General features: G+C 36.6%; 10 protein-coding genes and 2 pseudogenes across 12 annotated transcripts in view; 5 read left to right on the plus strand and 7 right to left on the minus strand.

Annotated features, from left to right (window-relative positions):
• Positions 1-3,324: 3,324 nt before the first annotated feature.
• Positions 3,325-5,267, plus strand: LOC125213977. The gene is made up of 3 exons (XM_048114805.1): positions 3,325-3,525; positions 3,984-4,172; positions 4,518-5,267. Exons 1-3 carry the CDS (start codon positions 3,463-3,465, stop codon positions 4,704-4,706), a joined length of 441 nt encoding a protein of 146 aa, XP_047970762.1. The 5' UTR covers positions 3,325-3,462; the 3' UTR covers positions 4,707-5,267.
• An 897-nt stretch (positions 5,268-6,164) lies between these two features.
• Positions 6,165-8,958, minus strand: LOC125211914. Its single transcript, XM_048111876.1, has 3 exons — positions 8,364-8,958; positions 7,966-8,133; positions 6,165-7,875 (listed from the first exon to the last, which is right to left on the minus strand). The coding sequence occupies exons 1-3, from the start codon at positions 8,934-8,936 to the stop codon at positions 6,244-6,246; spliced, it is 2,373 nt and encodes a 790-aa protein (XP_047967833.1). The 5' UTR covers positions 8,937-8,958; the 3' UTR covers positions 6,165-6,243.
• A 4,181-nt stretch (positions 8,959-13,139) lies between these two features.
• On the minus strand, positions 13,140-17,578 carry LOC125213829 (extra-large guanine nucleotide-binding protein 3-like). Of its 2 annotated transcripts, none has more exons than XM_048114577.1 (9): positions 17,304-17,578; positions 15,769-16,769; positions 15,549-15,686; positions 15,362-15,466; positions 15,103-15,282; positions 14,758-14,932; positions 14,372-14,619; positions 14,088-14,260; positions 13,140-13,907 (listed from the first exon to the last, which is right to left on the minus strand). In XM_048114577.1, exons 2-9 carry the CDS (start codon positions 16,735-16,737, stop codon positions 13,301-13,303), a joined length of 2,595 nt encoding a protein of 864 aa, XP_047970534.1. In that variant the 5' UTR covers positions 16,738-16,769; positions 17,304-17,578; the 3' UTR covers positions 13,140-13,300. The 2 variants fall into 2 exon arrangements, with proteins under 2 accessions (XP_047970534.1, XP_047970533.1); XM_048114576.1 differs by having other exon boundaries at positions 15,769-16,778.
• A 2,868-nt stretch (positions 17,579-20,446) lies between these two features.
• LOC125211198 (pentatricopeptide repeat-containing protein At1g31920) lies at positions 20,447-22,567 on the plus strand. The gene has a single exon (XM_048110908.1). It carries the CDS (start codon positions 20,598-20,600, stop codon positions 22,437-22,439), a length of 1,842 nt encoding a protein of 613 aa, XP_047966865.1. The 5' UTR covers positions 20,447-20,597; the 3' UTR covers positions 22,440-22,567.
• A 1,024-nt stretch (positions 22,568-23,591) lies between these two features.
• On the plus strand, positions 23,592-26,730 carry LOC125211053 (annotated as a pseudogene).
• On the minus strand, positions 26,692-31,242 carry LOC125215446 (annotated as a pseudogene).
• Positions 31,243-36,253: 5,011 nt separating this feature from the next.
• LOC125215450 (auxin response factor 9-like) lies at positions 36,254-40,104 on the minus strand. The gene is made up of 14 exons (XM_048116869.1): positions 39,709-40,104; positions 39,488-39,606; positions 39,196-39,291; positions 39,014-39,070; positions 38,751-38,903; positions 38,563-38,647; positions 38,276-38,366; positions 38,015-38,179; positions 37,801-37,914; positions 37,637-37,709; positions 37,399-37,552; positions 36,730-37,307; positions 36,422-36,609; positions 36,254-36,335 (listed from the first exon to the last, which is right to left on the minus strand). The coding sequence occupies exons 1-14, from the start codon at positions 39,761-39,763 to the stop codon at positions 36,254-36,256; spliced, it is 2,010 nt and encodes a 669-aa protein (XP_047972826.1). The 5' UTR covers positions 39,764-40,104.
• A 953-nt stretch (positions 40,105-41,057) lies between these two features.
• On the plus strand, positions 41,058-41,725 carry LOC125215455. The gene is made up of 2 exons (XM_048116875.1): positions 41,058-41,306; positions 41,390-41,725. The coding sequence occupies exons 1-2, from the start codon at positions 41,058-41,060 to the stop codon at positions 41,723-41,725; spliced, it is 585 nt and encodes a 194-aa protein (XP_047972832.1).
• Positions 41,726-57,298: 15,573 nt separating this feature from the next.
• LOC125214673 (B2 protein) lies at positions 57,299-59,095 on the plus strand. The gene is made up of 4 exons (XM_048115790.1): positions 57,299-58,085; positions 58,324-58,424; positions 58,541-58,735; positions 58,833-59,095. Exons 1-4 carry the CDS (start codon positions 57,476-57,478, stop codon positions 58,872-58,874), a joined length of 948 nt encoding a protein of 315 aa, XP_047971747.1. The 5' UTR covers positions 57,299-57,475; the 3' UTR covers positions 58,875-59,095.
• Positions 59,096-62,229: 3,134 nt separating this feature from the next.
• Positions 62,230-64,126, minus strand: LOC125211873 (RNA polymerase II transcriptional coactivator KELP-like). 2 transcript variants are annotated; one of them, XM_048111823.1, is made up of 3 exons: positions 63,640-64,126; positions 63,160-63,265; positions 62,230-62,527 (listed from the first exon to the last, which is right to left on the minus strand). In XM_048111823.1, the coding sequence occupies exons 1-3, from the start codon at positions 63,928-63,930 to the stop codon at positions 62,511-62,513; spliced, it is 414 nt and encodes a 137-aa protein (XP_047967780.1). In that variant the 5' UTR covers positions 63,931-64,126; the 3' UTR covers positions 62,230-62,510. The 2 variants fall into 2 exon arrangements, with proteins under 2 accessions (XP_047967780.1, XP_047967779.1); XM_048111822.1 differs by having other exon boundaries at positions 62,230-62,516; positions 63,640-64,119.
• A 249-nt stretch (positions 64,127-64,375) lies between these two features.
• On the minus strand, positions 64,376-67,131 carry LOC125215545 (F-box protein SKIP8-like). The gene is made up of 3 exons (XM_048116988.1): positions 66,534-67,131; positions 65,230-65,356; positions 64,376-64,775 (listed from the first exon to the last, which is right to left on the minus strand). Exons 1-3 carry the CDS (start codon positions 66,741-66,743, stop codon positions 64,516-64,518), a joined length of 597 nt encoding a protein of 198 aa, XP_047972945.1. The 5' UTR covers positions 66,744-67,131; the 3' UTR covers positions 64,376-64,515.
• Positions 67,132-67,373: 242 nt separating this feature from the next.
• LOC125214495 (probable inactive ATP-dependent zinc metalloprotease FTSHI 1, chloroplastic) overlaps positions 67,374-69,215 on the minus strand; it is a 5,885-nt gene continuing 4,043 nt past the window's right edge. The window contains exons 9-15 of the mRNA XM_048115544.1: positions 69,133-69,215; positions 68,921-69,035; positions 68,544-68,818; positions 68,329-68,412; positions 68,120-68,232; positions 67,800-68,049; positions 67,374-67,708 (exon numbers count right to left, since the gene is read on the minus strand). The exon at positions 69,133-69,215 is cut by the window's right edge and continues 113 nt beyond it. Of these exons, the coding sequence (XP_047971501.1) occupies positions 67,532-67,708; positions 67,800-68,049; positions 68,120-68,232; positions 68,329-68,412; positions 68,544-68,818; positions 68,921-69,035; positions 69,133-69,215 (1,097 nt within the window). The 3' untranslated portion in view covers positions 67,374-67,531. The remainder of the gene's footprint in view (positions 67,709-67,799; positions 68,050-68,119; positions 68,233-68,328; positions 68,413-68,543; positions 68,819-68,920; positions 69,036-69,132) is intronic.

Below are 69,215 nucleotides of genomic sequence, written 5' to 3' on the forward strand. Positions count from 1 at the left end.
ACCTGAAGGGTGTGTAGTACCTGGCCAAGAAAGGAAGGTATGCAAACTAGTGAGGTCTCTATATGGATTAAAACAAGCGCCTTTGCAATGGCACTTGAAGTTTGACAATGTGATGTTGTCAAATGGGTTCACTATCAACGAGTGTGATAAGTGTGTTTACATTAAGAACACAAATAATGGCTTCGTTATTGTGTGTCTTTATGTGGATGATATGTTGATTATGGGCAGCAATAGTGCCATTATCAACGAGACCAAAAATATGTTGAATAGAAATTTCGACATGAAAGATATGGGTCTAGCTGATGTGATTCTCGGAATCAAGATTAAAAGGAATCCTGAGGGAATAGCTTTGACACAATCTCATTACATTGAGAAAGTGCTTAAAAAGTTTCACTCCTTTGATTGTGAGCCAGCTAAGACTCCATTGGAACCCAACGTGCATTTGAGTAAGCACATGAGGTGAGCCTGTAGCTCAAGAAGAATATGCAAGGATCATAGGGAGTTTGATGTTTATCACAAACTGCACCCGACCAGATCTTGCGTGTACGGTGAATAAGCTGAGCCGATTACGAGCAACCCAAGCAAGGAACATTGGAAAGCTCTATGTAGTAGGGTTTTGAGATACTTGAAGTATGTGGTACGTGTTCACTCATGGGGTGGAGTCAAGCTTCGTGAAGTCAACGAAGGACGTGTATAGCTCGATCCCCATGGAATCGGGGTTTATCGGGTTTTGACAAAGCGGGGAAGAAAGGGGAGTGGTTTAGGGAAAATTCCTAGAAGATATTCCATGTTGGAAGAAACCCCCGGTTTCAAACGTGGTGTCTTTTGATTGGCGGCTATAGGGGGAGCACATAGTGGCCTATCGATGGTAAATCCGGCTTTTTTGGGCGGCGACATAATTTGGGGAGGGATTGAAACCCCAAAATGGTGTTATCGCGGGTTTTATGTAAGGTTGGTTTGGGTAACTTAGCGGATCCCGTTAGCAGTTTAAACCGTGATCAAATGCATAAATTTCTAAAAAGGGAAAGGGGTTTTAAAACCACTTTTTAAAAATGATTATAGTGGTAACTGACCATCGATTGGAGATCCCTGGGCTTGGTTCAATGGGAAAACAAAGCTATATGACTCTAGTTGTAACCTTTCGGAAGATATTTTATCTTCGCCCTTCTTTTTGGGGGTTTAGTGTTTTTTGCATGTGGTAAGAAAGGTAAATTTTTACTTTTAATGATTTTTAGAAGCCCCCGGGAAGGGGGGTATTTGGGGTACGGAAAAAAATCACCTATGTAAGTGGGGGGGTGGGGCTTCAAAAGTGAATCAAAATGAATCCAAAGTGGTGTTCCATGGCCTTTAAAAGGGCCCGTGAAAGATGAGTTTTTTAAGTGTTTGTGTCAATTTTTGTCTCGGTATACACCAAGGAGGAATGGTTCAAGTCATCACGTCCACCCCGGGGCCCCCGGTATGCCCCATAGTGTTGACTATGGAAAGTTCAAGCCCCACTACTATTCCAAAAGCAAATTTTTTCCGGGATTGAGCGAAGGGGAGTCCTGCGACGTCTTGTGTTGGTTTTTGGTTTTTCGGTCTCTAACCAATGTGGGGTTCTGGAAAAAACATGTGAAACATGTGGGCCCCTTTTAATTTCTAACACCTATAAACTCGTACGTATTTGTAGTACTCCTAATAAATTGATAGGATAAGGTAGCATTGGTCATGGGCTTAACCCTGACCAATTTCGGCAACGGTATTCATGGGCTCCTTGTAAATGGTACTCTGAAGTTATCCATCAAGTGCATGACTCGTAAATAATTGAACAACTATATTTTGTGGATAGGCTTTCTATGTGTGACTTAAATACAGTAGAGGTTTTAAATCGTGGAGTTGTGCTTCATGCTTGACAATATATGGTGCATGTGATGTCGATTTCTAAGAAATCGTGTTTGAAATGATTTTGTGCATAGATTTTGTTATTTTATGGCTAAAATATCTATCTACGTCATAGTTCATATACGGCTGTATTGTATGATACTCATAAGAATCTATAGTACTGCTACTATTTTTGAATTAATAATAAATTGATCTATAGCCCCAATGTTCCCTAACTTCCAACAAAAAGAAAGAAGTACAACTCATACTCATCATGTAAAGATATTTGATGGTTGCACCCTCTAAATCACATTTTACCTATTCATCTTATTCTTATTTAGACTTTTGGTAAACTATATCTTTAAGTTTAAAATTACAATTAACCCAATAAAATATTGCCCTTGCCAAACAACGATGTAGAATTCATTGGTATACGGAACATATTTTGGCAGTTCTCAACAATGTAAGATATCTATATTCAATATATGGAATTTGATGAATTCCTATATTTGATATATTTAATTGCTGTTTAGGTGTTATATGTAGTTCAAGTGGACCGATGGCATGTGAAACTATTAAGAATTTGAAAATGATCTTCAAATTCTGTGAGACAAAATGCCCAAAATTGATTGGGATATTCAAATTAATAAAACACATATACAAAAGGAAAATACCAAATATACAATGTAATCAAAATAAATATATCTAGAGGCGACAAAATGTTTCCCACCTGAATATGCCATTAATGTCAACTGTCTATGCCAACAAACATTACATTTTCAAATGTAATAATCAAACATGATGATAAGAGCGGTGCACATGCCATTTCAATCCTTCAAAGTTCAAAGTCAAAATATGCATTGCAAATGTTTTTTATTTTTCATTTCCATTATATTCTTTGCTTGCATTAATAATTAATACAGTACTAGTAATAACATTTTCCTAGCTAGATGCCCTCTTTTGGTGAAATTCCTTCTTATCTCCCTTTTTACTATAGCACTAGTATCATATAAAAATACATTACAAAGCCTATATAAAAGAAAATAAATGAACAAATATAAGAAAACAAAAACAACAAAAGCAAAACAGAAACGATTTTGTGCAATTCACAAATTTTTTGATGCGGATTTTAGCGGTCGCAATTTAAAGAAACGGACAGCATCATATATATAGTTTAAATACGATGACTTATAAATATACAATTTCACTAGTATCACTATTGTGTGGTGACTATAAGACAATTTGATTCAAGAATAGAAGGATGCCATGTTATGAATTATTTTTGGTCACTTTTGTTTCGTCTGTTGTTACATAGCTGAATTATTGAACTACTAGTACTTTAGTGGATTATATAATAAAACAATAATTGAATAATGGAGCACCACTAGACTTGAACAAATTTGTAGTATATGCTTTTTTATCATTAAATTGTGTAGGGTGTTCGTGTGAACCTATATTTAATAGAGAGTCAGATACAGAGCGCATTCCCACAGTAAGTAAGCCCATACTACATTCTCATTCTGGAACCGTCCTCTCTCTGAGGCAAAGCCAAAAATCATCAGATCTCTTTCGATTTGCTTGCTTCGTGCTTAGAGCTTAAACATGGTTGGAATTTTCTCAAGGTTCTCCTCCAGGAACGGTCATCGTCGCGCTCAAAGTGCAATTGTGAGCTCTCTCTCCCTCTCTACAGCTTTCGTGTTTACATTAATTAGTTTCTGATCAATTGCTGCTTATTTAAGTGATCGCGTTCATCTCCAGTTATTCATTCATAGCTTGATGCCTTTTGTTACTTGATGAATTTAGTTAAACTGAACCGAGGAGACATTTTCTCGAACTTCTTCACCCTAATTCCCAACATTTAGGAATTATAATGTGATCTAACACTGATTTTTGGACTTGATTTAACACAATTCTGTATTTATTCTCTGAAACTACACAACTTGATTGATCGGTTTTGTTCTGTCATATATGCTGATCTGATGATAGCTGATAGTGATTTAACACAGTTCTGAGTTTGCTGTTTCCAGAGATCAATTGCTGTTTGTAATGTTGTAATGATTCATGGACTGCGTTCAACACTTTTTGCGTGCTTGAGATGATGATTCGTTTTGTTTGACATACAGGATGCGAGGGAAGGGTTGCCTTCAGCTTCAGAGGCAACAACGGGTACCATTGCAACAGCTGCATCTATATCTTCTGTCACCCATGGTATTGAAATTGCTACCGAGTTTAAGCCAATTGACCGCCCCTTAGAGCCTTTTGACAATGACCAACCAGTTCAATGTCCATTGCCCGAGCCATCAATTCTCAATGTAAGCTTTCAATAGATGTGATAAAATACCCCTTTTTTCTCTGTGTCTGTGCTGTTGAATTTTATTATACTCTTACTAATCGTAAGGATATGTAGAACACTTTATTACTGCTGAGTGCTGTAAGCTTAGTGTTACAAAAGCATGTCTCATATGGTTAAAGGTTATGGGCCTGCAGGTTCTTCACTTTCTTTTTGTTTTCTTGAGCTCTTAGAATATAGTAACTCTTTGTTGTCAGATGATTTGTAACCATAGCTAGTCCACATTTATGTGTGTTTTTTACCCTTTTCCCAGTTTTAGAACTGGATCAAATGTATTCCTCATGAGATTGTTTCTTCCTGATATCAGGATGGAAGAATATGGAAGGAGAGAGTATCTTCTGTTTCACAAAGGAGAAGTGATACGCCGGCCATGCAGAAGCGAACCTCAACTGGATCTGATACTCTCTCGAGAAAACCTCCACTAGTGCCATCAATCAGTGCCCCGGAGCATAATATGCTAAAATTGCTAGACGAGTGCAATGCATCTGGGATATAATGTTACAATAATTGATCACAATCTCTTTTGCAGAAGAATAGCTGTACTAAGCCGTGATCATCTTTTCTTTGGAGCCTTGCCTCTGTCATATATCACATCCAGTTCCACTCGTTTCATATATCACATGTCTCAGAATTTTTTGCCTCAGCTAATGGTCGCTGCATCTCAATTATCTGGTACTACTTTGAGGTACAGGTTACATACAACTCACGAGGAGCAATGTCATTATGTCAGAAGCACAAGTACACATCACAGTTGCTCCGACTGTTAGTATGTAGTATGTAGTATGTTCGATGGTTCATCAATGGCGATATGATCTCACATTTTGTGGTGGTTGAGAAGTAGATGAAACAGCAAAAACTGGCAAAGGCTCCTTTTATGGCATTTTGAAGGTGGGAGTGGCACATCATGGAGATATGATATCACATTTTGGTGCCTCTTTTGTTGATTTGCCTTCTTGGTTAGGTCCTTTTGGTATCGGTGCCGTGATTTTATTTGGGAACTCAACTAGTTGAGTGTACGTAACGATTTCTTTTCTATGCAATCAGATAAGTTAATTAATGATGGTAATTATAATAATACTAGTAGTAATATTCGATCTCGGAACAGTTCCCCACTAACTTTATGTGAAGTGATAACTTCAAATGAAGCAAAGTCAACTACTTGCAGTATTACGTATTAGTAGTGGTAATTAAACACCACCTCTGACCTTCGTTGCAATTTTTTACTAGTACTACCACAATTTTAGAAGCTCTAGTTTTTTCTAGCAATTTTGTACGGCAATTCTCAAAAAAAAAAAATTAATCATCATCTCCATTAGAACTGTGGTAAATGATGGTATACATGGCGTTATGGTTTTACTCCATGTTAATATACTCATTAATTAAAATATCAGGCAAAATGGATGTGGCTGTAATTACGAAATCATTAGAGGTGTTGTTATATAAAATTCTAATTCTAAGATAATTAGTCCTCATAACATGGTAGTAATTGTTTGGCGGGTGAATTGTGTTTAAATCATAAAATCATTGACTTTGAAAGAAAATATCTTAAATTATTGATAAATCTGTATAATACTAGTATATACGGAGTATCAACTACGGTCATCCGTAATTAGTAACTTTTGTTTTTCGCTTTTTCACTTTCCGTTTTTTAAAATCTATTAGTTAATTTACAACGTACTACACATTTAATTACATTGCTAGGACTTAAATTGTTTATACATAAGGTTTTGTTTTTACTTTTCAACGGTCTCAGTTGGTTATAATAAAGAAGGATACACACCCAAATTTGGTATTTTTCACTCTGACGTGTTTGTGAATAGGGATTCTGATGAGCTTCTTAACCAGAAATTACAACTAAACCCACAGACTTACTAGTTTGCAAGAGAAACAGAGTTCACCTTTTTCATTATTTTGCAAGCTACTATGTTGAATTAGTTCAATGCAATCACATCAATTTAGTACTACTATACAAAGTATGATGCATTATTTGAAAATGTTATGAATTGGCATTCTTTGTTAAGTATGATGTAGTATTAGTTTACACCTTTCTTTAAAGCACGCAATTTACACACAATGTTATGCACATCCACTTGACTTGAGGGATTCTCCCACTGCAAAACCTCCTTCACTCCTTTCTCAATCTCTTTGCTCTCTCTCAACACCCCATCCATGCAATAAACCAATGCCCCCAAACTCAACACAATCCCATTCTTCACACCATCACCTCCCTCCATCTCTCGCATAAACGACGCCGCGCTCTTCCTCATCCCGTCCTCGTCCCTCCCCAACCACTTCCCCCCGCCCGACTTCCCCATCTCCAGATCAACGCATCCCTTCCCTTCCAGCCCCGCAACCGATTTTACCAAAATAACCTCCTCAAAACACTTCACCCCACAGCACACAGCATCCTTAAACACCTTCAAATCAGACTCCACCTTCAATGCACCCTCTCTCCACATCTTACCATCCAATTCTCTACATTCTTGCTCCAAAAACCTAACAGCATGGCTCCCAAAATGCAAGAAATCAACCATTTTCAACAGAGACACCTTCATCTTCACATAGCAAGCACCATGAAAAGGCAAGAACCAGAAATTAGGCTCCACCTCAGCTTCCTCAATGAACTTCCCTAGCTCAATCACATCCATCCTCAGCTTCTTCATCCTCTCCTCGAATACTAACCTGCACGACGAGTAGTCAACACTCACGGCCTCCACGGCCTCATGCAGCGAGCGCAGGCTCGCTGCCAGCTGCACTTTCGCCAGGGCAGAAGCCCTGGTGGGCTGCAGCAGAATATCCACCATTATCGAACACGACAGCCCGATAAAAGTCTCGGTTATCCTAGCAATGGCGAACTCGCTAGGAGTCCCGAAGTTTTTCCTCCCAAGAATCAACAACGCGCCGATGACAGCAGAGACTCCCCCGGCCTGGCCGTACATCCTGCTCTGCCTCAGAAAGCAGCTGAAGATAAACCACGGCAGCAGCGACACGAACCTTATTTTAACATAGCTTTCGAAAACGAAGCATCCGATCACTCCATACACTGTTCCAAGAACCGTCCCCTGAGCTTTGATGTTCGCGACTTTGAACGTGGCCTCCCTCGATGAGGCAAGGCTTATCGCGACAGGCAGCCCCGACCAGTAACCGTTTTCCTTGCTGTATATCAGCCCAAAAAACACAGCGAATCCTAATGACAAAGAGCATCTTAAAGCAGGCATTAGCCTCCCTTTGCTCCATAGTTTGGGCATGATTGTTTCCTTCTGCTGCGCCTGTTGTTTCTGATCGGGATTCGGATTCGGGGATGGTTTGGAGTGGAGGAGTTTGAGGCAGAAGAGGAAGAACAGAGAGGACAAGTCCTTTAGATTTAGTGAAGTTGGCTGAAGTGTTTGGAGGAACTTGTGTTGTTTTTCGCTATCTTCGGATTGTGGGAGAATTGAGTTTTGTAAGGCCATGTTCTTCACTTGGTTCAGGATTTGCTCTTCCGCACAAGATAAATCGTGTTTGAGTTGTGCGTCGTTCATGAATGAGACTGGGAATTCAGAGCAATTTTCGAGAGCGTTTTCCATTCCTCTCAGGATTGTCTCCAGGCCTTGCAATGGTTGTGCTGGATTTTTCTTGTATGATTTTAGAAACTTGATTGGTTCTCTCTCCCACTGCATGCTTTCCTGCTCACATTAATAATTACTCATCAGCATATTATTTTTATCCATAATCATACTATTATCAATATTAAGTGTAATTACATTAATACTTACTTGTTTGGATTTAATGCAATGGAGAAATTTATTTGCTGCCTTGTTAAGAGATTTGGCTTGACAGATCAAAATCTTGGGTGATGACTTGTCTTCAGCAGAAAACGCCTTTACGAATAGCTTCAATCTCTCCGATGCATTGTCGATATACAATTTGCAATTTTCTGTCACCTGTGAAGTTCGACAGAAAAATAAAGTTTGATTAAATTCTAGTCTGTCCGCCAACTTTCAGTAAAAAAAATTCAATTATGCTACTGTTAATGTTTTTCAACCAAACAATGTTTATTTTATGTATGGAGAACATTAATTTTATTAACTGACCGTGACAAATCCAAAATTCATGATTTTTTCGATAATTTGACTGATTCAAAAGCATGCATGCAAACTTCATGCATGGTTACCTGCCAATAGGCCAAGCTAGGAAAGGGAAGCAAAAGGGCCAAAACGCAGGCGGCCACGCCGAGGGCGGTGCTGGCGGCGAGGTGGAGCGGGTGCATGACGGGCTCGGTGCGTCCGCCGTTGATGAAGGCGATGACGTACACGAGCACAATCTGTCCGAGGGCTATCCGCTTGGCGACCAGGTGCGTGCCCTCGGGCAGGGCCACGACGAAGGCGCTGACTGCCACCACCGCGGAGGTGGTGGCAGCAGTGAGCCTTCCCGGGCCGATGAGCCAGAGGCTCAGGATGCCCGGGAAGACACCCAACGCGGTTGCATAGAGGGCCAGCCAGCAGCCGCGCAGGGTGTCGCCCAATGTGGCGTCGGTGACGATGAGGATGACAGTGACGTAGGAGAAGGCCGGGAATGCCACGTGGCGGGTTATGAAGCCCGGGCCGTAGAGGGTGGCCACGCCCACTATGGTGCACGCCAGCGCCGTGCGGAAGGCGGAGGCGAGGCAGCGCCGCCACATGTCTCTGGCGCGGTCTTGTTGATATTGGGAGGTGGCGGCGACGGCGGCAGCTGTGGTGGTTGCCATTGGTGAAGGAAGGCTAGAGAGGTGGAGGTTGTTGAATGAGGAAATGGGGGTTTATGTAAAGGAAGATTTGGAAGGTTTTGTTGATCTTTGATGATGACAAAGGGTCATTTCTAACGAAAATTCTTTTTGGCAATATTATAAATTTATAATGGGAGAAGTTCGTTAAAGCAGATTAATTGTTAGGTTTATTTTTTTATTACAATCTATGGGAATTCATTAAATTCTTGAAAATGACAAAGCAAATCTCTTACACTTATGTAAGCAATATATATCATATGCATAAAGCTATGTTATGGATTTCTTTGGTGGAGGTTGTGTGTTTCTCACATAGATACAAAATGTATATAGACATGGTATCCAGCCTCCATATACCCACTTTGTCTCGACTGCTAATAAAGAAAGCTCAAAAAGAGGAGGAAAAAATAAAATATATGTATGCATAAAGCTAAGGCACAAATGTATTTTTGGATAAAAGAATAGGAACCTTGTTTGTTGGCATTTTTTAATGGCTGTCGCAAGAAAATCTGCCAGTAGGAAGAAAGAAAGGAAGAAAGAAAAAGGAATTGTGTGCTGCTTGTTTTGGTGCAAGTAGTAATAGTATTATATTACTATGAGGTATAGTGTGGATTATGGTTATTTTTAATTAGTAGGAATTGATGAGAAAAGGGGTGTTAAATCTGGCACATGTGCGTGAGGGTGGTGCTTAGTGAAATCATCATGAATTCGGTTTTGCATTAGTGTGTTACAGAAGTGATTAAAGTGGATAAATAATGACCCTACTGTTCTAGATTTAGCTGCTAATTAAGAAATTAAGAGGCAAATGGGAAACGCATGAGAAAGAGAGAGAGGTTGTAGTAATGAGAATGAGATTAAAGAGTCATGTTATGGGCACTTAATTAGGATGGCTACTACAGCACACATGGATGATCATCATTATCAACTCATTTCATTTTATAGTAAAGCACTTTTCTACTCCGCTCCTCTATAATTTCAAATTTTAAAAAAATGTAAAAAAAGAAAATAAAAAAAAATAATAAAATGAAGGTCTCACTTTCATACATTATTATTATTGTTAGCAAATTAAATACTTATGATGTTTTCTATCTGTATAATAGCGTGCAAACTATACATTTGTAAAATTAATTGTATTAAATTTAATTAGACTTAGTAATTAAACTCTGGATTTCATTCAAAAGTTTTAAAGTGTAAAGGAAATTAAATGAGTAACAGCTAATCAGATACACTAGTAAAAAATACGCCACTGACACTACTGGCTGCTTAATGAAGATCATTATCTAAATGAAATGTGGGTATTTAGTAAAACGTATTACGCCTCTTATTATTTTCGCAAAGTGATCGTGCCCCAAATATTTAGTCAAAATTCAACATTCATATAGTCTCACTAAATCGATGGGCACCAGATTTTTTACTACTATATAAGTGCTCCATTATAAGTCATCAAATTAGACAATGGTGATATACTTAGATATCATTGAGATTGCATCATCCCAATTGCCAACATTACAATTATTTCAAGTAAGATTACTTTATTTGTTTACTAATCTCATCCAAATTTCACGACTTAATAAGAAAAGCTCATTATACTTGGTTTGTAAGTTTGAGCTACTTTATGTTTCTGACGGTGGATTAATTAATGTTATTTTAGAATTTTTAGTCCTCAAAAGTCTAGGACCTCTAGGTCTCTCCACTTAGATATACTTAGTGCTTTGAGCAAGAATTATAGTCTAATACTATAAAGTATAATGAGCTCGAATCTTTTGAATACATTTTTGACTACGTATAAAAATATATTATCAATAAATTCGGCTTAAAAGTTCCATGAAAATTTCAAATGAAATTATATATACATATATACTAGTCAATTCTCGAGTATATAACCATCCAATAGATGGCACATGCTACCTCGTTTAATCATTGATAATTACATCATTTAAGTTGTTGCCGTACATATTATAGTATTTCACATTTATTAAAAACTATAGATGATAAATAATTTGAATTATCAATAATAATAATAATAAAACGTTATTCTAAATAATACTAGTAACCAACACATTCAACATAGTAACATACATTACCTATATAAATAAGCACTCAACGACACATACTTGTGAATACTGAATTAAATAGTATAGTTTGTTTTTATATTTAAATACGAATCTAAAAAATAGTAAGTATTCCAATTTTAATCCAAATATGAAGTTTTGAATACAAGTGCCGAATGGATTCAAAATTGTTCGATTTGTTTGTATATAGCTCGTCAAAAGAGCCTCAATACAATATAGCACATATTTTTCCACGAAAATAAAAAATAAAACCAAGTCATGAATATGGCGTAAATAAATAAATAAATAAAGGGGGAAAAAAAGACTATTCTTTTAGAAAAGAAGAAGAAAATGGTGGCGCATGTCATAACCCATTTTGTAGCACAAACTCGACATGGAAAAAAGTATAGTAAATATTGAAATTAATGATTAATGAGAAATGAGGTATGCAAATTAGGATGTCCCCATTTGAATCGTACGTACCATCACGTACCTAATTTAGTTTGATGTGGATCCAACTCAATTTTTCAACAATAATAAATTTCACATCGAATTTATGTTTTTTAGAAAAAACTTATGAATTCTCCTACAAATATACACTCATGGTTCACTAATCTTATGTATGAGTAAAATTAAACACATGTTACATAAAACAAAACCTTTTCTTTTTTGTTGATCACTCGCTACAAAGGAACAAACGAACAATATTTACCTCTGATGCATATTTTTCAATATTTCAATAAAAACTTAAAATTTACCAAAATTTAAAGTAGCACCCTCCTAAGTCCTACCCTACTCCAAGGTGCAAAAACTCAATTCATAGAATACCCTAATCCTATCAAGGGTGCTCTCATTTTTAAGTTGGGTTTGGTAACCATTAAATTTCGGTGCATAAAGTAGTTTAAAATGTCCAATTGAATTTATTGACACGAAATGAAACGGTAGATTTGGGTAGAATACTAGAATACAGTGAGTGGTGGTGTGAAAAGGACAGTGGACAAATTGGTTAGATTATGTCACGTCTGTTATTAGTTCAAGCCTTGAAAGGCCACTCCAATACAATCGTACAATTATTTTACTTTTTATGCCTGCAGCCTGCATATTACAGAGATGGAAAGAGGGAGAGAGAGAGGGCTGTGATATTGAAGCAGTAGGTGGCAGTAGAGAAACCACAAGTTTAGATTCAAAGTGGATTCCAAATCACATTTGGGATTGGTAGATTTATGTTGAATCATCAGCTGCAAATCATAGTTGGGCAACTAATCTGGAAGCGGCGAAACGGTTGCAGTAGTATTTCAAATATGTGAATTGAATTCCCATTAGGAGCACTAACTCATGCTTCTCTGCTCCCATTATCACTATCAACATTTAATTGCACTCCACCACCAACTTTTACCCAAAATATCTACACTCAAACTGAGACGCACAGATTCGTTCAAGTTTCACTAGATGTATAACTACAGCTTTGGTAATAATGCATGTCATACCCTCCCAACAATCTCCATCATTCTCACATTCTGTGTATGCAGGATATGATCCTTTTCTTACTACTATCATTCATCTCAGTTCTTGGCCTATAGGGTGCCTGCTTCATAACCTGGCCAAGACAAGGATATGCTCAGACTAATATTTTTCTTGAAATACATTCAAAACTTTGATGTTTTGAGTTTCACTGAAGCTAATACGTCTAGATGCTTGCTTTTACTAAACAACTCGGTTAAACCAGTTGAGTAATTAAACAATGGAGAAGGTAACATTATACCTTGTAAAGAGACAAGTGGAGGCTTTATTTCATCTTCTATCTCCCGCGCCTGCTTTTACTAAACAACTCGGTTAAACCAGTTGAGTAATTAAACAATGGAGAAGGTAACATTATACCTTGTAAAGAGACAAGTGGAGGCTTTATTTCATCTTCTATCTCCCGCGCCGGCTGATGCTGCAGTAACTGGTTAGATGAGGTTGGTTGCTCAGCCATAGTCGGCGGCCAGAGATTGGTTACTGTGATAGTAAAACATACGCTCGAGTGCGTGTGGGCTCCACCTCCTTTTACCCCACTTGTCCACCTAATATTTGAGCTTGCTTTTTTACTCTTTAATTTATTTCATTTTTATATCACTATACTATCATTGAAAATATATCAATAAAATCCCACCATATAACATGTATAGAAAAATGTTACAGTTATAATTGTAATCTAAACAAAAATCAGCATCAAATATATTCACCTATTTACAATCCAAAAGATAAGATAAAAGGAAGAAAAATCACAATCAAGCAGTGGCTGTGGAAAATGGGATTTCAGTCATGTGGAATGAAGGGGGATGAGCTCACATCTGTTGTGCTGTAAAATGAGTCTTCTCCACCACCATAGTAGTTGTCTTCCTTGTCATCATCCCACCTAACCACCTCCCTCGTGTATTTGAACGCCTCGTCCACTGTAACCCGGTCCCTCGCCCGAGCTTGCCACACGAACAGCTTCCGTCCCGTCAGGGAAGCGTACAGCTCCTTGAACTTCACGGCTACAAAGTAGTAAGCGTGCTGCGCTAGGGACTGGTTGTTGTGCTGTGTTCGGATTGGGGCCACGGGGTTGAAATCCTTGAACCACTCGCACGTCCCTAGATGAACGCGGTTGATCTTCTCCTCAAAGAGATCGTACTTGTTCAGAATCAGCACGAATGGGGTGTCACTGAAACAAGGGTGTTTGACCATCGACTCGAAAAGGTCTCTGCTTTGGATCATCTTGTTCTGGAGCAACTCACTGCTGCCGCTGCCCTCGGGTGGAGCCCACACCTGATCGTAGTCGCTGAGGGCAACACAGAAAACCACTGCTCGGACGTCCTCAAACATTTCCACCCACTTGCATCCTTCGTTCATTCCCTTGGCGTTCACTCTGATCAGTTGGTACCTAGGATACCAAGAAACGAAAAATGCAGTCGAAACTTCAGATAATCATTCTTGCAAGCATACGTACGAACATAAATCGAAATAAAAGTGATAAATCGATCCATTCATATGGATGCTATGCATTAGAAAGATTCTTCATATCCATCGTGTTTAATGGTGTATTTCTTGGATGAACTCTTACTTGGTTGGAGATGGCAACGGGCCATCCAAATTATCTGTGTAGGTTTCTGACATAGGGCTACGATCATCGAGGGAGAACTCCATAAAGGCCAAACCATTCCCTTGCGTCACCCCTTCAGCATAAAGTATATCACGATCAGTAGGTTCGTACTCGTTGCTTGAAATCTCGACAGCCTGTGCATACAAATAAGAGCAAGCTGACATCAGGTTAAGTACGTGAAGATGATGTTCCAAAAACAAGGCAAGATATCTCAATCTACGATGATAAGAAGCTATGAAGGTTACCCTGCTTAGGAAGTACTCGGTGACATCAGGTAGAGAGGGAAGTTCATCCCTTCGCTTGTATGTCTCTTGTACAGCAGGATCTCTCCAAATTTCTTCAACAAGCGGTGCATACTCCCGTGTTGCAGCAGGGAAGAATGCCTCCAAATCACCAGTGGCAATGATATCGAGGAGCCAGTCAGAAAAATGCTTCAACTTTGGATTGAGCGAATATACACATTGACTGTGTTCGCTGGAGTCAACACCTTCCTCTGCATGGAATCACACTTAATCACGATGTTCGGATCACGACGAAAATGTAAAAGTGAGAGGAACCATGAATGTGATAGCAACTCCAATACAAAGAAAACCACACTCAAGGACATATAAGTCTTGAGTTATCCAAGTACCTGATTCAGAGATCTGTTCATCTGATCTCGACCCGTTGGTTCCTAGTACAGCCTCCTCAAACCGCTCTCGGCCATCGAGCAGAATGCTGAGATACTTGTACATATTGCTTTGGATCATAAGCTTGATTTCCTGTAGTTCTTCAGATGTAAACTTGTTCCCATACAAAAATTTGGCCTGCCAACACAAAATGAAATGGAATAAAGAAGCTGATCAATACGAAGAATAGAAGAAAAATTTATGATGAACAGAGATATTGAATGTACTTTTTAAGACATTTGAGTTAGTAGTATTTTGTTAAGTTCCAGCTATAGTATCTTTCAAAGAAAATTTGATCCGGATATTACCTGCTTGAACATAGTGCTTGTCCCAGAGCCTGGAAGGCCGAGTAGAAGAAGCTTCTGGATCTTTTTCTGCTCAAGATAATTTGATACTGTAGCATAGCTGCTAGGCTCATCCCGGTGTCCATGAGGCTGACCTTGGGGAACAGGCAAAGAGAACAAGGAAGAGACGAATCGAGTTGATGCCTGGCAAAATTAGATTCAAACCATTGGTCAAGTATTCAAATATTGCAGCATAAATCTAACTAATATCTTTGAAACATACCTTTTCCCATATATTGCCTCTGATATTATTCTGACCTTCCTCCTCGTAGCGACCATCATCATAAACCCAGAAATGAGTATCACGAGGACATTGCACGTTGGCAAGCTGAGTCAAATACAGCAAGTAAAGAACTTATTGGCGTGTAAATATGCAAACGGAAATGTTTAATACACAAACATGGACCAACCTTTAGTACTCTCAGCTCAAGTTTGGTGATTTCTCGACCATTCATGTATACCTCAGTGTTCCCATTACTTGCATGAGGACTAAGTTTCCCCGTGAAGTTTAAGTTTGAACTAACGATTTTATCAGGCTTTTCCCCATCCTGTTAAATTAGCATAAGCAATCTCAGATTCGAGGGAGTATTGACATAAATGTGTCAATCGATTTGTAATTCAAGAAATTACCTTTCCCCAAAGACCTGACTCCTTGTCGTACCAGTACACGCCTGGCTTCAGTTTCCTGGGTGGAAGAGGGCATCCAAGGAGTTCAGACATCTCCTCAGGTTTCAAAGGGTATCCGTTCACAATCAACTGCTCCGGTCGAAGCTGATTAGCTGAGCATTCTCTTTCTGCTCTCATTATATGCTTGACTTCTAAAGGACTCAGTAAGTGTGACAAAACCCGTGAATGTTTACCTAATTTAGCACGGTTGGACTCATCAATGGGCTCGCCAATGCAAGCAACACACTTTCGCCCCTCTGGCATCGACCCCATCGATCTTAGGACACAGTTACTACAATACTTTGCACCACAAACAAGACAGGATTCCTTGGTTTCCCACTTCCCTTTTCCACACCTAAGACAGAATCTAGTCTGTTTTCTCTTCTTTTTTTCTTTGGTCACACCAACATATTCCGGATATACTTGTTTCTCCGCATCTGCCACCCTCCTATCCGACCTATCAAAAGTGTTAAAGGTGACGACTGTGGCCCTCCTTCCTTCATTAGCAGGCTCCCCACGAGCATTACTACGCTGACTGTACGCTGAAGCGGGGGAAGCTGAAGGGGAAGGCGAATACGAATCAGCATTCTGCAGAACTGACACCACGGACTCAGAACTTCCCGACATTCTAGGACTTTGATTAGGAGGACAGGTAACTGTTGCAATACGAGACACAGGCAAACGGATTGGTTCTAGTGCACGAGCCGTCTCACTGCTCACTGAACTTCTAGGTTCCAATTCAGGCTCAGCTACCAAAACTGCATCTGCATTGGTTTCAACGGGTTGTACTCTTGGGAGCTCGTACGAAACTGGAGGGCCCTTATACTCTAGCGCTATCGAATAATCCATGCTATCTTCTTCGGGAAAGGGAGCCCCTGGAGGAAGCATTTTCCTCACCATCTCCCTCCAATCCTCACCCCCATTTTCATCCATCTTTTCTCACTCCAATTATCCAAGCAGCCTACCTATACAATCTTCAACCAAGGCCACAGTTCAATAGTATCCCAAAAATCAACAAAGAAGCTTCCCTAACATCCAACAATCTATGAAAGGAAAGGGGCGTAACACGACTTTGAATAACAAAAGAAAACTTCAGAAACTTGAAGAAAATGAGCAGTTAGCAGGTCAGCATAATCCATCAAAATTCTTCAAAATGCCATCAAAATTGAAGGAGTTTAATAACAGAGACTAATCAAATAGTAACAAAATTCAAGAGTCCAGTAAAGCTGCATAGGCTCGGAGACAACAATAGTCAAACAATTAATAGGCACATCTAAATCAAAATTATGATATTCAAAATCATACTAAATGATAAGGAAAGGTTCGAGATGCTGTAAGTTGAAAATTTCTGAGTCAGCACCACAAATAAAAGGGAAGCAAACCAATTTCCAACTTTCAATCCATCTCCATTACATGAATCTAATAGGTTAAAAGGAACACACGGGTGCAAAAGCGAAGATGAGCAAAAAATATCAAGAAATGCGTGAAAAAAAATTTACCTTTGTAGAAAGCAGTAGGCTTTATGCACAAAAGAAGAGAGCAAAATACAGAATATCGGAGTTTTGTGAGTGCATCTGAGTAAAGGACAAAGCTTGGGTGAACGAATCGAAGGGGGAGTTAAGGGGAAAGAATCAAAGATCAACAAATAAAGGTTGCTTTTTTAGGCTTAAAAGCAGTGAGAAATTAAGAGGGCTAAACTAAAGCCTAGAAATTCTTTCTATGAAAGAATCCAACCTTTTTCTGAATAGTAGTAGTAACATAAATTAATGCGGCATATGAAGATCATATCTTGCATATACATATGCCGAGATGTGTATAGTTAGAGAGAGAGATAGGTGTGGGTCCCACTTGAGTGCACCAGTTTACAGTGATGACGATGACAGAGTGGAAAATGATAATGATGGCGCGTGGTATTTACTCGCTATTATTGCATCTGGTATCTATCTGACTATCTCCGTTTTCATTAACTGGTATTAATATTTAATTAAATTTCATATTATTAGAAATATTGTTTAATACGTTTATAATATCATTAGTAATGAAATGGAATGTATTGATCAATAATAATTATTACGATTGACTATTTCATAAAAGCGACGCACAGTTTAACTTTTTTTTCTAAATTTTTCATTTTTACTAATAAGGTATTACTCTCTTCGTCCATTAATACAAAGTTTAGTTTGATTGGACCCGGATTTAAGAAATGTAGCAGAAGGTGAATAGATTATTAGTCATATTTTTATATATTAATTCTATAATGAAAGGTATGAGTGGAATATAATCAGTGAAGTAAGAGGAATGAGTCAATTACCAAAAGTAATACTAATAATACTAAAAAGGAAGATATGATGAATATGGTAAAATGAGACGATTTCAGGTAAAAAGAGAAAGTCTTACTTAGATTTTACTACACATAATATAATAATATAATATTTAATTTAAATACATGAGCTTTCAAAAATACCTTTATATGGATAATGTAATGCAATATATAGTCATAAGTTTGAAAGAACATGGTGATTCACCTCAAATAGCACCGATTAAAAGCCTTAAAACTTACTAAGTCCAAGTTTACAGGTGCTAATTTGCTATATCGGAAGATTATATATATATTTTTTTAAAAGAATGATTCGATGCATGACAAAATACAGTGGCTTTACGGTCGGGGGAGTTTATTAAAAAAATATTACTTTTAATTAATCGAAAATCAAAGCACATTGTCAATCATTAAAATATGCATGCTTGTAATTCCAATTTTAATAAGAAATTCGTGCTATTAGTATCATTTTATCTCATCGATTATGTAAAGCGTGGACAAAAACTCGTCGAATTTGACTCACGACTTTTCATAATGCGTTTATTTTTATATCAAAATACACCATTACTTAAGTTGCGAGTCTAATCCTACAATAATAAATTAAATTATTTTATATGCCGAACAAATATAAGTGTAATTACATCGTGATTACACCTTATTAATAGCCGGTAAACACCGACTTCTAAACTTTATTATTAGTTACCATCATCATGATTAGTCAAACCAATTATAAAAGTTGTTGGCTGACCCATTAAAAACACACAAAAAAAAATAGTACTAGTACTACTATGGTATTAACTCCCACATACATTTGTGCATGATTATTAAAATTTTCATTGCTGGGGTATAAATAGTATCCTTCCTATCACATGTAAAATTTTGAGTTTACCGTACCCAATATTAATAGTATTATTAAAAATAAAAATTACTAATATGATCTTAGTTGAGGTATAACCGACATTAGTGTTATTATATGAAAAAAAACGCAAATTAAGCAATCATATGTGACACAATGCTGACTAATTATGTGCGTACGGACAAGCATATCGTTAATATTTTTAATTGTAAATTAATGCCAAAATTCTTGTACTATTAACATGTATTTATATCATAAAAGCATCTGAAAAATGCGGGAAAAAGTAAGCAAAGATTCCAAGATAACTTAATTGCTTATTTTAAGACGTAATCCAATCAACCAAGTGATCATAGTTGGTTGTCAAATTGTCCTTTAGATACCAAAACCCATATTTAATAATAATTGAGCCATAAATACCCAACTACTATGTCTATCATTTGAAAATAATATTCAACCCTCTATCCGATATAAACAACCAACTAGTCCACATCTATGTGCTACTAATAGTAATAATTCCATTATACATAGAAATGTTAGGTTACATACCCAATGTAAACATTTGGGAGCATTATATCATTTAATATTGTGTTTGTATTGAAAAAACTTAAACAATTCGGAAGAATCTCTACTATTTACTATGTGGCAAATTCAAATCAATTGGACCGAGCAATTCAGTTTTGATTTCGGTTGGTCAAGAAATCAAATCGAATGAATTTTCTTCATAAAAAGTAGCTGGTTTAAATTAATATTGTTTCGAATATTCAATACCGAATTAAATTTGGTTTGGTTAAACCAACTATATGCATTTTAGTTTCATGACTCCATTTTAACAATATGGACCACAACTACAAGCCCAAAATAAAAAATATTAATGGCCCAATTGACTACCAAGTTTTTTCATGGTTATTTTTTTTTAATTCCCAAATCAATGGAGCACTCTTAAATTTGATGTAAACTTTCATCACTTTAGGCGAATTTATGGAATAAAGTGCAAGAAAATCATTAACATTTATTGGATTCCCATGTAACCTCCGGGCAGGGACTCCGCATCATGAGAGTAGGAAAATCCATTAAATTCGATTTTTGGAGCTGTCATCGACTTCGCAGTGCAGCAATTTGCCCTAATCCTAATGCTTAGGTATGTGGTTCACTTTCGTTCTTCGTCCGCGTTTATTGACGAGCAATGCATGCGATGATCTTCAGCACCACGAGTTCCGGTTTTAGGATCATTGAACTATAAACTATTAATTCAGATATACTAACTCCATTTTAATTTTGAGTCGTGACTATAGTACATAAATTTCTCACTATGAATTTGGAGTATAAAAAACAGTATTTGTGGCTTTAAACCGAGCCATGTGATTGGCCATAAAGGAATTCTTGTGGAGCCCACAGTCATGCAATAACATTATCTTATCCACTAATATCTCCGAACCATATGACATGTAAATTTTTCTGGCTGAAATCCCCATTCCAAATTCTTGGATCACATTCAATTCAACAATTCAACAAACACAAATCCCACTACACTTCCAACATTTCCATTTAATCAAACTCATCAAAAAAATCCCAAAAACTTGCAAGCAATGACATGATTGCATCAGATGTTTAACCGAGAGCATGGTGGTGGCATACGTGCTGAATCAGCCCCATGATTTCTCAACACACCACCAAACTTATCCAAAAATCCCAGAAACCGATCACCACTCCAATCAAAAGGAGCACGAATGCATCTCCCTGATCAAGAAATGCAAGAATTTGAAAGAATTCAAGCAGATCCATGGCCATGTCTTCAAGCTTGGGCTCCTCTGGAGCAGCTCATTCTGCGCCAGCAATCTCATCTCAACCTGTGCCCTGTCACAGTGGGGAAGCATGGACTACGCCTGCTCGATTTTCGACCAACTCGACGATCCATGCTCCTTCGATTTCAACACCATCATCAGAGGCCACACCATGGAGATGAGCTCAGAGTATGCATTGCTTGCATATCTTGACATGCTCGAGATAGGCGTGGAGCCGGACAGTTTCACGTATCCGCCTCTGCTTAAGGCGTGTGCGTCTCTATCAGCGGCTGGTGAGGGAATGCAGATCCATGGACATGTTTTTAAGCATGGATTGGAGGGAGATGTGTTTGTGCACAATAGTTTGATCAATATGTATGGGAAGTGTGGCCTTTTGAGGGATTCTTGCGCGGTTTTTGATCAGATGGAGGTGAAGACTGTGGCTTCTTGGAGTGCTGTGATTGCTGCTCATGCTAGTTTAGGCATGTGGGGTGAGTGTTTGAGGCTGTTTTTTTGTATGATTCGCGATGGCGGGTGGAGGCCGGAGGAGAGTGTTTTGGTCAGTGTGTTGTCTGCTTGCACTCATTTGGGGAGACTGGATTTGGGAAGGTGCATTCATGGCTATTTGGTTAGGAATTTGAGTGGTTTGAATGCTGCAGTTGAGACTGCTTTGGTGGATATGTACATTAGATGTGGGAGTTTGGAGAAAGGGATGTCTCTGTTTCGAGAAATGGTTCGTAAGAATCATAAGTCATTTAGTGTGGCTATATCAGGGCTGGCGAGTCACGGGCGTAGTGTGGAGGCTTTGGTGGTTTTCGAGGAGATGATTAAGGCGGGATTGAGGCCCGACGATGTGGTGTATGTTAGTGTGTTGAGTGCTTGTAGCCATGCCGGTTTAGTTCAAGAAGGGGTGAAGTATTTTGAGAGAATGAGAAAAGAGCATAGGATCGAACCAACGGTGCAGCACTATGGTTGTATGGTTGATCTGATGGGGCGAGCCGGGCTGGTTGATGAGGCTCATGACCTCATCAAGGGGATGCCTATGCCTCCTAACGACGTCGTGTGGCGGAGCCTTCTCAGCGCGTGCAAGATCCATCAGAATCTTGAATTAGGGGAGGTGGCAGCTGAGAGATTGATGGAGCTCAATGGAAAAAATGCAGGGGATTATTTGATGTTGTGTAGTATCTATGCACAAGCCGGGAGGTGGGAGGATGTGTCGTTGGGTCGGGTTAGGATGGGTCGTGTGGGAGTAGGCAAGGAGGCTGGGACGAGCGCAGTTTTGGTGGGGGGGAAGCTGCATAGGTTTGTGTCCAACGACGCGTTGCATCACCAACGACATCCTTTGAGGGGCGAGATACGTGAGATGGTGTACCAGATGGAGTGGCAGCTGAGGTTCGAGGGGTACGAGGCGGATACGTCGCAGGTGATGATGAATGTGGGGGAAGAGGAGAAGAGGGAGAGGCTGAGGGGACATAGCCAGAAGCTGGCTATTGCTTTTGCATTGGTTAGTACTTCAAAAGGGAGTGTTGTGAGAATTGTGAGGAATGTTAGGATGTGTAGTGATTGTCACACTTATACTAAGATGATATCTGTGATTTATGAGAGGCATATCATAGTTAGGGATGGGAATGTGTTCCATCATTTCAAAGATGGGACTTGTTCTTGTAGAGATTATTGGTAAATTTTGATTTTTTTTTTTTTGGATGTATAGTTACTATTTAGTTAAGTGTTGTTTGAGTTCTTGTTTTCAAATATTTTCTGAATAATATAGCATGCTGCCTCCTCGTCTTGTCGGGGACGGTCTGAGGACACGCGTTGTGGATGTCCTTAGAAGATACTATTAAGTGGAGTACTATTAAAGAAAAAGAATTTGAGATATTTGTTGGACTTAACGACGTCTATACAGTTTGAGGCACAGATACATAATGATTATTGATATGAATAAATTGAACTAAGGTTTTATTGAAAATTTATAACCTAAATTCTTTTAAGTTCGATAGGTCAAAAAATATATATATTCCCAATCCAATATAACTATTCAAAAAAATTGAGAGAATGGGCCCATTTTAGCTGAAATCATCATTGTAACTTAATTTTGAAACTTCATTACGTTACTTTTGAACTTGGTATAATGTTTTGTTTCAAATGTTTGTGAAATGTGCTTATAATCTATTCCCAAAGTGCACTCATTACTTCATCGCCGTCATTTTACGCCAATATTTGATGGAAATGTATGAAATGATTCTTTAAAAAAAAACAAATGACAAGCAATTTTTTAAAGATTTAGTAAGATGTCAAGTGTCTTGATTGAGAAAACATGACTCATACATCTTTTGTTATAAGTATAAAATCATTTTTAAGAAAAAAATCAATTAGGACAGGAAATTCAAACTTGAGCAAAAATAAAATTTAGGATGATTGACCCGAAAAATCATAAATGTGGGATAGTAATATGCTTCATCAAAATTTAATCATTTAAATTTTGATCATTTAAAAAAAAAAGATAAAAATAAGACTTTTAAGTCTATGTCATGGATAAAATTTAATGATTTCACTAATGATTAATATAAATGCAAGTACTAATAATTAATTCCAACATATAGAAAATCGACAGTTAGGCCCAAATGTACCTGTACAGTACAATCTAATTAATGGGCCATCCGAGTCGGATCCTAATCCATATGGAGCGACCCGGGGAGTGACTCCATCTCAGCCGTTAAACAGTCCACGATTTGGATCCAATCATCAACCCTTAAATCCACGGTGGACACCACATCGGCGCTCTCTTCCTCTCTCTGCAAATCATCGGGACAACGACACAGGTCAGCAATGTCGACGATCTCACAAACCAACCTCTAATTTTCCCTCTCTTCATTCCCCCAATTCCGAATTTCGAAAGTTTGCTGAATTTTAGCTTGTTTTCTGATGCCCCTTCCCCTTTGTAGGTGACACGTTTGTTTAATTGCAAAGTTGTTTGAATTCCAGTTTAGAGTTAGATAGGGAGCGGGATTCCAGCCGTTTTGAAGCTGAGTTGACTCACTGGTCGTATTCACCGTGTTCGAGCTCCTTGTCTATTAGCGGTATAACTATTTTGGAATTATTGAAAGCTTGAATCTTTGTCTTTGACAAGCTCTGTAATTATTTGTGTTGGATTCAATCGCTATCTTTCGGCTATATTCTGGTTCGTGTTTGATTAGTTATAATTTTCCGCGGATAATTGAGAATTTTAACTATTCATTAACTTAGTTGGATTTAGTTATGGCTATTTAGTTTAAGAGTGCGATCAGTATGAGGCTGAAGACATTGGCTGGTGAATGCTTTTTTCTTATAAAACGTTTGAGTGCCTAATCTTAGACGGCCTGCATGTGCTTCGATGGTTTGTTAGAGTCATGTGCAAAAGACATTGGCTTTGTGCATCTGAATTTGTGTCTATCGGAATTAGAATTTTGTTTGATTATTTTCTACTAGTTTGTTAATAATTTGTGTATGGCATTTTTGTGGCAGAATGATTGGAAGTGGATACTAGCAAATTTAGAAGTAAGTTTAATTTGAATCATGAGTGGCAGTGATGTGGATAAAACTCCTAAAGAGGGGAAAGAACCAAAGGAGCCAAAAACTCCTTCTGCACAGGTTGGGCATGAACCTTTGGGTCAAAATATACAGTTTTGTTTGTGTTTTTGTTAATTAAAATGTAGGTAATTTTGGAATTCTCAGGAACAGGCATCTTCTGCATCTGGTCCAGTTCCGGCAGATTGGTCTGGGTTTCAGGTTAGCATCTTTTGAGAGATACTCATATAGTCTTCTTTCCATTGTTGATATGGACATAGTAACTTTGTTGTTTTTTGCAGACATATTCTCCTATGCCTCCACATGGGTTCTTAGCATCGAGTCCACAGCCACACCCCTACATGTGGGGAGTTCAGGTATGAAGTGCAATTTGGAAATTCTGATAGTCTTTCTTTGCCAAGAATGATCTGTGTTAAGCACTCCTCTCTTGTTAAATAGAACTTGACTTTGCTTAGCTTTTATTGCTGTTCAATTCTTGGTCCATTGTAAACATAGTTCGTTGCTTAGTTGCATGCTTACTCTGGTCTTTGCAGCAATTCATTCCACCATATGGCACTCCACCACATCCATATGTCGCCATGTATCCCCCTGGGGGCATATACGGCCATCCAACTATGGCTCCGGTATTTCCTTACTGGCATCCTTTTCTTTTTTTCTTTTCAGCTGCATGATTCATGCTGTCCAGAGATACTCATAACCCTTCATTTTCATTTGAAAATTTTAGGGATCTTATCCTTTTAGTCCTTTTGCCATGCCTTCTCCTAATGGTATTGTTGAAGCCCCAGTGAGTCATCTCGTTTCTTCTTCTTCCGCGCCCTCTCTCTCTCTAATGTATCCCCAGTTATCCAATAAACTAATCAGAAATGTTTTCCAAATGTATATATAGTGCAATGTTCAAGGAAACATGGAGGTAGATGGAAAGTCATCTGAGGGAAAGGGGAAACTGCCCATCAAAAGATCCAAGGGAAGTTTGGGCAGTTTAAATATGATTACAGGGAAGAATGATGAACCTGGAAAAGCATCAGGTGCCACAGCAAATGGTGTGCACCCTAAAAGGTAGAATGGATTACTGGGGTGCTGGTCAGTCATCTGCTATGCCCGCAATGCGAGGAAAGGTCCCTGCTACTCCGGCAGCTGGAGGAATTGTCGCTACAGGATCACGAGACAACATGCAATCACAACTTTGGATTCAGGTTAAAAAGTTTGTGCAATGAACTTTTGCATTCATTGCAGTTAATTAGATTGTAGGTTTAACATAAAATTGATCTAACAAATTGCAGATACTTTTTTCAGGCTACTCGTAATATTTTCATCTCTAAACCTGTGAAAGCATGGGTGAATATAGGATGTTGGCTTGACACATGTAGATAGATTATAACAGATTCAGACAGTTGATTGAATTACAACTGACAATTTGAGTTGAGTATCTATTTTCAGTGTCATCAAGTGAATTACTCAGTCATATGGTTTCGGTCTTGCATAATTGCAACTTGTGATTTGTGAAACTGCAGTTTCATACTAGTTGTTTCACAATGTGATTGATACATTGTATACTGTGACACCATCTAATTGATATATGTTTTATAGATTTAAATTTAATCTTTATTAATCTTCTAAACTTGCTACTTACTATTTTTTTTGGGAAAAATGAGGTTTTGCTTCAATGTGGTCATTTTTAAGTTTATTTATTAATTTTGCCCAAGACTTTGACTATGTATATGCATATTGAATGTCCAGGATGAAAGGGAGCTTAAAAAACAAAAAGAAAGCAGTCAAACCGGGGAAACTGCTCGTAGATCCAGATTGCGGAAGCAGGTCACTCTCAACTCCCTCCTTTTTTTGTGTTAGAATAATAATTCAAATTTTTAAATCTGTTTTTTTGGTTTCTTCCCATTGTATAGGCGGAATGCGATGAACTGGCCCAGCGTGCTGAAAAGTTGAAAGAGGAAAATGCAGCTCTTAGGGCTAAAATGGCACATATGGAGAGCGAGTATGAGCAACTTGTTGCTCAGAATGCATCTTTAAAGGTATTTTCAGTTTTTAATCAATTGTTCATAGAAATATTGGTTTAACAGGAGAGACTTGGCGAAGTTAGTGGCGAGGAAGATCCTAGGTGCAGTAGGGACGAGCAACGGGCAAGAAACAACGATGCCCAGTAATCTCTGGCCCCAATTTTATTGGTGTTGTTGCTGAATTAGCTTGATCTAACTTTCCATGACAGGGAAGCTGATATTTACGTAGTATGTAGCTAATATTCGTCAACGCTGACCGTTTTAATTTGGATGCCATCGGTCATTCTCGCCGTGGCCAGTGTTTTGTGGCCAGGGAAGGCAGGTGGTGCGTAGAGCAGAGCTCGTATATATGCTTTACCCCCAATTCTGTGAAAAGGTGTGTATTCTTATTAATTTGTATGTTGCTCACAAATGGTTGGATGGGAAAAGCAACACCAAACTCAAAGATCCCATTATCATATCTCTGGCTCTGCTCATCCTCCATCACTTTGCTAGTCACATTGAACCCATGTGTCTCCATACCCAAACACTTGCTTATGTACTCCAGGGTTTCCCGAAACAGAAGGCCGAAGGCCCCCTCATTAGCCACATCCTCTGGTCGCTCCACCATCTCCGGGACGTGCCGTGTGTTGATATGAAGTCGAAGCAATCTTGGCCGTATGATCCAAGGAAAAGAAATGCATATAGCAAGAACCAAGGCTCTGAAACCTAAACACACATATAAACATCAAATGTATGAGATCATGTAATGCAATTAGTTGAAGTGTGATGCTTAAATGTACCTTGGCGAAAATGGGAAGCCCTTGAAGGAGGGCCAATGAAGGTACTAAAGCATAAATAGTGATTGGGATGGACCAAATGGGCCAAAGAGAATAGTGTGCATAACCAAGGCCCATTAAGATACCCATAGTCCTTGAACCATATGTTAGTGGGCTATACTTGGAAAATGCAACCTCTAAAAGCCCAACCGACCATCTCTTCACCTGGTTTAGAACATCATTTATAGTGATAGGAATATCGCCCAAAAATGCCGCCCTACTTGGATTACAAAATGCCGACTTCCAACCTTCGCATTGAAGCCGATATCCTGTGTAGTAATCCTCTACCGTGATCCATATCGGAAACCAATCTGCATTCAAGCATTCATACTTTATAGTTGCGGGACAGAGCAAATAAGTTCATAGTACGGTTACAAACCGTAGAAGTTGGTTGGAGGGAGCTCGAGCCCCCTCAACCAATTCAATCTAAAAAGGTCATGCCACTTGGGAACCCCAACTCGTTTGGTTTTCTAATAGACCCCGCAACTTGATGGGCCTTCCCAAGAACTTCTTTGCCATTGATGGGCTTATCAACAATATAATCCGGCTGAGCTCCGGGGCCTCGAGGTACGTATGAGAGGGGCCCCCAAAGAAGGCCGTCGGTGGAAAAAACATCGCCCCGACATAATTGGGCCCCTTTAGACCATCAAGGCCCATTGAGTTTACTAGAAAGAGGCGCTTGTGCTCGGAAGCATATATATCGTCCTTGTTGAGCCCATGGTACCGTTGGGAATTGGACATATGCATAGTTTGGTCCAAGGGCTTAGGACGTCCAAAGTAGCACAACACTTTTTGGGCCGTTGTGGATCGTTTGAGTACATGTCACAATCCAATGTTAGGATGATTGGTGAGTTGGTCATGGTGGCCGACACTCGAAGCTTCGACATGAAACAAATTAAAGGTTAGAGAAATACGAGATGTAACACAAAAGGGATGGGAACGAACAGAATGGAATACCGACGAGCGCGTGAGGGCACCGGCCTTGAAGTGGTGTGGGCTTCCCTTGCTCTTCTCTCTAGAGATGTATACAAGATTTGGCATAGGCTCACCACAAGTGTCCACATCTTTCTTAGAGTTTAATAGCACTTGAATGATAGGGGATGATTTTGTCGACTAAAATCTTGGTCCTATATTGATTCAAAATTTGACTCTCTTCTTCACTTGAAATGTATTCATCACTCACTTTACCTTTTGCAACCACACTTTCCACCTTCATCTTCATGCTCTCATACATCATCTATCACCATTTCATACTCCAAGTGTTATTCATTCACACAATTTACTCCAACATGAAATTATTCGATGAGCTATCAAGTGCATCACTACAAAAAAATAAAAAATAAAAAAAAAAAAAAAAAAAAACATGCGAAATACTAGAGAAAAAATCATTTGGATTGTACTAGATCAATCAAGTTCTTTGGTACTAGTCCTAGATAGACACGTCACGGTTCATGAACGGCGGTTTGTTCGGAACCGCCGGTTCCGGTTTTGGGAAATATGGAACGGAACCGAACCGTGGAGGCTGTTTCACGTTGCTTTGCTTCGAAAACCGCGTTTTAGGTTCGGAACCGGTTTTCGACGGTTCGTAAGGTTTAGGTTCGGTTTCGCGGTTTCACGGTTTTTCCGTTATTTTTTTTGCCATATAGTTTGAAATTATAAAATAAATTGGAACAAGGAAATGGGTAGATTAAATTGAGAGATTGAAAGAGAAATTCTTGTTAACACTAAAATGAGGTGAGTGTAAGTAAGGATAGAGAGGAGTATTTAATATAGATAAAAATAGAGAGAAATGAGATCCAATTTGAATTTAAAATCAACATTTAAGAATAAATAAATAAAAATAAAAGAAATGGTGTTTATGGATCAATTTGAATAGTGCAGCCTCACCGTCAACCAATCAATTTTGAAGACTAAACTAATCAATTTTGAAGACTACAACATTAACCAATTGGTTAATGTTAATTTATTATACTTTACTTAAAGTAATCAATTCTTCTAAGTTTATTAAAAAATGTTGGATAAATATTTATTAATAATTATCCATACTCAATAGATTCCATACGTAAAAAAATATGTTAATTAATAAAATCGGAAATAGTATTATAAAGTTATTACCATAAACCATACAACATAGACTCCATCTTGTAATTTAGTTATTTTATTTTATTATCTTTTATCTTATGTTTTTCAAATTACCATCCAATTTTTCCAAATAGTATTATAAAGTTATTTTTGCTACAAAATTTTGTCCCATATTATTGTTTCTACGGATATTACCAAATCTAAAAATGAAAGTTATATATAAGAGTATAAAACTCATAAACCGGATCATTCGACAATGTTTTATTTAATGGAGTATAGTTTTAATATAAGGATTAACTATGTTTAAATTTATCATTGTGTTGGCGGTTGGAACCGTGAAAGTCGGTTCGGGAACCGCGGTTCGTCTGGTTTCGTTCGAAAAATTTAACGAACCGAACCACGGTTCTAAAATTCACGGTTTCGGTTCGATATATTTTTCGCGATTTCGTTAACGAACACGTTCGATAAACCTTGGGCAGCTCTAGTCCTAGACTTTGTATTTTAACTTTGAAGATGAATACATGTGTTTGATAAACATGTGAATAGTTATCTTATCTCTTGTGTTATCACTTGGGCTGTCAAAGTCAGTGCGCCGATTAAAATTAAATGGTGATGATTTTCAAGATCTTGCTGAAAATCGAAAAGGCCTTATTTTGGCCTATTTCGGGCAAACATATCAAAGTCTAAGGCAAATACCAAAATAATTTTCAGCCTGCAACAGAAACATAAGATTACGCCAAAAAATAATAAATAAAGATTAACAAGAATATTATTAGTCTTGCCAGTCATTCAAACAATGCTTCATCGTCAATGATTTAAAATTTCATTTTCATTCAGTACAAAAATTAAGAAAGGTGAATGAAAGCTGGTTAAAAAGTTAAGTAAAAATTTTAATTCTACTTTTACAAATTAGTAATTTATAGTAATATATTTGTGAGTGTAGTAATTTTATGAAGCATGTGATCCACCAATCATAAATTAAAAAAAAATTACTTTAAATTGGACGTCCAAAAATGCAAAATGGATTCGACTATATTATTTTATAGACGGATGGACTGATGGGGTATAGCACATCGAAAAACATTTAATTTTGGCTATCTTAAAATTTTCTTTTCAGTATAATTAAACATGGTTACACCATTAGTAAGATAGTACTCCACAATACATCTAAACATGGAAAAATATGAAACAAACACTAACATATAGTACTAGTATTGAGAATTCATTGACTTGAGTGGTTGCTAAAATCAAATTGATACTAGTCCTAAGACTACTTTAACGACTGAGATAATAGTTCTCGGTCCATCAAGAATTTAGTATTAACCAATCGTGAACACAAAAACTACCATCATTTATAGTTTACGTTTCTACTTAAAAACTTTTAATTTTAAAAAAATTTGATTTATGTCCCGTCATATAACCGAATGATTAACCATCTCACCTTGATTTCGAGGGTCTTGGCGGTTAGATCATAAGTGGAGCTAAAATACGCATGGGACATCCTCGGTTACTTTATTCTCTACAAAACGGCAGCCAAAGCCTCCCAAACCTCGCCGCCTCCATGAAGGCAAACATGGTCAGCTCGGATCCCCGTCGTCCGACACGTACACCGACGCTTCTCGGCCGGGTAGTCATACGCCATGACCGACAACGCCGTGTTGATGACGTCGATGGGGGTTCCTTGTAGGGATCCGCCGTGCATATGAATATGTCCAACCCCGGAAATCCCTCCGGTCCAGCGCCTTTTCGAGGTTCTCGTGTCGGTGGACCGGGTTCATGCGAAGGCCTCGCGATGTGGACCACATGAAGGCTAGAATAAGGTCGGAGATTAGGGGGGAGGGGGAGATGAGGAGGGAGATTGGGGAGGTGGAGGGAGGAGTTTGAGGGAGTGGTGGTAGAGGAGGAAGGATAGGGGCGGTGTAGGCTGCTGCGAATAGGCGGTTGAAGTGGCGGCGCGGAGTGGGTGGAGAGAGTGGAGTGGCGGCGTTGTGGTGGCGCTCTTCATTTGTCTTTCTATTTTTTTTGTCGCCTCCGATTTGTTGTTTTTGGAGGATTGATATTTGTCTTCATTTATAGGAGTATAAATTCCATCCATCAATCAAAAATAATCGTAGAGTAGTTGGCAACGCGAAGTGTGTGAATTTAAGGTCATGGGTTCAAACTAAAAAGAAAATAATTCATTTTTTATAATTGTTTAGTGTCCACAAAAACTAGTCTTATTTTTAAAAATGAAAAATTTTCTCTCTAATGTTTTGTTCACATTTTCACATTTTCTATCTTACTTTATTAATTTATTTTTCAAAACTCATAACACGCATCCATATATGGATCTATTTTTTATGAACGAAAGAAGTATGCAATTTGAACTATACGAAATAAGCCATAACATGTGCAGTAAACATGTATGCACTGATGAATTAAAATTTAATTGCACATTTTTCAAAAAAATTGCTCCTATATCCCTTTTACTCTATAAGTATATTTACATTTCGTTGACATTTTCTCCTACTTCTTTTATCTAATATTTCTTAAAATCAACGTTAAATTTAATTATGACATTTAATCCTAAACGGATGAAACAACATTTTACTGCAAATAGAATAATTTGTGTGATCATTAATGATGGATAAGTGATATTCCCTCCTTCACCAATAAATGTCTCATTTTTTTTGTCCTTCGACAATAAATATCTCGTTTAGTTGTACTACATTTAGTAAGTTGGATCTTATATTCGCTAACTCATTTCATTCATATTTTATTATAAAATTAATAAATAAAAATAGATCTCATCTTCCAACTGACTTTTCTATTCACTTTACTAAATAAAATCAAATAACTTTTTAAAACTCATACTAGTTATAAGACATTTTAAACAAGGACAATGGGAGTAGAACCGGTATAAAATTGCCAACGGATGACGCGTTTGGCGCGAATATGATTTGACAATTATTGTCTTTTGCTCCATTAATTTTAACTTAATTGTATAGTATAGTATATTTTTCTTTTTTCTGTCGGTGTTGCCCAAGAATGGTTAATGTTAAAATTTTAAATTGCTATTCGCTAATTGCTTAGTGAAAAATATGCGGTTTTCAAATTTGTACATTTAGTGATTTAGAAATTAACAAACAATTGAAATAAGATTTTTAATAAGCTTTTAGTAAAGTTATTAAATTAGCTCAATTTGTTTACGGTTCCTATTATTAACAATCATGGTCCTTTTCATATCCCTTTGTGTTCACAACGTATAAAATTTACCTTCCTATTATATTATTGTTTAAATTAAGCTAATCTGGACTTTCTTAATCATGCTTTGATAATTGATATCAAGTTCTGTCACGGCTCTGCGTACATCGGTAATTCGGTATACATAATTGATAATATTAATAGTATTAAACTAATAATAGTATCCTAAATTTTAGACTAACTTAGAAAAAAGTTTCTCCATTGATTTATTAGTTCAAACCAAAAGGATACGAATCTTTAGGATACAACTGCAATTATTAGAGACAAACATTGACAACCATGTAATTAACTCTAGAGTCATTTCACTTTTTCAAAATTAACTTAATAGTTTATCCCCTCTTAGGGCGGAGGGGGGGTGGGGCCAGGAGCGCCCATAGTCCCCCACTAATTTTTAAAAATATATAGGGATATTTTAGTAATTTCACATTAATCGTAATTTATAATGTATATATAATACTAAAGATAGATTTCAGCAAAATTATACTTCCTCCGTCAGAATAGAGTCATTTTCTATTTTAATCCGTTCACAAATAGTCCATTTTTCTATTTTAATCCGTCCACGATTAGGAGTCCCGGTTCATTTTTACCATAAATGTAATAGGGTCTCCTTCCACTAACTCATTTCACTACATTTCATTTAAAACAATATATACAAGTGAGATCCTTATTCCACTAAACTTTTTCCACCCACTTTTCTTAACATTTCTTAAAATCCGTGCCCCATAAATGGGACTTCTAATGCGACGGAGGAAGTACTCCATAAATCGTTTCCTCTTAATTAGTTTTCTCCTTCTGCCGTTCTACTCCTTCTGAGTGTAATCGAAATCTGGTTATATAAAATTAGGTATATTTTAAAACTCAAATATAATTCAATTGATTTTTCTACATAGGTTGTTTTTTTGTTTGGCTGCAATAGTTATGTAAATTGAGACCTAAATAATCATATTCAAGCTCTAAATTGGTACACATAAAATTCAAATAGGGAGAAAGAAGATATCTTATGTAATTCAATGGCTACGGCGATTTTGTGTTGGAATTCTTTACCCATATTCTTAATTTGATGTGTATGTATTAATAGTTTTACACTATTTGATTTTGACAGAACATTTTAGATTTGATCATATTGTATATTTTGTTTACTCTTTATTCTTTTAGTTGTGAGCGTAAGATGAACTTTATCCTTTTTTGTGTATGATTTATATTTTGCAAACTTAATCGTGTTGAATATTTTTGTAGATATATGGATCGTTATTTCAAGAAACTTTCTTCCGTGATTCTTTATCGTTGAATGATTGCTTAGTTCCTTATATGGAAAAGGATGTGTTTGTTAAAATTACCAATGCAACTATTATGCACGATTTCAAAGATGAAGAATGACAAATGTTATGATGGATTGCATTTAATTTTTACATTTTGAACCTTATAATTTAATTTATATGATTTTTTAAAAATTTAATTTTGGACCCCCATGATGAAATTTCTACACTGCCCTCTCGCTAACTAAAATTTCATTAATCTCCCATCCCATAACTGCAAATTAAATAAAAATATGAAACCTCATTTCATGATCAGAGTAAGTTTGTAAAAGAACATTAATAGTGTAGAAAAAATATAATCATTGCAAGAATATTTAAATATGAGTTTGTAATTATTCATGAATCTCCAAAGATGGAATTCCAACTTATCTCGAGTCTTGAGAGTTGGAGACTACTACCATAAATACCTCGGAAAGTGTGAAATGCTACGACGTCGTATCCGGAACCTGTTTCATTGGCTGAAAGGAAAACTCAATTATTGTAGTACACAGCATATTCCACATGTTAAAAATCTATACCTTGTCAATATGGTTGATTCATACAAGAAGAACTAGTCAAAGTATATTAGATATGTGATGGAATTTCATTTGAGATTTACGAGTACTGTTATCTTTTCTGATTAAACCGTCGAAAATATTCTTGCATCCTATCTGCATATAGTACTTTATTATCAATAGTGGTGATTCATCTTCGAGATTTACTTACAACATCTACAATGATACGATTACTTACAACATCCACAACGATAGTATATACATATCGTTAAGATTCACAATAATGACTATAATATGCCACATCAGCATTTTGCCTAGTCTCCGCAGAGTGCGAATTAACACAACTTTATATTTAATTTTAATTTTATTTTTAATTAATAAATAGCAAAATTAATATACAAAACACAACAAATTTTATTAAAAAAAATTACATTAATTGAAAAAACCCTACATTACTTAAATTAAATTTATATTATCATAAAAATATAAACCTGATTATAGGGAAAAAGTATAAAAAAATGAATAAAATGAGAAAAGTATAATAAAAAAAAAAAATTAAAAACAAAATGATGAGTTTGGGGTTTGAACCCACGAACTCTATGATTTTAATTTAAAAACAATTTTTATATAAAACGACTTTTTAAAATTTAAAAAAATTAATTAAACGTGTCGATTGTCCTTGTCCACGCCGTGTGGCACTGTAGTGACGAGGCGCCGGATGAGAGTCGAGTGACGCAGCTGCCGTGCTCAAAGCTCGGCGTAGGATCACCCTGGGCTTGTCTGTCGGCTTGCGTGGTCGACGGCAATCTAGGGATCGTCCGACAATTTTTGCACCAATGCAGATGCTCTTAGCACTTGGTAATAAAAGATTACTCAACAAGTGTTCTCTAAATGTGTCTTTCAATATTGAAGACATAATTTCAGTTATGCATTTACATCACTTTCTTGCTGTTTTCTTCAATGTGTATCATTTGTTGTGACTACAACCAGGCCATTAACTCCGTCAATTAGCAACTACACTACATAGAATTTGTGTCAAAGGTTTGTCATACGTAACTCAAGTTTGAAATTTCAGCATTAATTCTGGGGGTGGATGTTGAAATATTCTAAACCCTATTTCAATATGTTTGTTCGACAAACGTAGGATGTAGGCAAAATATATTGTGACTCGATTGTAGGGACCTCAAATTTGGTGGTTCAATTTCGAGGTCATCAATTAGACAAATCGACATTACATTCCTAAGTTCAATATCTTAGTGCCAATATTATGGTAAACAAATTACCATTTCAAATACTTACAGACATTTCTCCTCTTGATTTCTCTCTCTCATATTTTAGAAAATAGAGATTAATCTACCAAAAAATAGTTTGTTGTCCAGCATAAACTGTCTTAATAAATAATCCGATTCCAAATTTAAATTTTTTAGTAAAATAGAAAAAGTAATCATAATCTTGAAGAAAATAGTAGTACAACCTTATTTGATGTGGCTGTGGTCCTCTCATCACTTGCCATTTTCCATTCCAGTAGAGATCAATTCTTGCAATTAATATCATCGACAGCTATGGATATATACTAGACTACAGTACTTATTTGACATTTTGCAAAAATAGCAAACCCCACTTGGTACAAGCTTCATTTAATATTATATATACATGTAATTTCATGAGAGGAAGGCCAAAATCATACATAATCGTTGAAAATTCAACCCACTTGGTCACCTATAATGTTCTAGTGCCATTAATTCTCCTGTTATATTTTGGGGATTTTATCAATTCAGCTAAGTTTTGAGCTTTGACAACACACTGAATAAAGAAGCATTAATTAGTCCGAGTTTGACACTAAACAGAGAAAAAGAAGCTTCAATTTTTAAAGATGCCAAACACAAATACTACTCTACTAGTATTTACAGAGTAGGGTGCGAATGGCTTTCTCCACATCCAAATTCACCACAAACACACACTACTATTGGAGCTTGTTTGCTTTCATTTTCTTGACATCCTGGCTAGAACAGATGAAAATTCTCCTGACCATGTTGCAGAATTCTCTGGAGAAAGATGATGATATATCAATTATATGAACTAGAGAGGTTTATGAAACATGTTGATATAACAAGGGGCATGGCAAACTTACGGCCACGGATCATCGCCCACAAGCATCATGTCTCCTTCATCATCCGTAAACACAATTTCCCATTTATTTCGTGACTGCAGCTCCCCCTTAATCTCAAACATTTCTTCCAACTCAGTTATAAGATTATCGTATCCATTCAAAGTTGTCAAATCCACTGCTCGACCAACAGCAACCCCTTGCATTTGCACCTTCTCAAAGGATTTTCATGTCAAATACACAAATAAGATGCAAGTAATATTTCAAGGCAAGTAACATATAAATGCTATGAAAGAAGATTCACTTTCAGTTTACAATCATCTTTGGTATACCTTGGTGCGGCTTCTGGAGGAGTTGCTCTGTCTACTCTGAACCTCCTTTGTTGGTACTTGCAACTGATCTTGCCTCGAGTCTCTAAACTCCTTTGAAACACTAGATTTTTGTTCTGAATCAGCTGAGGATAGTGCACTTGAGATGTGTAGTTCACTATTATCCTTTGGTATATCAGCTAATCTTGAAGGAGCTACTGATGGCCTCTTCAAATCAAACCCAAACAATCTGCATGATGCCAAAGCATCTGGTTTCCTCACATCAGTACATCCAGTGGTAGGGGAACTAAACTGTCTTCCTGAGTTTGGAGCTGAATGGTTTGAAATAACCGACCAAACTGAAGCACTTTTACTCTCTTCAGTTTCTTCAGCATGCACATGAACGGGAGGTTTCCACCCTACATCCATATGAGTGGTTGATGGACCATCATTGCGGTGTTTCATAGGTGTGACGCCAGCATCTGTTTGTTTAGTATGCGAATTAGTGATGCAGCTGCTTCTTAGTCCTTCAAAACTGTGATTTATTTGATGGCCATCATGAGCCAGGTTCCATGTAGGTGATGCGCTTGAAGTTATAGTTTCTACAACATTACAATAACAAATAAAGTAGTAAGATATTGTACAAATATAGAAAGCAAACAGAATATCAAAATTCAGTGGAAAGCAACCAACCAGGAGCAGCGATTTCAATATGTGGCCGAAGCCTTTTATTCTTCATGGTAGGTGGCTGGACTAGGGTTGGAGGTATTGATGCAACAAATGGCTCTATCTCCCATGGAGAAACCCTTTCTGGCCTTGGGATGGATGCTGGTTCATCCCATTGAACCTGAGAACAAAAGAGAAAATGTGTTAGGTATTCAGCAATAAACAGCAGAATATGGGATATCAGAATATGCACAAAGTCCCAAACCTTCAATGTTCTCCATTTTGAATCATTCCAGTGAGGCGACATATCTTCAACCCCAACAATTGTTCCTGAGAACCTGATAGAACAAAGAAATAAGAACTTTTAGCAACTCAATTAAGGTACCACTGTACCAACTATGCAGTTAACGTCTATATATGTTGACCAACCTTCTCTCAGGAGAATCATCTCCCTCAAAACGCATCTTGAATCTCATGCCGACTCCAAAGTCATGATTAATGGCTTCTAGATATTTGTTCAGGCCTATGATGAACTGACTAGTCCTAAAATTTGAACACACAAAAAAAGTCAAGAGAAGAGCATAATTGAAAGATAACTTATCATAAAAAGCAAGGTTGCAACTTAAAAGGAGTTTGTTCAAACCTTGGCTTGTAATAAACAACAAAGATGGTCTGAGTCATGACAGCATGTGATGCTGTAGCAAGCACTCCCAGGTGCATGCTTTGACTCGATATCACTGAAGATGGTATGGAAATCTGTTGGCGAGCATGGCGTCTGACCCCAACGCGCAATTCCCCAGTCTCTCCCCTAGAAAAACAAAGGTATATACATGAACTCAACTCAGAGAACACGAATCCTCATGATGAAGTGGTGTTCACTTGATATATCAACATTTATAAGTACCTCAGAAATACAAAAGAGTCACCAGCGACTATACGCTTAGAAGTGACAAATGTACTCCATCCTGTAGTTAGCAAATGCCTCCTAGGTTGACCTGTTGGTTTAAAGTGAAATATATATATATCAATTTCCTACTAAATAAATAAAATATACACTAATATTATGCCCGAGTAGCTACTTTTTGCATGCCTACTAAAAGGCCCAGGTGAATAAATTTCTTTATAAAGTCTCAAAACAACATTAATGACTCCTAGAGCAAGCAATAACCAGAAGGCAAAAAAGTAAATCACCTCTAAATATATGCTTGAATTGCCATTCATTTCCATGTAGATCCTTGGCAATCAATTCCTGTGTTGGAGTCTGCTGGCTCATATCCTGATCGGATAACAAGCCGTGTCAGCAAATATAGAAAATTATCACTGGATATTTTAGAATACAGGTATATATATGCATGTATACATCATAGAGGAAACATTACCAATGGAGGGAGGCACTCATTTGCGTGTTTACGAAGGACAGAAAATCCACCATGCGTGCTGGTATCAGAAGCAGTCAAAACTTTGCAGAACGAATGAACTGCAGGTCTAGGAGGCTCATCAATAGGACTATCCGGACTTCTTGGCTCGCTTTGCTACAAATAGTTTTACCCGGTTACATTTTAAAGTTGCTAAACAAAAGGATGACAGATTGATTTTGGCACTTTTCGCAAAAACAAGAGAGCAAAGGAAAATCAGTACTTACATCTGATTCTGGCATCAAAGTAATTTGTGCATAAACTTCATCGGTGTCTTTTTCAGCCTACATAGTTATACAAAAAAAACAGTGAATCACTTACCACTCAATAATTGAATCAATAACCCAGGTTCTGAGTTGCTCATTCAAAGTAAACTGATAATAATTGGAAGCTCAAAAGAGGCAATTACCAGTAACTGAATGTTGAAAACTCGGCAAAGGATCTTCGGAGGCAAATTGAACATCGGTATCCTTTGATTCAATTCCTGATTTGTAGATGCCTCCAACTAACACATCCCAAAAAAAGCATGAGTTTCACGTATCAGATAAAATCCAACAGAAATTCCAGATATGGCAATAAAATGAAATTCCATAATTATTCAACTTCTAGTCATAACCCTCTCAAAGATCTGAACATTTTGTAACCCCTCCCTCAATTTCAAGAAAAATTAAAAACAATTGCATTTTCAAGCATTAACAGACCTGCTCCATGTGACCTTGTGGGAAATAGTAAACTCTTTCTCCAGACTTAGGAACATCCACCAAAGGCCCTGCACAACCCCTCCATAGCTCCTCATACAACGCATCCTTACCAGAAACCCCTGAAAATTCACCCCCCCAAAAAAAAATCTAAATTAAATTCACAAAATAACATGAAAAACAAATAAACTCAGAAGAAATGAGAGGTTATCCTAAAAATTCACCTTCAGCTGAAAAACCATGCTGCTGCTGCTGAGAAACTGAGCCCCAATTCGCCATAGCTGAGACAACACGAGCACCTTTCCTCTTTTGGACTAAAAATTAGCTAGAAATCCCCAATCAAACACTCTCACACAGATAGATGTACAATACACAATGCATCCAGCTAAATAATCAACGTAATTACAGCGAAATACAAAACCCTGGAAAATCTGAGCAGATGACCAAGTTTTGTTAAGAAAAGCTGAAATAGTTTCCACTTTGGTTGAGATGATGGGAAAACGAGAGCAACGGCGTCACGGATTCCGAAGAAACAGCTTAACAGGAGTAGATGTCTCAACTCAATTAGCTACTTTCTCTCTCTAGAGGATAGAGAGTTGTAAAATTAATTTGGTGTTGGGTTTGCTAGAACGTGGGTTTGATTGTCTCCTTTTTCACTGCAACACGCAGAGTGCGTGTGGTTGCGAAACTAACCATGGTTAAACCCTTAACCAGAGTCGGACGGCTGCGATGACGCCACCTTTTGGCGCAAAAATTGGTGGTACATCTATTTTTTCAATACTTATCTCATTTTATACTTCTGTCGTTGCCAATGCCAACATTACTATATTTTGTCTCGTGTTTCTCTATTATTAACACTCTACTATATTAATTATTTAATTTAACACTACCATACATTAGTCACCTATGCTCACTCTGTCACAAAAATACAGACATTTTTAAACAATATTACTTTTAATGTCAAATTGGTGCAATAAAAAAAATAATAATTAAAGTATTATCAATCAAAAATAAAACTCACTTCCAGAGAAAAATTATTACCAAAAATAGAAGTAAACTGATTTTTAAATGATAGAGTTATTAACACCAATATAAAGAAAGTGTCTAATTTTATGAGATTAGTTATACTATAAATAAAGTATACTCCTATTTTGTATGTTAAATAAAAAAAATTAAATAGAAAAAAATAATAAAAAAGATAGTTGTATTTTAATTTTCCAAAAATTAGTCAATCTTTGTTGGAAATTCTTTTGGATATGAGAAGAAATACCGAAATAGTACTATAAGTCTTTACTTAAGGTATTTTATATACAGTAAGGGCATCCGCAATGTGGACAATGCGGTGTACGATGCATCATCAGCCACTGGAGCATCGCGGACGATGTGCGGAGGATACCCATCGTCCGTCGCATCGTCCGCCACTGTAAACGACGCGGACGATGCTCACGCGTTTTGTTTTTTTTTTTTCCAATTTTTTTGCTTATTTAAACACTACAATTCTCTACCATTTCACACACTCCAATTTCACATCTCTTCAATTTCTCTTCAATTATTCTCTCTCATCGTCTCAAAAATGAATCCCGACGACTACGATTTGAGTACATCGGATGGCTGCAGACGGGCCTTGACTCGAGCCTTGTTCGATGCCGTTAATGAAGCCAAGGCAAAATTCTGGGCACAAATGCAGCGGGAGCAGGCGGCGGTGGAGGCGCGGGTCCCTCACCCGATACAAAGTCAAACGTATGTCCCCTGCGAGCACGACGTAGCGCACGAACGTCTGTTCGCAGATTATTTTGCCGAGAATCCAAGGTGGGGCCCGAATGTTTTTCACCGACGTTTTAGAATGAGCCGAGATCTTTTTCTCCGCATTGTGCACACGTTGAGGGACGTGATGAGTACTTCCAGTATCGGGAAGACGGGATCGGCAGACCCGGACTTACGCCGTTGCAGAAGTGCACGGTTGCGATCCGCCAGTTGGCCTACGGCACAACAGCAGATATGTTCAACGAGTACCTTCACGTCGGGGATACAACTGGCCGCGAATGTCTCAAGAAATTTTGTAAGTTAGTTGTGGAGGCTTTTGGCGACACATATTTGCGACGCCTGACTGCTGATGATTGCCAGAGCCTGATGCGGATGCACGAGACGGTGCACGACTTCCTTGGGATGCTAGGGAGCATCGACTGTATGCACCGGCAAGTGGAAAAACTGTCCGACGGCGTGGAGAGGCCAATTTACTAGCGGCTACAAGGGCAGCCACCCGACGATGATCCTAGAAGCCGTCGCTGACCACCGCCTTTGGATCTCGGCATACCTACTTTGGTGTAGCCGGGTCGAACAACGACATCAACGTCCTCAACTCGTCCACCCTATTCGCCGATCAGTGCAGGGGTCGCGGTCCGGCCATCCAGTTCACTGCCAACGGCCGCTCACATCATATGGGGTACTACTTGGCCGATGGCATATACCCAAGGTGGCCTGTTTTTTTGAAGACGATCAGCTGCCCAATTGGTGAGAGGAGAGTCTTGTTTGCGGCAAAGCAGGAGTCCGCGCGGAAGGATGTGGAGCGGGCTTTTGGGGTGCTCCAATCGCGGTGGGCACTTAAAAGGTCCGGCGCGTTTCTGGTACAAGGAAGTCATCGCCGACGTCATGTATGCGTGCATCATCATGCATAACATGATAGTCGAACAAGAACGTGGACATGTCACCAACTGGGTGGATGAAGAAGTTTGGAACCGCAACCGCCGCCGTTGAGAAATTGTAGTTTTTTTTATTTCGTATTGTAATGTTTGAATTTTAATGAAATGAAGTTATTTTTCCAAATTTTGAAGTATTTAAATATTCAAATAATAGATAAAATGCTTTGGGCGATGCTTAGGGTGGACTATAGTCCGTCCCACTACAGGTGAAATAGGATGAGGATAAATTGCTGATGTGGCGATGCATAGGACATCGCTTAGGGCGTCCCATCGTGGATGCCCTAAGAGGTTTCTAATATGTAATAAGTTGTTAGCTTTTATTTCCAACCATATGTTGGATTTCGAGTTTTTCTATTTGATAAGAAATCCAATCGATAAACTTTACCTTGAATGCAAAAACCTGAGTTTTAGATGGTTATGGACTGTAGAATGAATATATAATATTATTTGGCCTAAATGATTTGACCACCCTTTGTTATAGTAGTAGTTATATTTTATTGGGGGAAAAAACAAAAATTTAAGACAATTTACCTAAAATATCATTTTTTATTCTCCAAAAACAATATTCTTCTATTCTTTTCTATTCTCTTCTCTTCAATTCTTTTCTCTTCATGAACTTCATAACTATTTGATTGTAACACTCCGTCTCGCATAATATTGACAAAAAATTAATTTTTCATTATCACATATAGTTATATTATTGGTTGTTGGTGGATGAGAGGTAGCATCTATTTAATACATAGGTCCTTGATTAATCGCTTAACTCTTACTCGATCTACTTATATTGTACCCAATATTCTGACCAAGGGTTTTGGTAATAATTAAATGTCACAATTAAGACCAGTACCCAATTGAAAGAGAATTGGATAATAATAAAATGAATCTTACTCTCATGTTTCTTGAGGATTTCTGAGCGAATATACCAATGTTTCCTATAATTGACCTTTCTCTTGTCCTCACTTCCACTAGTTAGCTTATTGGGTCGGCTATTACCCAATATTAATACTATTATTTTTGAATTATTTAAAAAATTTCGTATCAGGTGCCATGATTTGTGAGGTTATATGCCTCCAATTATCTTATCTCATTTTTTCAAACATAAGAAAAAACATTTATCTACGTAAATTTGTATGTGATAATGTGAACATTATTCTCGTTTAATTTGTATTAGCATCAGTTTTTTCATTTTATCTAATTAATTATATTTTAGTACCTTAAAAATCATGATTTGATATTAATTTTAAGTTATGAAAAATTAGATCATGATTTGTTTATTTCTTATGTCATTCCAAAATGAAATAAAAATAAATCAATCTTCAACTATGTTATTTAGTTACGGCAATAATTAATTTTAAGGTAATTAAATCGAATATACAGTAAACTATAGTATCATCTGTAGCATTTCACAAAAATACTCCTGTCATTTTTGTAATACACGAAAAATTACTTTCTTAAAGATAATATTCTCTTCATGCACTATTTAAAAAATTATTTTAACTAGATACGAATTTTTAGAAATTGTTTAACTCTATGAAGAAAAATAAATAAAAAAGTAAGTGGAATATGCAACTTATTTTTTATATTAGTAATAGATGGAGTAATAGATTATGAATGTAAAATTTTGTTGAATACCGGATCAGTACATCAAATTAAAATTAAAGATTCTTTAACATCTGAAAATAACAAAATCCATCTTTTCAAGGAGGAGAAAGGAAGTTACTATACAGTACTATTTCAATATTTTGGAATTTATATTCACTAAGAAAAAGGAGGATGAAATACAGACCTTTTATATCTGTGGATGAGAAAGTTTTGTCCGAATTAATTGCATCAGAAGTGACAGGCTCTCCATATGCTGGACAAAAGTGGTTTCAACACATTTTGATGATATATATTCAACACAATAATTATTCAAACTTTTTTGTTTCTCACCTGTCAATAATGACCAAACTTATACCTTGGTCAATGCGCAAACTCATATACACACACATACCTAGAGGAAAAAAAAATCAAACCAAATTTATTCCAAGTTTTTTAGGGATAAAAGCACGTGAGCTAGTATCTCCATTGTTTCAATTTAAGCGATGCATTTCATTTTAGCGCGATAATTAAGAATTGCTTAAATAAATAAATAACAAATGCTCCGTATAGAATCTGCCACTTACTCTGAAATGGAGAGAGTATAATATTAGTACTAGCTTTGAAAAATACTCCAGTTAATATTGAAATGTTACTTACTTTTCTAACTTAAAAGATGTTTACACTATCTCTTGAAAATTAATACTCCACCGAAGATGAGTGCTTTCAATTATGGATCTCCATCCATGTCTCTTATATATCTCTTAATCGTCTTATCTCTTCATTATTTATGAGTCCACTTGAACCGGAAGAAGACCCCCCTGCATCATCGGTTGGCGTGCCCTCTTGTGAGGTGTTGCCTTCGCCGCCATCACTAGACCAGTAGTGGCCACGCGTCGTGTGCTTCGTGCGTTTTGAGCCCGAGCCCGACTCGACACCTCTAGCCCACCTTTTAAGGTGGTGGACGTGCGACCAAACTTCGACATACTTGAAATCTTTACCGACGCCGTCTTTGAAGACCCGCAACGCCGCTCTCAGAATGTCGGCTCCACTGGCTCCGCTTTGGTAATTCGCCTCTTCTGCCCTGTATATCGCACAAAATTTTTTGACATCTTTGTCGTATCGGTCCCAATGACTGCGGAGCATCTTCACGTTGCGGGCAAAGGTCTTCTTCGGCCTTCGTGCGTTGTAAACTTCGGTGACTTTTTTCCAGAAGCACAAGTGGGTTTGTTGATTCCCGACGACGGGATCGTATGAGACGCTGATCCAAGTGTCATACAGCGCCAACGTCTCATTTTCGCTGTATGGATGACGCCCGCCGTCCCCCACAACCTCGTGCTGGTCGCCCTCTTCCTCCTCGGCATTGACGCGGATCCTGCCGGAGCCTCCACCTATTGGCTAGTCGGGCAAAGTGCGTTCGGGCGGCAAAAAATTCTCCGGAATTTGGGATAATCCCGGCGATTGCCCATACCTCTGGGGGAGGGACGATAGTATCCATACACATCAAAATGTGGTGTTTGGGACACCGGCGGAGTCGTCGAGGCTTGGGTGCCCGGCGACGAACCGGGAGTACCCAAAAAGTTGTACATGCTCGCCCAATCGTCGAACGAGTTCAAGTCTAACCCGCCAGAGCGCTGTCTGCCGCTGCCGCCGCTGGAGTTTCCATCGTCGGACATTTTTTCAACAATTGGAGAGAAAGGAATAGATGAGTGTAGTGTTTGTGTGTAAAATGATGAATGGAAGAGGAATGAGAGTAGTGTTTGTGTGTAAAATGGTGAATGGAGTATTTATAAAGTAATAAAAGAAAAAAAAATTAAAATTCGACCGTTTAAAAGAAAATTTTATTTTTTTCGAATTTTTTGAATTAAAAAAAAATAAAATTATTACGTCATAATTCCGACGCCCACTCGCGGGCCGGCGAGTGGGCGTCACGCCATCGCTTAGCGCGCGCCACGTGGCCCGCGCGCGTGGCTCGCCAGCTCGAGGCCGGCCTCTTCCGGACGCGTCGCGCGACGAGATGTCGCGTCTCGTCGAGACGAGACGAGCGTCGCAACGCTGTCTCTTCTCGTCGAGACGAGACCGAGACAGCATCGAGCCGCGATGCGGATGCTCTAAAAGTAACCCGATTTGCTTGTTTCAAGATTTACATCTTTCTTGAGCTTTAGATATAACTTTATACTATTAGGCATAGTGTTTAGATTTATTTGATTTCGTATTTAGCATGTTTACTAGTTTTATTTTAGCCTTCTTTGAGATACTACTACTTGGATCGATTTACTGTATTAAGTTAAATCTTGTACTATCATTAAAGGCGACAACATGGTATAGGTGAAATATTAGATTAATTTTAATCCTTTTGATCACAAAGATTTACAATGAATGTACTGGATGAATGAAACACGTGAATTCGAGTCCATACGGGGCAAAAAAAAATTATGTTTATACATTCATTTTTTTTTCAGTTTTTTTTTTTTATTGAAGGGGGAAGAGGAGAATTTCATGATCGATGTATTGAAGGAAAGGTAGTTCAAAAATAAAATTATAATACTCACACCATTTAACAAGTTTAGATGTCCCAAATAAGTCAATAGCATTATTCAAACGCAAACAAGAATAAAATAAAAAAAATAATTAAATTATTTGCGTTCAGTTTGACTTGACTCAAACAAAATGCCGGATGTTGTTGGCCTGTGCATTTTAAGAATTTGCGAAAACATACACGTCTAGTATTAAACAAATTAAATGGATATTATAAATTTTTGTCTCTATCCTAATCCTAAACTTAATTATTGAAGATGGAACATATAAGTGGAACAAAATATAAGCAATAAAAGAAAAGGTTCAAACAAATTAAATGGATATTATAAATTTTTGTCTCTATCCTAATCCTAAACTTAATTATTGAAGATGGAACATATAAGTGGAACAAAATATAAGCAATAAAAGAAAAGGTTCATTTTACTGATTCTGGATAATCTAATTAAAAATGCGCAAATATAATCTTGAATTTGAAGTTTGAATTGAAGAACCAGGAATCTGGTAGCTTTAAAATTAACAAAAAATTAAGTGCCTACATTAATATCATCACCTCTTCATCATCAGTGACAGTAGCTATTTACTTATTTATTACTATATGATCTACTATACTACGACCGACAAAATTAGTAGGAGTTGTAGCTTTTATTATAAAATAATTTGAGTAAATATCACCTAAAAAGTGACGAGTTATGCCATTCAAGGCTCCGAAAATAAACGCAGGATATTTTTAATACAAATAAAAAAAAAATTAAGTCTTATTTTTGATAAAATAGGAATAATTTACAACTTAAAGCAATATTCATCTAAACATATTTGCATACCTAATAAAGCAAAACGAATTATATATATATACTCCATAAAACAATGTTTTTATCTGAAAAAACACGTGTGAAATACTATGTCTAAAAGAAAAAAACAACACATAAACAGGCTAAACAAAACTCGTGTTTGAAAAAACACGTCAAAACTCGTGTTTGGAAAAACACGTGTGAAATACTTTGTCTAAGCATTTCCTCTTTGACCGTAATTAGTGAGTGGTTTTGGATTCAATTCAACTTATTCACTTTTAACTACTGACATCACATACACTCTTTATTATCCCCTAGATAATGAAACAAGTATGAATATTATATCATCCATAAAATAGTGGTGTTTAAATAACTTCTTTTTTTTGAATTATTAGTTGATTGGACATGTAATAAAATAATGAAGGCAACTTTTCACTTTGTCCCCTCAAAAGGATATAAAATGTGAAGCATCTTTAATGTTCCTTAACTGTACGATGATTAATTTGATTTTGATCCAGAAATAAAGGAGTCAAGAAGAGCGGAAATTTATTCCTCAATTACCAATGAATGTATTGAATAATAGTATACAATGTGTAAAAACATAAAAATTTTATCTAACTGTGAAACATTTAATGTACAAAATAATTTAAATAAATATTGCATCGGAAGCTCAATATAGAGAGCAAATCATTCCCTCGGCAAAATAGAAAGTTAGAAACTAAACAATTTGAAAAAGTAAATACCACATTAAATGATAAGTACAATACCATATATAATGTGAGAGATTTATAACATCACATACAAACAAGACTTGGATCTAAACTTTATAGCTAAGACGAACCTTGTCACGTTTCACCTTTGTTACTTGAGCTAGGTCTTATTGCACGATAACTAATTGGTAAATAGTTTTATAGCATTCCTTCAAATTTGAGGGCTACGTCAGCAAAGTTTTCTTTCAAATTTGAGGTTTCTTTTCATTAATTAGGAGTAATTAGTTCTTTATGACGGGGATTACCGTCCTAGATTAAGAGCAACAAATTAACCAACTTTTTATCAGCTTTAGAGAGAGTGGAGAAGGAATAGAAAGAGTCACGACAAACCAATTACGTCGAGGTTATGTGACTGCCTGTCTGTCTAATTAGGCTAACACCTTCAATTTATTATGCTAATTACGTTAAAAGCTTTATTTGTTTATTAATTATTGATCCCACCGTTAAATATATATCTTGAAAAGGCCCTTAGTCTGCTTTTCAACCGACCCTTCAACCCCCTAAAGAGTTGCATTCTTAAATACTATAAACAATACTTATAATAAAGAAATTTGAGGAAATAATATACTAGTATTTATTTATAGGCCTTAGTTTTTGTAGCAATTACAAATTAAACATGATCATTATCAGGTGATTAACTCATGGCACCAGAAAATTGAAACTGGGCCATGGGACAAATTTTAGAGAAGTTGTTGTGATGGGATAATTTTGTTTTTACTAAAATTGGTTAATAATGTCAGTCATAGTGTAAAATAGATAAATAGTGGTAATAATTAATTCCACCCATGTGGACGGCAGTTTGGTAAGTTTGGTTGAAATTTTGATGAAATTTTCCAGCATTCACCTCCCATCGTTCAAAATAAATGATTTGTCCCACTGAGCAACATGAAAGTAAAAAAATATTGAATCATGTGTAGTCGACCTACTATTAATTTTATGTCCATTATTTTGATGAATTTACGGAAACATAACAATCACCTCCGTTTCAACGTTGCCATGATCAACTCAAAATGAACAAATATGGCCAATAATTGGTTAAGAATGCAGCATGTTACATGTCATCAATTGGTCCAACCAAAGCCATAGTAGTATATAATAAGATTGCATCCAAAATTAGGCCAATTCAGGCACTATGGAGTATCTACCCCATTTGCTTAGCACAGATGCAATAATGTCAGAAAATTTAATGCTAAATTTTTTATTAGGTACTTAATCTGGCCTTCGTTATGGTAACCGGTATCCAACAATTTTAATTTATCATCTAATTCTCCTAGCCCAATAAAAGCTGTTTGTAAAGTTCAGATATAAAATATACTGTGAGGTCATGTTGTAAAAAGGAAGTTGGTAGTATTATACTAGTATATTTGTTAAAGCCAAATTCAAAAATTATGATTTGTTTTTATGATCTATTTTCTGTGAATAAAAAAGTGTTTGTAAGATTGAAAGATAGTGTAGGGAGTAAATTACAATAATTAATGATATTACTGTAATGTTGAAAAAAATGTTTTGAGTAGTAGTAGTACTATAAAACAAAACAAAATGTATTTTCTTAATTAGATATTTATTGTTCGCTTACCTACCAACAGGTCCAACAAAAACGAGCAAAACAATTGTAGTCATCAAATTGACATAAACAACTTATTCTTGAAACAAAGGTTTAGGAAGGCGGCAACAACTATTTAATAGTAAAATTTATTTTTATTTCCTGATGGGGCTAAGTGAATCACCAATTTATGGTAAGTCAATAAATTTTTATTCTTCTTTTTACCTTTAATTAATGAGGCCAAGTTTAAATTATGAGTTTTGTTCAAACATAATTACTTAAACAAAGTTTTGCAAGAAACAAGGACGTACTATATATATAATTTAACATACGAAATTAAAGAGTGACGAAATGGCATCATAGAATAAAATTAATTAAGTTTAAAATGATTTCGATTCTTGAAGCATATTCCAATATCAAATCGAATCGAAATATTATTTTTCCTTGTTGATTGTGAGATGTCCATCCAGCTCCAATGAGTTAATCAACTCTAGTTAGCCATGTGATGTTACTATTAGTGCAGTAATTAATAACCATCACTTTCTCAAAAACATTATCATCAGCTCTAAAATAAAGTTAAATATATATTTAGGTTGGCTGCAACTTTCATGAAAAAGCAAGAAGCATATTTAAAAACTCCAATGTGGACTTAACTTTGAAGATTAAATAAAAGGCGCCTTCTATAATAAGAATAAACATAGCCATTGTTTTGGAAGCCAAGTTGCATAAAATGGTTTGTTGATAGTTGAATCTCACTATATGTGTGCAATAGGCCTATTAATGCACTAGACATCTAAGTGATCATGACGGACAAGATGACGTTTTGTGTCACACTATATATTAAGAATTTACTTTGGAAATCATAGTACTTTTCTGCGTAGTAGTATATCTTTGCTTGTTAAAAATAAAATAAGATCAAATCAAATTGGTTCTTAGGTAGCAATATTACTTCATTTTTATTGTTTCTTTATAATGTCAAATGTTGGTGGTTTAATGTGTCCGGGCAAATAAAGAAAAGGACAATTATTATTACTACTACCTTGGAAGTAAATTGACAAAAATGCCATTATAGTTAAAAAGTTAGTGAAAATGATAAAAATATCTCAAAATAGTGCAACAAATGCATTGCAAAGTGAAACATGGGAATTATTGGACACTATGAAGTACTGTGCCTTGTTTTTTTTCTACCAAAGTCAATAATTAGCAAAGCAAACTAGGTGGTGAAATGCTTCCACAAGTTGCAATATGTGGTCTTCCACCCAACAATGAAACTCACTGGAAATTAATCAGCATTTGAATTTCACCCCAACATAGGTCCCAAAAGCAGGATTCCATCATATTCAAAACACCATATATCTTGTCACATCACCACACTTCATTTTCAATTTCCATTTCCATTTCCTCCCCCACTTGGCAAAATTCAAATACACCAAACCATGAACAATAAAACATAATGGGATGCTTCAGCTAACATTCTTGGTGACATTCCAATGCCCAGAATCTGACCATGAAAACAACGTTTTCATTTACCAGGAACAAATTTGTGTCATCCTGTCCCCTCCAACATTTTAGTGCAATTCAAAAATAGGGGAGATATTAGACATACCAAATCCATGTGTTCTTATTCTTATTGATGGATAATCAATGTTCTTCTTGAGTTTAATACTCCCACCAAATTAGCTTAACCGAATCCAAATGAGTTAGATATGGCTGCAAAGATTGAGATTAATAGCAATATAGCAACAACTTAATACTTTGATCTGGACAACTTGATATAGTAATTGCTAGAAAGATGGCAGCACAAGGATAAGACGGCATTATACCAATATTAAGTTGATGTTGTTTGGGGACCGTGTCGATCGAGACATCACCTTCCAAGTCATGCACAGATGATCAAGAATCAAGAAATGCAGTCGCACACATGGATATAACCATGTATCCGTGTTGAGTGCTTTGATGGTTGAAATTACTTCTAGTCCCCACTTGATCATGTGAGTTATAGCAATCTTAGTAAGTTTTGGATTTTGATTAAAACATCATAACAAAATGTTCAATAGTATTTGATCAAGCATGCATTTTTATATACCTTGTTGCCATTCATCTTTATCTCTGATGTATCTTTCAACGCCTTTTTTATTGCAATAACCTCAGCTAAGTGTTACTGTTGCATGAGCATTAATATAGTTGTCCTAATTCATCATAAAAACTTTAACCACCTAATATTGAAAGATATTTAGTAAGTTAGGCCTCATCATTAGGCCAGTGTGTATAGCCAGCCAGCAATGCAGACCCCATGTTTGTGATTGAATAGGGAATGAAAAATGGAGTAATTTTGTTATATCCCTTCTGGACCAAGGCCTCCCCACTCCACTGCTGAATGCTGTGATGCCTCCCATCAGCACGCCTATTCGAGCCTTTTTTCAAACAAATTATGTTCAAGAATCAAACTCCAAATAATCATTCATTTGAAATGCTTATAGTGTCACGAAGTGGTTGGGTGAGGGATGCATACTCATCCAGGCGGCGGCGATCATTCTTGCCATCAATGCAGCCCGTGGAAGAGTAATCGCATAGCTTCCCAGCAAACCTCACAGAAGCATCAAATATGTCTATAAAAGTGATGCCACTCACTCCATGAAGGAGTTTGTGTAGAATGTCTCGATATCGCGGTCAGAGACCAAAACAAGCCCCATTCCTCTTTTTAGGATCTGTTTCCCTCTTTGGAGCTGAAACTGTTGGGCCACCCATCATTGCCTTGATCTTTTACGAATGTGTCATACAATTAGGACATCAACATTAACAAAAAAAATCTCATTGCCAAAGAAAGCAAGCTCAGAGGTTGGGTAAACAACACTACAAGATAGCAACATGAAGATGTATGTAGTTAGATGAGAAACTAGAACTAAAATCAACAATAGTACATTATTATAGCCTGAAAGTATTACAATATTACTAACAAATTCCTACTGCATGACAATCAGACATTACTTTGATCAATCTATATTGGCTAAACACATTAAAATGACGCATTTGTGACATCATGCTTGATTACACACCAAATAATTATGAATAATGGCATTGACATCTTGGTGATGTTTTGAAGAGCAAAGCAGAAGAAGATGCTGCAAAAGCAATGCTAGCCAATCTTTGACACTAATTTCCCTTACCAAAATCATGATTTAATTATAAGAAATCAATGGGGAGAGTCCCATTGCAAAATGATAGAGATTTGAGGAACAAGAAAACAAGAAGATGTTGTACAAAGTTGATGGAATTAAATTAACAAAGAGGGCTTTTCTTATTTTAATGTTCTTTTTTCTCCTCGTTTAATATGAGGGAAGGAAATTTACCAATGTAAGATTTATTTAAATTATTTTAGATGTGAATTTAGTATATCACTTTCAATTGAATTTAAAATGTGAACTGCATTAGTAATATGACAAAGCTAGCTAGAAAAAGGTGAATAATTGAATTTAAAATATTAAATTTGCTTAATTACTTTTGGAATTATTAATTGGATCAAATTTCTTTTCTTCAAATTCAGATTTTCGCTTTTAATTTGAATTGGATTTTTAATAGAAAATTCTTAAAATTTAATTTGTATTCAATATATATTTTTATAGATATTTATGCAAATATTATTTTATCTAGTTATTTCATATAATGTTTATAATTTTATTATGGATATTTTGGGATTTTTTGAATAGATCATATTTATAGTTTGTTTGTATTTCGTTAAAAAATTTGGATTTTAAAAATACGAATTTTCACATAGTTGAATTATTTTCAATTTATGTTTTCTTCAAATTCGAATTCTTTTATCGATTCAGATTAGTTAAATAGTCTATAAATGGTTCGCGCCAAATGATTTGGACCATTTGGTAATGTGGGATTCAAATCATGGGTATAATGAACTAAATTAATGGTTAATAAATCAATTATGATATATACTAGTAGAATAAAAAGACTAATAAATCAAGTTATGATATACTAGTAGAATAAAAAGACAAGGCATATTTTTGTTAGATGACCAAATTATGGTGGTTTTCCAAGTCAAAACTTCACAACATTAGTTATGGGTTTTGGCCCATGTATAACGACTACATGATAGATGAATTAGTGGGTCGAAAAATCTATTGTATTGAATTATTTGATTGACTTGTGAGTTGTTCAACTTCTTTTTCTGGACTTATTCAAACACCAATTTTACCATAACAAACTACTACTAATTTCATTTGATGTGGAAATGGTCACTAAATCAAGTCTTTTCATACGTACATACTTTGACATGTTACTGTTTGGTGGTATATATACTATACTGTATTTAATAATTTAATTTAGAGCTGATGCAATTTCTATTGTTACTTGCAAAATAAAATCTTACACAATTTTTATATGTTTCGTATTTTCAGTTCTCACGGAGTACTATTTTTTATGTTCATCCAATTTCAAAATTGATTGGTGATAATTTTTACTGTATTATATGGAGATAAATTCATTCTCCAGTAGTATTATGTCATTCCATCTTAGAGACTTAGACAAATCATTAATTAATTTATTCAATAGATCCCTCCTCACATCTGTTTCCATTTTTTGTATTTTGACATTTATTGGTTGATTGAAATATCAATTTTAGTCAGTCAAAGGTTTGGTCAAGTCATTCCATTGATATATAATTCAGACAAATTACATCTAGAAAGTTACTACAACCGTAGTCTAGTCATATTTAGGGAAGGAAAATAGGCAAGTTAGTGAAACTTACTGCAATAAGTTTCAAAAAATTATCTTTAGATTAACTTAAATACTTTTATTGGATAAGTATAAGATCAAATACAAAGTTGGCTACATGTCAGAAACTAAATTTGCCATGTTTAATTGAGGACCAAATCTAAATCAGCATTAAATTGCCACTGCAATCTCATTGATTTATCAGCCTCAGTTGTACTTAATTTTACATATCTTTTTTTTCTTTAGTTGGGGAGTGAGAGGTTGGGGCCGGTGAATCGGTGATAATCACTTCTTAAATACTATATTGTTTACATATTTTGGTAGTATATTAATTCCTATTAATTAGTACGTGTATATTTATCCAATTGATCAGTGGGCCTAAATATATTAATTTCTTACATAGTTTGAATGAAATTGTACCGGATACTATCCACTTTTTATTCTTTTAATTTCATAAGTTTTTTAAAATTTTCGATTTTAGCTTCAAAGCTATACTATTGTGTTGGCTAATACTTGGACCAGCTATCCCACCCAATTACCCATTGAGGTGCCTACAAATCAGTGCCGAGAAGAATAATCACTCGATCCGCCGGTGGATATCCTTGGTAATTACAAAAAAAATTTATAAAAAATAACATATTGAAAAGTACTCATTAATTATTGACGGTAATGAACTTGGCTGAAATTCAGTAAACCATACTTCACCCTATTTCGCTAAGGCTAGGGTTTCAAAAGTTGGTAGAGAAAATAGAGAAAGTAAAATAAATGATAAAAATTAGAAATTTAATGTATTTTTTGATTTATCTAGAAATTCTACTAGGTATTTCATTAATTCTATTTTACAATCTGAGAAATAATCAACAAAAATCCTGGAAAGGAGTTTATAATTACACTGAAGCCAAAATTATGAAATTACATGATGAAGAATTAAATCCAATAAGCGTAGCATTGAGACGTGGTCTCGGAAATGACTTGGAACGCGGATATTGCGACAGGGCAAGGCTCGGTCCGTGTGGGCGGCTCATGGGGGTGTGGTGGGCTTGGACTTGGTGCTAGGGCATCCGTATAAAAAATTTACAACACCAAACATCGGGATTCCTTATCTGAATAGCAATAATTAGGAAAATGCATAATTAAAATCCAATCATATTATTTCCACCTTTTATCTTCTCATCATTACAGCATCGTCCCGTTACGCGCGTATCAATAATTTCTCAAATATTCTTAATAATTTTACGCGTAATTGTGGGATTAAATCCAAAATATAGCGATCATGTAAAAACACGTGTCCCGTTTAGGACAAATATAATCTTAATTACAAGGAATAAGACTTGTGAATAATTATTAAAAAATATAAAAAAATAAAAACATTAAAGCTAGTAATATCGGCCCGACGAATAGCAGCCCGACCCGGGAAGCCAGCTGGGTCCCATGTGTTTAAGTAGAAGACACGTGCAGCTCCCTTAATACATAAGCAAATATTCATTTCAGTGTGAACTCAATCCTTCACTTGGAATGCAATGGTTCACTCTGACCTTCTAGAATTTTATTTTCGATTATTTCCAGAGATAAAAAGTGATTTTTGTAAAAATAAATTAGGAAATATATTAGAAAAAGGATGTAAATAGTGTAAATATATTTTGTTTTATTTTAATCTTATTTTAGGATTGGTGCAGTGGGGTGAAATATGAATCACATAAGTATGACAACATCGGGTAATGTATATTCATAACAATCGGATTTATGCTTAGGAAAGTTAATTACACAATCATAGAAAATCGAGAAAGTTAAAGGACAGCTGTCTTTATATGCATAACTTTACATTCAAAACTTTTAAGCCCAGTTGTTCCTTTAAAAATAAATCCCAAAAATGATTGAAAATTTTCACGTTTTGAAAATATAATAATGAAATTAATACCACATTAAACGTCAATTGTTTAGTCATTTGTAATTAATTTGTTTTTAAATACCACGTCCATAGAATAGAAATAGGTCATATTTCACTTTTCGATCGTCCTATATAAATAGTTCATATTCATTTATAGTAACTTTTTTTCTTCTTTTCTTTTACTTTATCATTTATGGTCTCACACTCGCTACACAATTTCAACTATTTTTTCTCTTTCTTTCTTACTTTATCAATTACACATTAAAACTCGTGTCAACCCTAAATGATCTATTTTTATGAAACGGATGGAGTATTGTGTAACTCAGTTTGTAGTAAATACTTTATAACTTTTTTTGCATGAATTTAGAATTTAGAATTTAGATCGTCTTTATACAATATTGAAACTCAAATTTGTTATAGCTCTTGGATATTATAGGTTTGAATTTTAACATTAATTTTATTTTCAAAGGTATGAATTTTAACATTAATTTTATTTTCGAAGGTATGAAATGACAGATTGAATCATAAGAACTCTTTTTATAACTTTCAACTCAATTTATATACTGCAAAAACATCCATACGCAACCGAGAATAAAAGTGATAATATGAGGCCACAATTGAGATAGAGGGATGAAGTCTTTCTTATCGAGTAATCTTTCCACCACCGCCTCACCGCTTGTCAACTGTGTATCACGTGTTTCTTTCTCTTTCAATTGCACGTTATTGTTCAATTTAGTAAAAAAAAATACCGAAAGGACGAACCAGATGATCAAAAGGCGATCGTGTATCACGAGTTTCTTTCTCTTTTATCATAAACTATTGATAAATCCACCGAAAAAGCAAGACAATCATACAGATAGTCAAAAGAGAAACAACGAATGTAGCCAATATAAGTGCGAGACAATGTGCGTAACAGAGGAAAACCATCAAACATCGATAATATACTATTAACCCAAGATTGAAAACTTTTAAAAAACAATCGCGTGCTTAGCATCTGTTCAAAGCACACCGTCACGTATTTAGTGTTTAAGCACGATGATGCGGTGCCCAAGCGCATGCATTTCATTTCCTAGCGCGACACATAGCCGAAATAGTAGTGATGAGGAGAGAAACTCAAAACTAGACTTCACTTCACTTTCACTATCGGCTAACTTCAAAACCGCGTTTTTGTCGTCATCACACCTAATTCTTCAAACCCTCCACCAAACTTTTTAATTAATCCCCACTCCCATTTTCTCTTTTTTTAATTAACCCAAATTCCATTTCCTTCCTCATTACTTTTCCACACTTAGCTTTGACAAATCCACACGTTATCCCCTCTCCTTCCTCGCACCTTCGCCCCCTTTCTCCCCCATTTATACGGCCCCTCTCTCCATTCCCCTTTACCTTCACCAATTCCTCATCTCATCTACTACTGTTTGCACCGATTAACGATATTTTTTGAGGTTTTAATTCTAAAATGGAGAACAATCAATCCTCGTTTTGGCAGTTCAGTGATAACCTCCGCCTCCAGACGGGGAGCCTGGCCGATCTGTCCCTCAACGACTCAATCTGGAGCACCAACTACGCGGCAAAGCGGACCACCGAGGAGAGGCGCAACTTCGACTTCCGCAACGCCGATCTGAAGTCGGATTTCAACGTAGGGTTCAGCAACGATGCGTGGAAGGCGCCGATCAACGATAGCTTTAACAGCGGAGTCAATTACTCCGGCTACGGATCGGGCTCCACCGGGCTGAACGGCGGGTTTAATAAGGGCGTTTACTCGACGCCGTCGATGAATTTCAACAGCTATTACAGTAAGGGGAAAGGTTTCGCCAATAATGCTGTGGTGAATGGGAAGATTAATAGGGGGAAGAACGACGAGGAGCATGGGGGTAAATTGGGGAAGAAGAATAGGGGGAATAAGGAGACCGGTAAGGATAGTAACGGCGACAACAAGACGGCGGTTGATAAGAGGTTTAAGACGCTGCCGCCGGCTGAGGCTTTGCCGAGGAACGAGACCATCGGTGGATATATTTTCGTCTGCAACAACGATACCATGGCTGAGAACCTCAAGCGCCAACTTTTTGGTAAGATTTCTTCTCATTTCTATATCGTTTTTGGTCAATCCCTAAAATATGAATAATTCAATTTTGGTAAAATTGATGGACTCTGTTTATGTTAGTTTTAGTAAAATTTGTGTCAATAATTGCTGAATTTCACGGATCTTTACCAGTGATCGATCACGAATCTAGAGTTGCTGTTTCCAATTTTGGCAGTTTATTTGTGCTGTATAAATCTGTGACCTAAAATTATCCAAAATTTCAGGGCTGCCACCACGCTACCGTGACTCTGTTCGTGCCATAACCCCAGGATTACCCCTCTTTCTGTACAACTACTCAACTCATCAGCTTCATGGAGTTTTCGAGGTTTGTTTTTATCTGAGTTTCTTTAGCTTAATTGTGCTTAATATCAAACTATGATAGTTTAGTTCAACTTGTGCAAATCTATGAATCATGATTGATGTATTGGTGTTCGGTTTCAGGCTGCAAGCTTCGGAGGCACAAACATTGACCCCACAGCTTGGGAGGACAAGAAGAACCAAGGCGAGTCGCGCTTCCCTGCTCAGGTCCGTGTGGTGACGAGGAAGATCTGCGAGCCTCTGGAGGAGGACTCGTTCCGCCCAATCCTCCACCACTACGACGGCCCCAAGTTCCGCCTTGAACTTAACATTCCTGAGGTATTGTTTCATTTTCTTCATGCTTCAGTCACCACTTAACTCAAACTTGCAACATATCAATCAGCTTATCATAATGAATCTGGTTTTGTGATTACAGGCTCTATCCCTTTTGGACATTTTTGATGAGACCAATGCTTAAGATGAATGGTTGATGGATGGATTGAAGGAAGAAGAACAAGGGTAGGCATTTTGGTTGGTTGGTTGTGTATATGTATATAGAAGGAAAGATACATATATCTATCAAAAGGAGTTTTGGGACTTCGTTTGTAATACTACTACAAAATACTCTATACAATTACAAGTAGATTTTAAGTTAATGTTTTCTTGTATAAGTGAATAATACTTTGCTCTTTTCTTCAAGTCAAAGATGCAATAATTTTGATGAAATCTATGTTGTTGCTTTGGTTGCCAACAAATTTGGTGTATTTTTGTGTGGAGGTGCCATACATCTGTCTCTCTTTCTTTCTTTTTTTTGGTTATTGTTGTGGAGATGTGTGCTGTAGCCAGCAATTTCATTTAGGTTGGGAATCGAAATTGAACACAACTTTCAATTTTATATTCCTGCAGTAAGTATATTCGTGCACTCAGATGTGAAATTATTCCCTCTTCAGTTTGATGTTCTATTTTACGAGTTCGGAATTTATGGATAAATTCGATGCTGTCTTCGCTGGTGGATTCACTTTTGTTGATAGTATACATAAATTGGAGTGTTATTGTTAAAAAATTGATGAACTATGACTATGTAATGTGAGGTATATAATTTATGTGAGTTTTGAATCACTTGTTAAGGTGCCAATGTAATGACACAAAATCAGCATAGTGGAGGAGTTGTCGGTAGGGGAAACAACGAAAAAGTTGTCGGCAAATATATTTTATAAAAGTATTAATGTTTAATTATATTTGAATAATAATCCTAATTATATTCGTAAGATGATCTTACAAAAATATCACTCATATTTACATCTAATGGGACCGTTACATATGATGGTACACGGGTCGATAGATGATTACAAGTGAATTACAGGAGTAATATTATATTTCTTCGAGAACCAAGTTTGTTTGATTTATTCGTGATTGACGGGGCAAAAGACTTTAATTTAGTGATTGATGTGTAATATTACTTTTATATTCCGCTAATTCAGGCAATTTGAAATGAAATTTCTTTGATTTCTATTTAATTACGTTTATCAAACAAAACTCATGGGAATAATAATAGTAGAGGTTGGTGTTGACGTCGAAACACATAGGGAACGTGGTGATTGTCGTTGGCAATGAATAGTAGATGCAAATGGAATGATCAAAATTCAAAGGATTGGGAAGAGCAGTGATTGCCATCGGCGATGAATAGCAGACACAAAATGGAATTATCCAAATTTAAAAGATTGGAAATAGTAAAGTCGACGATAGCTCTAAATATTAAATTTAATGGAGTTGTAAGTTGATGGTGAATCAATCGAGTCGTTACTCTATCTAGATGTGTCACTGGTATTATATACTTATATTTGAGGTGGTAGTATGTAACGAGTGCGACAAGTCGTAGAAAGCTACTTGTACAATATAGAGTTTGGAAAAACACCAAATAAAATTGATTATCAAGATTAGGTGGACGGCAAATTCAAGCAATTAACAATTTTGAATTTTCTTTACCTTTTCCTTCACGGGACGCTTTCTTTCGGTTGAGAATATTAATGGTGGTTCGCTTTACCTTTTCTAGATCATTATTACTCTTTATTAAAAATAAAATAATACTAGCATACATAGTAATTGGTACGAGTATTTAAATCATTTTTGTCTTAATATAAATCGAACTCAATCCCTAAACTATTTCAATATATTGATATGGAGTAAATTCAACCCTCTTTATTTGTGCAAAAATTTGGAGTTGAAATTTAATATTTATACGATGTGGAAATTTAAAATTGATTGGTGACTTTGGACATGCCATATACTCCATGTAAGATAAATTGACATTGTTGTATACTTTGAAGTTTGACTAGATATTCAAACTAATGTGTTTTTCCATATAAAATCTGTTAAATTCTCTAAATTCTGTCCCACATCGACTTGGTGATGATCCAATTTAATCTATATAAGTGTGGATAACCCTCCTCCTTATGAGGCCTTTTAAGGGGTGAATGGCCCATTTCTAATATGGTATCAGAGCGGGCCCAAGTCGATGATGGTTTTCTCTTTATCTCTTATCTACCTCACGAGTGGAAGACCGATGTCCTTTCCGGCCCACTCCGATGATGGTTCTCTTATCTCTAGCATTGCCTACCCACGTGATGGAAGACCGATGTCCTTTCCGGCCCACACGTGAGGGGGCGTGTTAAATTCTCTAAATTCTGTCCCACATCGACTTGGTGATGATCCAATCTAATCTATATAAGTGTGGATAACCCTCCTCTTATGAGGCTTTTTAAGGGGTGAGTGGCCCATTTCTAATAAAATCAAATCAATGAAAAGATTATTGTTGTAATAAGAATGATATATTGTTGTAATAAGGTTTGATCACTTCACCAATCTTGTGAATTGATCAACTTTTGTGACAAGGAAAGCTATGATGCACAAGGACACCTAACAATGTGACCAAATTATTGGTGCTAATCTATTAAGACAATTTCAAAAGATTTAGTTTTGTGGAGTACTATATTAAATTAAACATAGTAGGTCAACAAGTTCTTTGTTTTAAAAAAATTAAAATAAGGAGGAAAAAATAAAATAGGGTGAAAAAGATAAAATTAGGCCAACGGAGCAGGAAAATGTTGTTGTTATAGGTATTAATAGTTTCCGTGGAGGACTTTAATTAACTTGTTATTAGAAAATAGTAATTGCGAAATTTGAATGTGATTTATCAAAGTGCTTTAAAGGCTACGTCTTAAGTTTGAAAAGGATATATCAATACAGGAATGGTATTGTTTGATTTTATAAATTGTCTATGAAAAAAAGCTAAACAATTTATAGTAAATATTTTAAACATGTGGAAAAATAGCTTTGTAACAACAATTTTTCAGATCTGATCAAATTTTTATATTCCCTTAGTTTTAAGATTTTTTTTTAATTGTTATTGATTGGTGATTAATTGGTCATTGCATGCTAGTTTGTGTGCATTTTGATATTTTTTTCATCTTTTTCTAACCATTTTAAAATAACTTGAATACAGTTAAACAAACATGAAAATTAAAAAGACAAAAAATGTTCATAAACTTATTAACCGAACATGTTTGGGCTCCAATATTATATTAGGCCCAAACAATGCAAGAGATACTTTTTATTTTTTATTTTTTATAGTTTACTCTTCTTTCTTTTTTAGTAATTTGGGGTGGTTTTTTCTTCATTTTAACCTCAAAACCTCATCTTTGCTTTGATGCTCCAAAGTCCTAATGATGTTACTGTGTACAAAACTTGGACCAGAGATAAGTTCAAGAAGACTTCGTTGAGTAGCATAGGCAGATATTTCCAGGATCAAAATGTAGTTTGAAACAAGTGGAAGATGATAAACTCCATCTATTGTCTCAGCAAACTGACTCGATTCTTGTTGTAACAAAACAATGTTAGGAGGAATGATACATAATAGCTTAAAAGAGTCTCTAGAGAGCAAAATGACATATCATATGCACTGATAGCTAGCAGTAGCACCTGAAGCTGGAGATCAAAACAGGGTCTCTTACATTGGACGAGACACAAGTAGTTCATCTCGATTCCATCTTCTTGATGGCCTTCTCTATACCAGGTACATTCTTATAGAAGGAGGCCCACTGCTCGGCTGTCAAGCTTATTCCTGCACACATACTTTGCCAAAGTAAATAACTCCGACAATGTTCATTTCAGAAATCAACAAGAAGCAGTACTAGTTCCAAAAGGCCTAATCATGTGTTTGGTTTTAACCTCCAGTTTAGAGTAGCTAAATTTGTAATAAAAGCTTGATCCATATTGCATTCAAAATCTCCGTCTCATGGCAATGTCAACAATTAAGCTTTCCAACCAATTATGTGTTTGATTTTAGTCTCCAGGCGGACTAAGGAAATGAAAACAGATGGAAAATAGACAAAAAACTGATTAGGCTGCGCATCATCATCAACCCATGTTTCAAAAGGGCTTTTCATTATATACCAAGTCCATGCTCACTATATTTTCCTCTAAGCTTGTATTAGCTTCACTCCACTCCCCTCCATAACTTACATATGCAGACTATATTACATAGCAACTATATTTGCAAGGGTTTAGGGTTTACTTCACAGAAGCATATTTGGATCTTTCCCATCCAACTGAACATGCTAGCTCAAGTCCAAATATTGTCAAAACACAACCGAGGCAACTAGCGTTGAACAAGGAATTCTTACGAAAATTATGCTTGGCATACAAACAGAGGACATACATATATCTGTATATACGAAGCCTTACAGCAGTAGAGCAGTGTTTACCTTTGGCTGTTGGAAGTTCTTTGCCATCTTTCTTGTAATACTCCCTCATGGAAACCAGAGTCTTCCCTCTAAATTCAGAGAGTGTCACTCTTCTCTTGTCAGATAACTACACAAACAAGAAACATGATATCAGAACATAATGTGCTAGAATGTAAGAGGATATCTTAAGAATCGCCTGCAAACAGACTCCTTTTAATAAAAGATGGTACCGTTTGAATTCAAAAATGGCTGAACACAATACTCAATTTCAGAATATGTATTTTTGCCACAAAACATGAAGTAGTTTGCAGGAGAGCATTATTGAATACTGTAATAATCAAAAGGATGGAAGGAATGACATACATTCCATCATAAATCTCCAATTACAATGAATTATCAAATAAACCCTATTACCAAAATTGAAGGGCACAAAAAGAGCTCTGCAAATGCAATAGAGCAACAAAATCTGTCAACAAATGTGCAAATGAAATGGAAACTCACGCGGCAAACAATGAGGCCGCCCTCGTCATCGTACTCCTTTTCGCCTGGCTTTCTGCCGCCGTCTTCCTCCTCTTCCTCTTCGGCTTCTTCCTCCGCTTTAGCCTGTTGTTCGGTAAGGTACGTCTCCACGATCCCCCTGACGAGCTTCTTCCGGGTAGGGTCGGAGAGGTCCATTCCTAGCTTCTCGGAGGCGGATTTGCGGATTTTGAATTCGGTGGTTTCGTCCATGTTTGAATTTTTGAGGATTTCCAAAACCGTCTCCTCGATTTTGTTACGTGTTTCTTCGTCCATTCTTCCTCCCTCTTTCTTTGTTAGTGTTGGGGGTAGCCTATTTCGAGTAATCTGTCAGACTTTTTGCAAAAAATCTATGGAATTTATGCGCAGACGCAGAGAGCAATTCAGTTGCTGTTCATCATAAATTGGGAAATCAAAGAGACGTGGCGACGGCAATTATAAGGTGTGCTCGGGAGCAGGACACCCAATTGTAGGGTTTAAATTTACACCCATTTGCCCTCAAAATCATAGTACTACTATTTAAATGTCCTTTAATTAATTTATATACTTCAGTACTTATTTTTTTGAGACATTATTAATGAGACAAAGAGAGTATTCATTTTTTTAAAATGAATATAAATGATATGACCAGTTTTTAATCTATGTTTCCAGATAAATAATTTCTTGAGCTGTGATCCCATTACCTAAATAAATTTGACTTGACAAAAATGAAGCAAGGAAGAAGAAAAGTTGCTCTGTGCATGCATTTTGTCATAAAATCAGCCGAGAATTCAAAGAGAGGGGAAGAAAAAAATACTAGTAGCTCATAAAATCCCCCTAATACATCTTTCTTTCAACTATGATGAATTAATTCTACTTCCTCTACACATGCACAGGTTGTTGCCCATGGCCATGCCCACCTCCTCCAATCCACACTAAATCCGAGGAGTGGTAGTGCACCATGTTCCATCTTCCATCGCGCAATTCATATATATTCGTCATATTGAACAGACCAGGTACGTTCTCAAGATACACTTTCATCGTCAGCCAAGCCACATTTGACAATACACGAACCCTCACATCTTGTATCCGGAAAGCAGCCACATCCTCCCTGCCAAGTAATATCTGCCTGCTCCCCATCACTGCATTGTAACTAGAAACAGAGTCAACCAACATGTTATAAGCTACTGTCTGCATAGGTGTATAAAAGGTTTAACCATGCTAGGGCATAATGAAATGCAAATATCATGTTAATGAGATGGTGATGAAACAAAAGTCGGTATAAGAAGCACACATGATTTCACAAATCAAGCTTAATTAGAGAAAAAACACATCAAGGTTCAGGGACCCAAAGATATCATGTTCTGATTAAGACTTTGGCATGTGTTTTTTTTATTGCAGAATCTGACAAAGTGAATCATGCATACATGGTCACAAAGGAAATTGAAAAGCCTCACTCGTGTTGGATATAAAAAATACTCTACTTAGTTAGCATAAAGTAAAGAACTTTGAAGATAGCAGCATACCCACTAAATGAGTCCCAATTTGGGCGGAAACACTTCACTTAATCAGCATGAAGCCAAAATTGACGCATACCTTGAACCATTCTTTCCCTGACCCTCCTAAAAAATTCAGCATTTGTCGTAACAACAGCTCTTGTAGCAGCATAATATGCTTTCCACCCATTAGGTGGGGTTACACTGTCTTGTTCCGAAGTGAAATCCTATTAGAAAATCAAAAGAAGCATAATTAGCACAATAAACACGTCATCACTGATTGCTAGCAACTATAAACCACAACACAGTTATAAACAAGTAGCACATAATTTTGAAGTCAACCAATGAATTTCCTGATTCAATAATGATTCAACAGTCGATTGCCGATCACAGTATGATTTCTTCTTTCACGATATTAAATTGGCAACTCCACTCTCTTAGCTAAAACATGCAATACAACTGTAGGCTTGCTTTTCTCTTTTAAATGGTGACAAAATGGCGTACTAAATTATAGAATTGTTTTCGGAAAGGGACATATACCCCCCTTTATCCATTTATTGGATATGGCAGGATTCAGGAAACATGAAAAAAAACCTCCTGTCTCCACCAGGAGAAGCAACATAAGCTAATATGATATCTTAGTACAAATACCCTCTTAACAATTAAATGAATTTAATTACCCTATAGCTTCAATATGGCAAGCCTTATTATCACCATGTAAGAATTAAGATAACACTTCTTGCATTAGAAAACCTTTGTGTCCATAAGAACTTCAAGACTACAATAATGTAGTAGCATATATAAACTGTACAAATGCAACTCGAGAAGTGAGGATATACACAGATCACGCACTCACATACAGGGGAAGCAGATTAAGACTAACCAACTTCTTGCTAATTGCATTTGCCCAAGACGACAAAGTTATACATCCCAGACATTTCACAAAATTACTTTTCCATGTAAAAAATTATCCTCAGAGTTTTAAATAAATAGACATAAAAATTTAATTAAATAACATAGTTGGGGCATCTATCATTACTAAGGGCCATTTGATCTCAAGAAGACAGCAAAATGCAGAGATATACAGAAGCATCATGATCCAAAACCAATTCGATTTCTACTAATACATTATTCACTTCCTAATCAGCCAATAACCTACCAGAGCCTGTTTCTTTAAAACATATTAAGCTCCTATAACATCAATTAACAGTCAAATCTTGAATTCTGATTTCTTGTTCCTTTTACTTCCAGTTCCATTTCCAACAATTAAACCAGGTTTCCCACACATCTCAGCAAAGCAATCACATCAACTTAAACAACAAGGAGCCATTCACAAATCGAAAAACAAATGAAACACCACTTAAAATTCAGAAAAAAAATCTTGAGAAGTGAAATCCAACCAACCTTACGGTAAAGCGCCTTCCAGGCATAGTCATCATTGGCAGCATTGCGCATGTGCGAATTTGTCATGGAGAGACAACAGAGGCTCCGATAATCCAAGTAACTCAGGGCATGCGAAGTGATCTCAGGCATCAGTTGCTCCATCATCGACTCCCCCGACTGTCTCTCCACACCACCATTTTCAGTCGCACCTTCATTCACCTGCACAGCCATTTCCACACCACCAATTTCCGCGCAAATTGGAACAGCTCAGTCCTAACTTGACCCTCCGGAATACCACAGAAAACAGTTGCTAATAGGGCTACCAAACAATCGGCCGCAGAAACCTCAAAATCCATTCATCCACCATGAAATTGCAGCAACATGGATTGCAATTCATGAAAGGGGTAAAAGAACACAGACAACCCAATATGTTAAAACCCTAAGTATTTTACAGAAAAAAAATGTGGTTTTGCATGTAATTTCCTGTTTAGGTGGGGTTCTATCTTCTCCCTCTTTCCGAGTATGGGTGTGTTTGGAAAGAGAGAGGGAGAGGGGTTTGGAGAGAGGGAATATATTGACGGTTTTACAACCGAATCCATTTTCATTTTTCAACAAGGGTGTGTTGAGAAACCATGAACGAATGAGCAGAGAGAGCGAACCTATGCAAATACGACGTCAATTCAGGGGTATTTTCGTAACAAACTAACTGCTTTTAAACTATGCTGAACCGGACCAGTTTACTTTTTTTTCCATGATCTATTTTTGCTAGCAAGTTATTAGTAGTTGATAATGATATTATTTCTCCATATTTACAAAAATATGTTAGGAAGCATCAATTTGTTGAAATTTAACATCTTCAAATCCGTATCAATATGTGGTTGTGATATATGACTACAATGTTTTGAATATCATGTTAAAATTACAATGAAATGAAATCTCAACTTGGGTACAACATACTCATCTCAACTATCTAACTAATGAACAAAAATTTCGGCATTATATGAGCATCTATCAAATTGTCATGAATTCAGCATGGTGTACTCCAACTCTTCAGTCTCACCCACATCTTGTTGGAACAATGGAAGGCTCCCTGGTTCCCTTTCTTCCAAAACGAGGCTCGTAGGCGTCTGCGGAGGATAATTCTCAATAATAAAATCGATCTCTTCCCCTGTAAGCTCTCTCTGATCAACAAGGACCTGCAACATGAAACAAATCTTTCTGTATAACCACTGGAGCTCTTCAAATCAACAGCTCTACTAGACCAATAATCTTGACTAAACCACGTACCTTAACCGTTTTGAGTAAAGCAGCATTGTGCTTCTTAAGCAATGAAACAGTCTTTCCATACATATCATGCATTAGCTTCTCCGTCCTCCTTGCAATGTCGTCATCCATTTTAAAGTTGACAGGAGGCTCGATCAGATCATAATCGTCGTACAGAGAACCCTCAAAGTCGATTCTTGGACCAACAAATTTACTTCTCTTTCTCCATGGAGGCGGTTCGCCATGCACTGTCATTGGGTTCTCCAAATTCCATCTGCAAGAAACACAATTAGTAACGATGCAGGGAGCAGAGAACCATAGGAAACACAGTGGATAACACATACATTGAGATTATCTTACGAGCGAGCCAAGATGCATCAGCCAGATAACTGACTGATGCTTTAGAAGTGTCTCGTCCAAAAATTACTTCTTCAGCAGCTCTCCCTCCTAGTAATACCTTTAAATAGAAAATCTCAACACCTTTATAATCTCAACTACATACTGTAAAACTAGGAGAGAATAGTGAAATATCGTCGAAACTGAAATGGCAGACCTGAAGGCGGTGTAATAACTGAGGATAGCGCTCAAATATGTATGACTCATCATCAAGACGGTGAAATATAACTTGGGACAGTGTCTGCAAGAGACATCTCAATATCATCAGTGAAAAGGTGAGAAAAAGAACCATTAGCATAAACACGTTGATTGTGCTACAATATTGTGTAAACTCCAACATTCGTAGAAAATCAACGGATAAAGAGGCAAAACCTGTCCACGAGGATCAATTGATACACGATCACAACGCTCAACTTTTGCATTCTCACAACGCCTTAGCAGATGCGAAGTCAAAGCAGTCCCTACTTCTACAGTAGCTCGTCGACATTGTCCTTGATGACCTAGGTCTATCCCGACACGCTTAGGACCCACCGTGAGACGGTCAACTGCATCATCCATATCTGACTGAAGAATAGCAGTATGACTTTTCCTCACTGCCACAAGAGCAGCCTCTTGGAGAAGTTGTGCCAACTTTGCACCTGACCACCCTGGTTACAATGATTACGGCAATGAAGATTAGAGAATAGCACTGTATGAAAAAATCACCTTCAGTTTAATACAGAAAAAAAAATCAACAGTCAATTGCTCACCTGGCAGGTTGTTTGCATAGGTCGACAAATCGACAGTATTTGATAGTTTCACTTTCCGTGCATGAACTTTTAGAATTTCCAATCTCCCTTTTGCATTTGGAGGACGGATTCTTATCTAGAATCAACCAAAACAGTTACAAAAGCCTGTCCATGCATCGCGAAGAAAGTAATCAAGCTTTGATGACTCAATACTCTGTTCAAGGAAAACACACCTTACGATCAAAGCGACCAGGACGAAGAAGGGCAGGATCTAGCAAATCCATCCTGTTGGTGGCACCCAAAAATATAACACCTT

The sequence above is a fragment of the Salvia hispanica genome, chromosome 3 (genome assembly GCF_023119035.1).
Source record: "Salvia hispanica cultivar TCC Black 2014 chromosome 3, UniMelb_Shisp_WGS_1.0, whole genome shotgun sequence".
In the NCBI taxonomy this organism is placed as follows: Eukaryota; Viridiplantae; Streptophyta; class Magnoliopsida; order Lamiales; family Lamiaceae; genus Salvia; species Salvia hispanica.

What these genes read in the sequence shown, in the direction of transcription:
- LOC125213977 (XM_048114805.1), top strand. Translation starts at nt 3,463, where the DNA reads ATGGTTGGAATTTTCTCAAGGTTCTCCTCCAGGAACGGTCATCGTCGC. An exon ending in GTCGCGCTCAAAGTGCAATT is followed by an intron (nt 3,526 to 3,983) that starts GTGAGCTCTCTC and finishes TTTGACATACAG; the next exon opens with GATGCGAGGGAAGGGTTGCC. An exon ending in CCGAGCCATCAATTCTCAAT is followed by an intron (nt 4,173 to 4,517) that starts GTAAGCTTTCAA and finishes TCCTGATATCAG; the next exon opens with GATGGAAGAATATGGAAGGA.
- LOC125211914 (XM_048111876.1), bottom strand. Translation starts at nt 8,936, where the DNA reads ATGGCAACCACCACAGCTGCCGCCGTCGCCGCCACCTCCCAATATCAA. An exon ending in CTAGCTTGGCCTATTGGCAG is followed by an intron (nt 8,134 to 8,363) that starts GTAACCATGCAT and finishes CGAACTTCACAG; the next exon opens with GTGACAGAAAATTGCAAATT. An exon ending in ATTGCATTAAATCCAAACAA is followed by an intron (nt 7,876 to 7,965) that starts GTAAGTATTAAT and finishes TAATGTGAGCAG; the next exon opens with GAAAGCATGCAGTGGGAGAG.
- LOC125213829 (XM_048114577.1), bottom strand. Translation starts at nt 16,737, where the DNA reads ATGGATGAAAATGGGGGTGAGGATTGGAGGGAGATGGTGAGGAAAATG. An exon ending in GAGGCAATATATGGGAAAAG is followed by an intron (nt 15,283 to 15,361) that starts GTATGTTTCAAA and finishes TAATTTTGCCAG; the next exon opens with GCATCAACTCGATTCGTCTC. An exon ending in CCGAGTACTTCCTAAGCAGG is followed by an intron (nt 14,261 to 14,371) that starts GTAACCTTCATA and finishes TTGTATGCACAG; the next exon opens with GCTGTCGAGATTTCAAGCAA.
- LOC125211198 (XM_048110908.1), top strand. Translation starts at nt 20,598, where the DNA reads ATGGTGGTGGCATACGTGCTGAATCAGCCCCATGATTTCTCAACACAC.
- LOC125215450 (XM_048116869.1), bottom strand. Translation starts at nt 39,763, where the DNA reads ATGGCGAATTGGGGCTCAGTTTCTCAGCAGCAGCAGCATGGTTTTTCA. An exon ending in TTTTCAACATTCAGTTACTG is followed by an intron (nt 39,071 to 39,195) that starts GTAATTGCCTCT and finishes ATAACTATGTAG; the next exon opens with GCTGAAAAAGACACCGATGA. An exon ending in ATTCAAGCATATATTTAGAG is followed by an intron (nt 38,367 to 38,562) that starts GTGATTTACTTT and finishes TTAAACCAACAG; the next exon opens with GTCAACCTAGGAGGCATTTG.
- LOC125215455 (XM_048116875.1), top strand. Translation starts at nt 41,058, where the DNA reads ATGAATCCCGACGACTACGATTTGAGTACATCGGATGGCTGCAGACGG. An exon ending in ATCCAAGGTGGGGCCCGAAT is followed by an intron (nt 41,307 to 41,389) that starts GTTTTTCACCGA and finishes GAGTACTTCCAG; the next exon opens with TATCGGGAAGACGGGATCGG.
- LOC125214673 (XM_048115790.1), top strand. Translation starts at nt 57,476, where the DNA reads ATGGAGAACAATCAATCCTCGTTTTGGCAGTTCAGTGATAACCTCCGC. An exon ending in CCTCAAGCGCCAACTTTTTG is followed by an intron (nt 58,086 to 58,323) that starts GTAAGATTTCTT and finishes CCAAAATTTCAG; the next exon opens with GGCTGCCACCACGCTACCGT. An exon ending in AGCTTCATGGAGTTTTCGAG is followed by an intron (nt 58,425 to 58,540) that starts GTTTGTTTTTAT and finishes GTTCGGTTTCAG; the next exon opens with GCTGCAAGCTTCGGAGGCAC.
- LOC125211873 (XM_048111822.1), bottom strand. Translation starts at nt 63,930, where the DNA reads ATGGACGAAGAAACACGTAACAAAATCGAGGAGACGGTTTTGGAAATC. An exon ending in GCGGCCTCATTGTTTGCCGC is followed by an intron (nt 63,266 to 63,639) that starts GTGAGTTTCCAT and finishes TTGTTTGTGTAG; the next exon opens with TTATCTGACAAGAGAAGAGT. An exon ending in AGAACTTCCAACAGCCAAAG is followed by an intron (nt 62,517 to 63,159) that starts GTAAACACTGCT and finishes GTATGTGTGCAG; the next exon opens with GAATAAGCTTGACAGCCGAG.
- LOC125215545 (XM_048116988.1), bottom strand. Translation starts at nt 66,743, where the DNA reads ATGGCTGTGCAGGTGAATGAAGGTGCGACTGAAAATGGTGGTGTGGAG. An exon ending in GGAAGGCGCTTTACCGTAAG is followed by an intron (nt 65,357 to 66,533) that starts GTTGGTTGGATT and finishes ATTTTCTAATAG; the next exon opens with GATTTCACTTCGGAACAAGA. An exon ending in CAGGGAAAGAATGGTTCAAG is followed by an intron (nt 64,776 to 65,229) that starts GTATGCGTCAAT and finishes GTTACAATGCAG; the next exon opens with TGATGGGGAGCAGGCAGATA.